Source organism: Callorhinus ursinus, unplaced genomic scaffold (assembly GCF_003265705.2).
Source record: "Callorhinus ursinus isolate GAN/ISIS: 27379988/994484 unplaced genomic scaffold, GSC_fseal_2.0 scaffold4, whole genome shotgun sequence".
Classification (NCBI taxonomy): Eukaryota; Metazoa; Chordata; class Mammalia; order Carnivora; family Otariidae; genus Callorhinus; species Callorhinus ursinus.
Genome location: NW_027397066.1, coordinates 43,174,903 through 43,237,827, shown reverse-complemented (window position 1 = coordinate 43,237,827; position 62,925 = coordinate 43,174,903). Strand labels below are relative to the sequence as shown.

Here is a 62,925-nt window from a genome sequence, read left to right as displayed (position 1 = left end):
CCTTCCCCTATGTTCATCTGTTTTGTTTCTTAAATTCCACATATAAGTGAAATCATATGATAATTGTCTTTCTCTGACTACTTATTTCACTTAGCATAATACCCTCTAGTTCCATCCATGTCGTTGCAAAGGGTAAGATTTCATTTTTTAGATGGCTCGGTAATATTCCATTATATATATATATATAAAATCACCTTTTCTTTATCCATTCATCTGTTGATGGACATCTGGGCTCTTTCCATAGTTTGGTTATTGTGGACATTGCTGCTATAAACATTGGGGTGCACGGGCCCCTTCAAATCACTATGTTTGTATCCTTTGGATAAATACCTAGTAGTGTAATTGCTGGGTCATAGGGTAGCTCTATTTTTAGCTTTTTGAGGAACCTCCATACTGTTTTCCAGAGTGGCTGCACCAGCTGGCATTCCCACCAACAGTGTAAGAGGGTTTCCCTTTCTCTGCATCCTCACCAACATCTGTCGTTTCCTGACTTGTTAATTTTAGCCATTCTGACTGGTGTGAGGTGGTATCTCATTGTGGTTTTGATTTGTATTTCCCTGATGCTGAGTGATGTTGAGCACTTTTTTCATGTATCTGTTGGCCATTTGTATGTCTTGTATGTCTTCTTTGGAGAAATGTCTGTTAATGTCTTCTGCCCATTTTTGGACTGGATTATTTGTTTTTTGGGTGTTGAGTTTCATAAGTCCTTTTTATATTTTGGATATTAGCCCTTTACCTGATAAGACATTTGCAAATATCTTCTCCTCTGTAGGTTGTCTTTTAGTTTTGTTGACTGTTTCCTTTGCTATGCAAATGCTTTTTATCTTTATGAAGTCCTAATAGTTCATTTTTGCTTTTGTTTCCCTTGCCTTTGAAGACATGTCTAGCAAGAAGTTGCTGCGGCTGAGGTCAAAGTGTTTGCTGCCTGTGTTCTCCTCTAGGATTTTGATGGATTCCTATCTCACATTTAGGTCTTTTATCCATTTCGAATTTATTATTGTGTGTGGTGTAAAAAAATGATCCAGTCTCATTCTTCTGCATGTGGCTGTCCAATTTTCCCAACGTCATTTGTTGAAGAGATTTTTTTCCATTGGATATTCTTTCCTGCTTTGTCGAAGACTAGTTGACCATAGAGTTGAGGGTCCGTTTCTGGGCTCTCTATTCTGTTCCATTGATCTATGTGCCTGTTTTTGTGCCAGTACCATATTGTCTTGATGATGACAGCTTTGTAATACAGCTTGAAGTCCAGAATTGTGATGCCTCCTAAAGCAGGTGATTCTTTTGACATTTTACCACCTTGAGAGCCTCAGAAAAAGCCTCAGGAGTCCATGTCAGGAAAACCAAGGTTAAAAAACAAACTGTTGGCACCAAATCTTGAGCCAAAACAAAAGGTTTTTCAAAGAACCAGAGTGCCCCTTGCAGGACAATGGAGGAACTTAAAGGGTGAGAGAATGGTCAGAAAGGCGACCATGTAACCGCAAGGAAGAGAGAGCCAGTTCAAGCAAAGAGCAAGTTAAGAACAGCTTCCAGCTGACCAGACAGTGAGGAAGCAGAAGCAGATGGCAACCTGGCTCTGAAACCAGTTGCTGAAAATAAAAAAACAGTCTTAAAATTGTGTGACAATGCAACACTGTTGGCCAAAGTTCCTTTATAGCTCTACCAAACAGATGATTATAACATTCTCATACCTAGAGCGAGCGTTTTTGATATTTTGTTCACACAGAATTTTGTTTTTTACATCAAGTTTGGCTTTTAAAAAATATTGCATTAAAGAATTATTTCTCTTGATTGCTGAATTGCGGGGGCGGGGGACTTAAATTTTGCTCTTCACTCTCCTCACCTTGGTCCCAGCCTTGCTCATACCAAACTGAAGGGCAAATACTCACACATATGACCCCTTCACTTCTCATAGCAGTTCAAGATGTGGTGATCACTAGCTTCATCTTACAGTGAAATAGACTGAGCTACAGAAAGATTAAATGTCTTGCCAAACTTTTAAATTGAAAATTTGAACTTGTTCAAGTTGAATCTGAACACAAGTTACATTCTTTCCACAAAAACATAACTGCACTCTAGGAAAATAATACAAAAGACAGCATAAGGAATCCAGTAATAATGGATTGAAATATATGAATAAAACTCATTATAAGAAGTATTCTAATTGAAATTGCGATTGCAGGATGCTCAAAGCACTATGCCTGGAGGGTTCAAGCAATTATTTTCTAAGGAACACTTGACACACACCTGTCAAAAATTATGCTGAATCACATGCTTTTGTGATATTCTCAGCTCTAAACAACCATCTTTCTCAACACATTCTTTAAGCCATCAGCTGGATTTGGCATGCAAGCCAGTTCAGTGTCTTGAAACCCTACTTGTGCTCTTCTAGTCCATCATAGCAACCTGCTTTAAGTATTCATTTCTTCTTTAGTTAAAACCAGGAATTGGTTTCCCTTGGATACACACCACCAAAGCCATTTTTAATTAAATTTCTGAGAAACTTGGCAGAATGAAAGAAAAAACATTTGACTAGGCAGGCAGGCTTCATGAGAATGATATCCATAAGTTCTGCAGAAAAATTATTTTCATTATTTTATAATTATAGTTGACCTTCGAACAATGGGTTTGAACTGCACGGGTCCACTTATCTGCAGATTATTTTCGATAAATACAATATAGTACTGGAAACGTATTTTCCCTTCCTTATGGTTTTTTAAATAACATTTTCTTTTCTCTAGCTTACTTTATTGTGAGAATACAGGATATAACACATACGACAAGCTAAATATGTTGATTGGCTGTTATCAGTAAGTCTTCCAGTCAACAGTAGGCTATAAGTAGTTAAGTTTTTGGGGAGTCCAAAGTTATATGTGGATTTTTGACTGCATGGGGAGGTCAGTGCCCCAAACCTCTGCATCATTCAAGTGTCAACTGTATAGTTTATTCTTGTTTGCATACTTATCTACAGAGAGCTCTCTGGAGCATATAGGTAATAACCTGCAAAAACTCCAGCCAGCTGGACTTTGGCCAGAGGTGGAAACACTTCTAGGGAGCCCATGCATCTTAGACTTCAGCACTAAGGGTATTCAGGAAAAACAAAGCTCTCTTTCCAGGCCTTTCTTTGCAGTTTAAAAGTTGCAGCATTTTATTAGGGAGAATAGTGGATAAATATGCCATGAAAGACATCAGAAAAAGGACTTATCAACTCTTTCATGCATGTGCTTTCAGTCTGGGTTTTAGTGATAGTAAGAGAATTCAGAATTATATGTGAATTCTACTTGTGTAGTCCAATTTTTAGTGCAGAGAGAACAGCCATTTAAATTAAGTGAATGAGTAAGAAAAAAAATTTTTTTTCAAGAGAAATGGTTGTGAGCTATCTCTTTAGATAGCTCTGGGGAATTCACTATTATTAAGTGCTCTTCAGAAACATAGTTAAATGTTCCCATAGGAAAGGTTTGTATATATTAAATGTCCCCAATGAACTGTTCATTATTTATTTATGAGACAAATACTGATGGTTCAAGCAGTGTTCCTGGGGTTGGGGATATAGCAGTGATGAAAGCAGGCAAAATCCTTGCCTTCTGGAAGCTTACATTCCTAGGCTGAAATGGACTATAAAAAGACAGACAATATACTAATATAATATCAAGTTGTTAATAAAAAAATAAATTAGGGTCAGGGAATAGAGATAGATGATGTAGTAGGGGCTGGCTATCGTATTTGGGATAGGACCTTTCCAGGAAGATGACATTTGAATAAATGTCTGGAATGATGTGAATGAGTGAGCCATATGAGAATCTTCAAGGAGAGTCTTTTAGACAGAGGGACCATCTAGAATGTGAACTCCATAAAAGTAGAAACTTAGTTTTGTTCACTATGTCCCCAGATACAGGGCCTGATACATACCAGGCATTTCATACATTCTTGTTGAATTTTTGCTAGTGCAAAAGCCTCAGTGTGGGAACCTTTAAAAAAGAGCAACACAGGGGCTCCTGGGTGGCTCAGTCGTTAGGCATCTGCCTTCAGCTCAGGTCATGATCCCAGGGTCCTGGGATCGAGCCCCGCTTCGGGCTCCCTGCTCATCAGGGAGCCTGCTTCTCCCTCTCCCACTCCCCCTGCTTGTGTTTCCTTCTCTCACTGTGTCTTTCTCTGTCAAATAAATAAATAAATAATTAAAAAGAAAAAGAGCAACACAGTGAGTGTGGTTGGAGCTGAGGGAACAAGGAAGGCTTAAGTGGTGATGTCATCTTTCCTGACATCAGTTTTTGCAGAGCCTCCTTTTAGTCTCAAAAGTGCCTGGCTTGGATATAAAAATTATATGGTCAAGTTCCTAACAGACTATGTTAAGGAGCTTGGACATAATTGTGATGGGAAGGCAGTGGAAGACTTTGAGTAGGGGAGCAGTGTTATTTCCTTTGTTAAAAAAGATATTTTCATACCTATTAGAATGGCTGGAATCTAGAACACTGATATCACCAAATGCTGGTGAGGATGTGGAGCAATAAGAACTCTCATTCATTGTGGTGGAATGCAAAATGGTACAGCCACTTTTAAAGACAGTTTGGCAGTTTCTTACAGACTAAATATATCCTTACCATACCATTCAGCAATTGTACTTTTTTGGTATTTCCCTAAAGGAGTTGAAATTTTATATCCACACAATAACTGGCACACAAATGTTTACAGTAACTTTATTCATAATTGCCAAAACTTGGAAGCAGCCAAAATGCCCAATAGGTGAATGGATAAATAAACTGTGACATATCCAGACAATGGAATAGTATTTAACACTAAAAAGAAATGCACTTTCAAGCCATGAAAAGACATGGAAGAGACTTAAATGCATATTGCTAAGTGTAAGAAGCCAATCTGAGAAGGCTACATACTGTATTATTTTACCTCAATGACATTCTGGAAAAGGCAAAACTATAGAGATAGTAAAAGGATCAGTGGTTATCAGAGGTTATTGTGGGGTGGGGGAGATAAATAGGTGGATCACAGAGATTTTTAGATCAGTGAAATAGCCTGTGTAATACTATAGTGAGGAATATGTGTCCTTATACATTTGTTCAAACCCAAATGCCAGGAATGAATCATAAACTATGGACTTTGGGTGATTATGATGTGTCCGTGTAGGTTTATCAGTTGCAACAAATGTATTATTTTGGTGGAGAACACTGATAATGGGGGAGGCTGTGCATAAGTAGAGACAGGAGATATATGGGAATTCTGCACTTTATGCTTAGTTTCCTGTGAACTTAAAGCTGCTCCAAAAAAAGGTTTAAAAAATTATTAGTAAGGCCAATCTATATTATTAATAATCATAGTAACAATAATCATAGTAATTCACATTCTGACAATGATAATACACCATTAAGAAAGTTTTACCTCCAAAAAAGCAAAGATGATTCAATATCAGAAAATCAATTAATGTAACTCACCACATGAATAGACCAGGAAGAGCATGGATAAAATTCAGTAACTATGATTAAAAATAAAAATTCTTAGAAAATCAGATGTGGAAGGAAGCATCCTTATTTTATAAAGGTCATATGCCAAATACCTACAGCAAGCATTATGTTTGCTGGAGAAATTCTAGAATTCCATCTAAGACTGGGAACAAAATAGAATGCTCATCATCACTGCCACTGTTTAGCTTAATATTGGAGTGTACTGGGCAAGTGTACTGGAAGAAAATAAATAAGAGGCAAAGGATTTGAAGGGAAAAGAATAATAGTTATTTGCCATGGACAAGATAATCTATTTAGTAAAGCAAAAGAATTATCAACCAACTATTAGAACAAGTAAGTTCGGTAAGGTTGCCAGATACCACTTAAAAAATCAGTAGCATTTCTCTATACCAGTAACAACTATTTACTACATTTATTAAAAAAAAATAGGTTACTCTTCACAATAAAAACAAAAGCTATAAAGTTACCAGGGACTAATTTATCAAAGAACATTTAGTGATCTCTCTGGTATATGAGGATATAATGTTCATTATATGAATATTCATCAAGCTGTAATAATAAAGTTTAGTGCATTCTTCTGTATGCAGGTCATATATAAATAAATAAGTTTTTTTAAATTTTTAATTTAATTTTAAAGATTTTATTTATTTCCAGAGAGACAGTGAGAGAGAGGGAGTGAGAAGACAAGCAGGAGGAATGGCAGGCAGAGGGAGAAGCAGGCTCCCTGCTGAGCAAGGATTCCAATGAGGGGCTCAATCCCAGGACCCCGAGATCATGACCTGAGCCAAAGGCAGATGCTTAACCGACTGAGCCACCCAGGCATCCCAGTAAGGTTTTTTTTTTTTTTTTTTTTAAAGAATAGCTGGGAACATTTTGGAGAGAAAAAAATAAGAAAACAAGAGAGAACAAAACTTAGCAGAAAAGTTATAAGTATTATAAAACAACAGTTATTGAAACAATTTGATTAAGAAATGACTACTTAAGATCTCAGTGAAGAAAATATGCAACTCTATTAAGAGATATAAGTAAGGGGTGCCTGGGTGGCTCAGTTGGTTAAGCGACTGCCTTTGGCTCAGGTCATGATCCCGGGGTCTTGGGATCGAGCCCTGCATTGGGTCCCTGCTCTGCGGGGAGACTGCTTCTCCCTCTCCCTCTGCAGCTCCCCATGCTTGTGCTCTCTCTCTGTCAAATAAATAAATAAAATCTTAAAAAAGAGATATAAATAAGATATGAATAAATGAAAAATTATTCCACACTCTTGGATGGGATGACTTAATGTATTTAATATATAAAGATGTCAGTTCTTTGCAAAGGAACCTATAAAGTCAGTGAGATCCCAATTGAAATTCCAGCTAGATTTCTTTTTAGAAACTCAACAGTTGTATATAAGGCTGATAAAGGAGTTTAATGCTCCTTGAGTAACCAAGTCAACTTTGAAAAAGAAGACCAAAGGGTGGGAGAATAGGAACTTACTCTATCCGAGAGTAATAGTAATAAAAATAATACAGTTCTGATAAAAGAAAAATAGTCCGATGAAACACAGTTGGGGGTTCAGAGAGAAAACTATTCTTGTCTATCACCACATACATAGATGGTCTCTAGCTGGATTAAGACCTAAATGTGTGAATGGTAAAGACATAAAGTTGATAGAAAATAGGAAGGAGAATATTTTTGTGACTCAGAGATGCGGATGAACTTCTTAAACAAGATCCTCAAAGGACCAACCATGAGTTTAAAATGGATTTGATTACACCATAAATAAGCTTCTGTGTTCAATGAAAATAATCATGAGTAAAGGTGGCAAAAAAAACAGATGGGAAATTCAGGAATTCCAGTAGAAATATAATCAAAGGAAAAAAAAACCACTTGATTCATAAAATGAGAAAAAGTGATATCAAGACTCTGATGAGAATGCTCAGACTTACTGAGGTTTACAAGAAATGCAAAGTAAAACAAAAATCATCACTTTACCTGTATGCGATTAGCCCAAATTACAGAGCTGGAGCTCATGCCAAGTACTGTGAAAAGCTGGGGGTGTAGAGATCCTCATGCCCTACAGATGCACATGTGGACTGTGGGAATGTGCTGCACCATGCTGGAAAGCCAATGTTCCTATTTGGTCCAATTAAGACTACACATATCTTATGACTCAGCCGTCCTGCTGGAGAATCCAGGGGTTTGTTGTGGGCAGGGTATCTGGGTGCCTGTCCCAGGGAGAGGCTGATATAGGTCTCTAAGGGGATGTATGTGAAGATGTTCACTGTTTTTCAGGGAGGTGGAGGCAGTCTGGGGTCCCTCACTGAAAGAATGGAGAGGTACTTGTAGTACCAGGGAATATTATAAAGCAGTTTTTATTTTAATATTTATTATTAAATATTAATATTATATTAAATTATTATATATTATTATAATCACATACAAATATATCATATTATATATTATCTATAAATATTTAAATTATTAATTTTATTAATGTTAATATATTATTTTTAAGTGTATTTTAAATAATCTATTATAATACATTATTTATTATATAAGTATATTAGTCCATATTGAATAATATATAAATATATTATTAAATATTAATATTAACAAATATAAATAGAATATTTATATTATATTTTATATTATATTATAAAACAAGACTTGATACGTGTGTTGCAACACGAAGAGAACTTGAAACCAGACTGCTGAGTAAAATAGTGAGACAGGGAATGAGGTGTATGGTGCAATACAATTTGTGTACTTGGAAAATCTGCATACAAGACAATAATTGTTTTACAATAAATAAATAGATACATGCATGCATACCAGAAAAGAGCCTCGCATGGATCAATGGTGATGGTGCATCATGAGCTGTGGACTTTGATTCGAGACCTAATGCTGAATTTACAAAAGAAGGCAGGGGAGGAAGGCAGGAAGGAACCAGAGTGGAGAGTGACACTGGTCCAGGCCCTTCTGCTGGACCAGTTGTTGTCTGGTGAGGCTGTCTTAAAGACAGTCCTCCAAGAGGGTGGTCCAGAGCCTTACCATACGAGGCTGGCCTCTAGGAAGTTGTTTGCTGAAGCATTCAGGGCAGATCTATCCATAGAAGGGTCCAGCCAGAAGGAGAGTGTGGAGAGGTAGCCAGATGAAGTTCAGAAATCTTACTTAACTAGTCAGGTGCCAGAAGTAGAGGGGCTCCTGCATGGTCTGGGATAGAGATGTGTGCAAAGTTGATCCATGGGATCTGGCAAAGGTGTCGAGAGATACAGGAAAGACACCTCTGGGCCAAATCCATGGATGCTGTGCAGTGTGGAAGGTACTCCTTGTTCACCACTGGTTTGAAGGCGTTCACACTGGCCAGATACACTGAGGCTGAAAGGTATATTGTAGAAACAATAACTCCAAGTGATTTTAAAATGTAAAGTGAGGTGCATAGGGGCATAGTTAAGAGAACTAATTTGCTGTAAAAAGAATCAATAAGGTTGTACATGTACTGAAACACTTTCCTAGAGGACCTGAAAATCTTGTAAAGTAAGGCTGCAGGTAATGAATGCATTGAGACAATTCTCTGATATATAAATACTTACAGTCAGTCTCTGTTTTGATTTTGATATAAACAAAACGCCATTTGGATATTACTTTCAAGCCTCCCTTTAGGTATGTGTATCTATCACGTTTGTTCTAGAAGCAGAGACTTTAAAATTTTTTCTTAACTCAGATCCCTTTATCTAGGCCAGGCAGCCCTGAAATAATTTATTTTAATTATTCATGTTGTTGGTCTTAAGGGCCAGTAAGTACTCAGCCTGTCACCATGGAAACCAGCGCAGGCGCTATCAGGTTTTATCAATCTTTTCTATCTAAAATCCTCCTGCTGATTTGACTGTTAAAGATTGGAGACCCAGGCAGTTGCTGGAATGAGCTCCAAATATAACCCAATGATCCTGAGAGACTTGAAATGTCACACTGGAAAGCAAGGCGACCAAGGTGAACTGTCTATCCTTCAGGGGTGCCTGCACACATTGGAAATGGGAGTAGCCATGGATCCTATAAATAGACTTTTCCTCTCCATGGCGGGTGAAAATTTCTGGTCCACACCTAAACCTTCCTAGTCTATCTTATTAGGATAGATACAGATATTCATCATGTGAACCTCTGGAGCTCTGTCTTCGGGAAGATTCCTTTTACTGCACACTGCACATAGAGAGTGGGCCACTGCCTTGGTTGGTCAGAGAGCCTGGCCATGCTCAGTGTGGGGGGCAGATACGTGTTTTTTAAGTAACTCGATAGTAATAGACACTCACTCGACTTTTAGAAGAAAGAAACACCATTCATCCCAAGCTGGCTTTTAAAAAATAAAGTGCTAAATTTTACAGACGATGTTAAAAATTAGCCCATGTGCAACCATAAGACCAATACGTCAGCCGTCATCCTTAGTATGATCCTGTTCTTTGGCAGTGGACCTCCAGCCTCCTCCCTGCTTCGTCCATTCTTGCTGAATGACACTGGCCCACAGGACAGACTCAACAAGTGTTTGTTGTATAAATGAATGATTAACACCTGGCTATTTCTCTCTGCAACAGGTTGCTGATGCAGTAGTTCTCAGACTTTTAGACTTCTCAGATCAGTAACATTTCCAAAAATATGCTTTAGGACCCACATGGTGCCAACTTAGAGTTAGGATTAACTACAAAACAACACAATAACACATAAACAGCTCTATGATGACCATGTCATAGGAGGAAGGCTTTCCTTTTTTAATTTTAGAAAGATAGCAAAGTTCTAATCTAAGAATAAAAGTAAATTATTTAAATTCAATGTATTTAGCCTCTTAAAAAACTTTTTACAATGTCCTTCTTGTCCCCTTTTCATCATAGACCAGTGAAAATCTTGTCACGCATCAGGACTGGTTCTTACATCAGTGTTTGGAAACCAGATAGAATCAACCTGCTTGCCTAAAAAATTACTGGGAGTAAATCATTCTCTCTTTTTTTATTCTCTGCCTTGTGTCTTGTATCAGTTGGCTTCTTGTTTGCAGCATTAAAAAAAAAAATTCCCATTCCTTTTACATACAATGAATGAGATCTACACTCCTCCCCCCCTATAATTTACCTGTTTGCCTAAAATACTTTCTGTTGTAATTATTTCCTTCTTTTTTCTTCTTTTCCTTGTGCTATCAGATTCTTGCAACTTTATGAGAATGGCTTTAAGAGGCTAGGTCTCCACTTTGTCATCTCTGAGACTTATTGCTAACATCTGGTGTTCTCATAGTTCGTTTAATTCAAGGAGCTTAACGTGCTTTGCATAGTACCCCCTGATCCTCTAATAAAGCATTCTTCTACTTAGCAGAGTGGGAGGCAGGTATTCTGTATTACCCAGCCTTGGTGATTTGGGTATTTAAATTTTTCCTAACAACTTCTCCCAAGCTACAAGCTTCTCCTCAGAGACTATGAAGTTGAGTGATGGGTCAAAGTTGCCTGGGGTACTCTTGAATATGAACTCTTGGCTTTATTATCCAGAGGACTGCTACCTTTACAAAACAGCTTGGCTGAAAGGGCCTGGGAGAATTTGCCCCTCTATGGGTCCACCTCATTTTTGCAAGGAAAATGTGACTACAAGAAAACATTTACTGTTAGCAATAAGATGCATTTATTGTTCATTGTAGAGAAAGGATACCAAAAAGGTATTTCTTCCTATAAAATCAGTTTCATGATAGCTGTACTCAGTTTGTTTTCTTTTGTTTTTCCTGGAAGGAGTGTACCCTCCCATTCCTTGGCTGGCTCTAGCCAGGAGATGACAGCAAACTATGCTGTGAGAGCGCCACCTAGTGTTTAACTTTGAAGTTACCGCTCTGCCAGAAGAGACCACTAATTTTTTTTTTTTAATTTTATTATTAACATATAATGTATTATTTGTTTCAGGGGTACAGGTCTGTGATTCATCAGTCTTATACAATACACAGCGCTCACCATAGCACATATGCTCCCCAATGTCCATCACCCAGCCACCCCATCCCTCCCACCCCCCTCTGCTCCAGCAATCTTCACTTTGTTTCCTGAGATTAAGAGTCTCTTATGGTTTGTCTCCCTCTCTGGTTTCGTCTTGTTTCTTTCAGAAGAGACCACCAATTTTAAGTTTTGCTCATCTGCTAACAACAGAGTGTTTTGTGTGTTCTGCTGTGTTGATTGTTCCTTTTGATCTTTGCCTTGAAATTGAATTTGCTCATGACCTGGGATTTTAGTTACCCATATTGTGTATGCTTAAATTGTCCAGGTGGGTGCATTAGCATATGATTTGCTTTTATTGGTTTCAATTGAGGACTGATGTCAAAAGATGGGTAAAATGCTCCTGATGGCTGATCCTTCAGGACTCATTTATTTCACCATTTCTAATAAGTCTTCCACAACCTTTCCTCCAATCCTATTCTCTGCTGGGTGGTTGCATCATCTTTGCCTTTTTAGGACTACGCATACATATCACAACTCTTGTCATTTGGGTTCATAATGGGCTACTTGTTTCTCATCCAGTGGAGTGCAAGTTCCTCTAGGACAAGCATTGGGTCTCACAGTGTCTGTAGTATACCCTGACACCAGCACATGGGGGTGCTCGATCAATATTTGTCAAATTAAATGAATGAATGAATGAAGAAGGTTTTCTAAATAAAATGAAAGGGTGAGCCTAATCTTTTTCCTTGAAACTCTCAGTTTCTTCTGTGCTCAAATGGCTGAATTTAACAAAACTAACAACCCTCTGTAAGATCTGGTAGGATGATAAAAATCCTGATTTGAGGGCAAAACCTTGAATTCAAAGGTGAATGAAGTTCTGATGACAGCATACATCTGCCTTTCAAAATCAGCTTCCTTCCTTGGTCTTAATGTTACAAGGTGAAACATGACTTTCCCTCTTACACCAGGGTTTTAATCAGCCCTGACTCGTTTTAAAATGTGCATCTGTTCATTTGAGCAGGGGCCAGAGCCCGGAACAAGAAGAGGGTAGAGATGGGGACGCTGGAACAGGGGGGAGATCTTTAAGGAATGCCCAGGTTTCCTTCCTGGAGATCTGCTGCTGATCTGGGATGAGTTCCTAAATCATTCTCCCAAATTAAAAAATTTAATCCTCTTGTTTCTTAAGAGAGATGCTCCTGAGCTAAGCTTAAGTTAATTAATCCCATGTGTGATATTGGGTTAAATTACCTGATCCTGATAAGCAAGAGTCCTGGGGTCTCCTGTAGATGATTTGTGCTATAACATTGAGTAAAACCACACACTTGGATTCATCAGTGGAAGGCTGTGTCTCACAATTCCTCCTGCAGAGGAGAGGTAGTTAAGAATATGAGATTTGGAGTCATATTCACCCGAGCTCAAAACCTGGATCTGTTATTTATTTGCTCTATGATTTGATAAATTAAATTATGAAGCTTGTTTTTGCATCTGTCAGATGTGGTGTATACACACAGTACTGACTTGCAGGGTAGCTGTAAGGATTAAGTGAGGTATACTGCATATAACATGCTTAGCAGACTGTCTGCCATATGAGTAAGTGCTTAATACAAATGTGAAGGCCAGTAAAGACCTGCCGTGGGCAATTCTGTACCCCAAACCTCCAGTGTGTAGCCAGCCCACCTATGGCCTGGACATGAGATGCTCAGTTTATCCCTCAGGATCTGCTGACATGTGGCTAGTAGAGAAAGGGCTTCTAAAGGCCTACACTCCTGGCTCTTGCTCTGCCAGACAGCACCATGGCTGCCCATGCCACGGGCTCTCACCTCTCCATGCCTTTGTCTAGCTAGTCTATTTGCCTCAAGCAAAGCCCCTCTCTATCTCCACCCTTGGCTTCTTATTCTTCAAGACCCACGTCACATGTCACTTCCTTTCTAGAGCCTTCTGTTGGCACCCAAGAATGACAGGTGAGTCCTTCCCAAGGGACACCAGGCATTCACTATTTTCTGTCTCCCCTGCCAGCCTGTGAGCTCCTGAAAGGCAGGGACCATGCCTATTCTTTATCTCCCAGTGCTTATTTTATGCCTGGCATTTAGTGGGCCATCAGCAAATGTTTAGAAGAACAACATGTTTGGTGTTGTGAACATGTATTACACTGAGATGGAATTCAAGAGAATCTCTCCAACTCTCAGCCTCCATTTTAGTTAAATCCCTAAAAAGAGCAATGCAAAGGGAATGAAGTGCAGGGAGTAATGACCTTTCAACATAGTCTATGAACATAAGTGAGAGGCAGAGAGCTGTTAACCGTTAAGTCATCAATACAAGTGGCCCTTGAATAGAGAGACGTAAGGGAAGTTCTCTGGGGACACTCCAGACAGCCAGTGCAAAGCTGTGGTTGGGATGAGTTTAGCCAAGTGCTTTGTCCTTTGACACGGACAGCCCTCCCTCAAAGAGTGGTCCACAGGGAGGCAACCTCTCCCATCCTCTGGATTTTAGATGCTTGGAGCTTTGAAACCACTGGTAATTTTTACATTTCAAGTCCCCTGCCACTATTGTCTTAAAAGAGTAAAAAAAAGAATACATGGCATTCAAAGGAATGTCAAGATGGGACAGATCTATAGCATCCACACTGCATCTCAAAGAGTATATCCTTGGAGCTACGGAGGTCACTCTTATGGAGGGGTCAGCTGTTTCATTTAAGAATATAATTACCTATGCATGCCTAGGAGTCTGGAGCGAGGTCCTAATTGAGATCTTTTCCTGCTCTGGAGGTTATGCACAGTGGAAGATAGTCTCCTGGTGGGAGAAGCCTCTGTATTTTCTAGTGCCAGGTTCAAATGAGAGAGAATTTTTGTTGTAAGACTCTCCAGTTCCAGGGGTAATCAATGCTGAGCAGAGTCAGGTCCTATACTGTCAAGGCGTGTAAGGTAGAGGTCAAGGCCACCCTTTAGGGAGTACAATAAAGAGTGGCCATTTCCTCACCTCTGTCTCCTTCTGGGGCGTAAGACAGTAAGCATGAATGATTCCCACCCCTAAAGATCAGACAAGGCAACCCCCCAAATTACATACAGCATTGCAGGTTCTGTAAGGATGGATGACATTCCTTGCCCTGGTTAGCAGCCATCCAGATTCCCGACGTACCTCAACTGACCTGAGCAAGGCACACCCAGATGGAGAAGAAGGGTCAAAGACCACCCTCCTGGATGCTGGTCTCTGAGAGTCCCAGAAGATGTACTGAGTTTGTGCCCTAGATTAGGGCTGCAGATAGTATGTGAGCTTGGGGAAGACAGGCTTGCCAGGAACTGCCAGAGCAAACACCAAAGAGGCTGGTCCTGTCAAAGGAATGCAGATGGTGGGCCAGCATTTGCGCAGAAGTCAGTGGAGTCAAATGTCTCTGTATTAGGGACTACTGCAGTCTCCATCTGTAACCACAGAGCAGTTTATAGCTTAGAAGCTTAGACAGTGGCCATAAGTTTACAGAAAGGGGCAAATATACTTTATCACAACCAGTCCCAAAGGGAGACTCCCCCAGACCCACAGCCCAGCACCAGAGGAGCAACCCTGAGGAAGAGAGCAGTGGGAGGAAGACTAGCCTCACCAGCTATGTGGGGGGGCTGGGGCAGATTTCCATTCGATACAATATTGCAGATTTAAAATGCACAGGATTGAGACTTGGTGGCCAGAATGACACCGTTTTAATTACCAGAAATAAAAAGGTTTATAGAATTGGATTGGGATGCTTTAAAGGGAACCACCACCCAGAGGGAAGTGGGACCTTGACAGAGGACAATGAGAGCAGTTAACAGGGAGAAACCTCACTTCTCACTTAGATACTAACAGTTAGATTCCTCCCTCAACTGGTCCTATGTGTGTCTATACATGCATGTAGATAGTTGTACTCTGCTTTTTCTGAAAATGATTTAAGGCAACTTTAAAATGTGCTTATGTACAAACTCTGAGTATCTGTGACCAGTACCCTGACTGGTCTCGAGTTAAGAACTTCCGGAGAGCATAAACTCTGTCCATTACATTTGAACGTAAGCCGGCTCATTGCTTTAGCCAAAGGGGCATAACAGAACTCCCACTGACAAGAGTAACGGCATGGCTGTGCAAAAAACGTTTAAGTGTTCATCATTTTCTCCGTTAAGTAGGCTACTGTTTAATGAATTCATATTTTGTACCAGTAATGAAATGTCCACAGAAATGTTTCCCAGATGGTGGCCTTTCCGTCATTCTCCTAGATGTGATCACTGCCGTTTTGGGGGTTGGGGGAGGCGTCCGCTTCCCCTGGTGATGCCTCACTGAGCTGGAAGTAGCCTGTCAACTCTCCTGGAGCTGCCCGCCGAAGCTAATGGAAGAAACCATTCCAGAGGAGGTAACTTCAAACAATTTTTTTGAAATAAATTTAAATTTATAGAAGAGAAAATAATACAGAGTGTTCCCATATACCCTCAGCCAGCTTCCTCTACCGTACTTCAAACATCCGGAGTGCGTGTGTCAAAACTAAGAAATTAACATTGGTACAATCCTACTGACTAAATTAGGACTTCACCCATTTTCTCCAGGAATGCCCCTTTCTGCTCCAGGATTCTATCCAGGCTCCCAAACTGCATTCTGTTGCCTTGTTTCCGTAGTCTTGCGGGAGATAACTTCCGAGATGAGGAGTCTTTTCCCGAAGTCCGGCTTCCTGACTGCTGCTGGGCTTGGCGCCAAAACTAAGGGCTGAGGCCAAGAATGTGCAGCGCAGGCCCCCTTCCTGGAAGATCCTCAGTCCCCCAGAGGTTCCACAACTACCCACCTGAGTTGCCTGCGCCCTTCTCCATGTTATGACGTCACCAGAGACAGATTCCTGTGGCTCCCACGGCTTTATTCGGAATTACCTGGCTGGAGCAGCGAAGCGCCAGGGACCCACCGCCATTAGGTTCCGGAGGCTCTGCGGCTGGGGGGAAGATGGCGGTCGCGGGATTTCACGTCCTGCCCCGCCAACTCCCATTCTTTGCCCGTCTTTGCCCTCCCAGCTCCTGCTTCTCGACGCAGGTGTTTGTCTCTCTGCTTTCAAATCTATTTCTCTTCTTTCCTGTCTGCCCTGTAGTCAAGGGGCTAGTCCCTGTGAACTACATGCCCCAGACTGCTTCGCCAACAGGAATACGGTTAGGTTCGGCCAAAGGGAGGGGCTGCCAGATTGGGGAGCAGAGGGAGGAGAGATTTCCCCTCTACCTGTCTGCTTTGGGTGGGGGCAGCTCTGGGAGTGGCCAGGCAGCCCCACACGGTTCCTTCTCCTGCTGGGGACCCTGGCCCTGGCAATGGTTCCCTCCAACACTCACGGTGTAGATACTCTCTGCTATTGCTAATCTCTGGGTTTCTTCAATGCCCCCATATGGCTTTTTGACTTTTCCAATGCCTTTGTAATAACTAGTTCTTGATATTAAATTCCCTCTGTGGAACTACCTGGAATGGGTTCTGTTTTCCTGACTAGGATCTAATTGGTACCCACACTGTTGTCATTGCTTTCCCATCCCTCCCAGGGGCTAACGGGGGACTAAGGGGACTCCCAGGGGGCTAAGTCTCACTTAAACTGCTCAAGGGATTTGTCATCGCAGGCGGCAAAGGGGATCTGGGCTCGGTGACATAAATGTGGATGGAAAGTTCTATTTTATTCCTCGACCTTAGGCTCTTGCTGATAACCCTTAATGTGATGTGGAGACAAACATCAGTCTGTATTAGATTAAACCAAGAAATTGCTGCATTCAAGAATTTTTGACCTACAAAATGGCAATTTCACATGACTCTACTTAATAGAAAAAGAAGCAGGTAGGAAAAGACCGCAAGTAAACCATCCCTGGTGATTTACAGCCAATAATAAAGCTAACATTTACTGTGTGTTTACCATGTGCAAGGCAAACTCATCCAAGACTCCTGTTCTAAGTGTTTTATGTATATTGAATCATTTACTCTTCAAAACAACCACGCAAGGTCAATGTATTTTCTCCCATTTTATGGTTTAGGCATGGCGAGGTTAAGTTACTTGCCCAAGGTCACATAGTAAGTGGCAGGGTTAGGATTGGAAGCCTCAACCACTATGCTATTCATTGTCTTGACATAGATGTTATTAAATTCATTTTACAGTTAAGGAAGCTGAGAAATAGATTAGTTGGATAACTTTGTTATCCAACTATGCTCTAAGTCACACAGCTAGGAATGTGCTAAGATGGCATTTGAACCCAATGCCATCCTTAAATGCTTCGTCTCTTCCATGGGCAGCCTCTCTGGGTTGTCCTATGAGGTCTCTAACACTCCACTTCACGGGGCTATCTTGTCTTTGCCCACAAAAAATAATAATGTGCATGTTTCAACACATTCGACCCGCACATCAATCTCTTACTGCATTCATTGAGTTTCCCTCATTGTGACGCCCAGTGACCTTATCTGTGTGTGTAGACAATTCAGAAAGAAATGACTGTGGTTTGCGTTAAGACCCCTGACATAAGGGATCTAAGTGTCTCTTTCAACTGATAATGCTACACAGGCTCACTTCCGTTCTCACTCCCTCTACAAACTCCTTAAAAAGCTGGGTATTTAATAATGACCTTGTTCACATGGTTTATAAGCATGTTTATGTTATACAAGTGTACTTTGGAGATATTACAGGTTCAGTTCCAGACCACCACGATAAGCGAGTATCACAATAAAGTAAGTCAAATGAGTTTTTTGGTTTCCCAGTGTATATGAAAGTTATGTTTACACTATCCTGCACTATATTAAGTGTGCAGTAGTAACATAATGTGTAAAAAAAGTACATAGTTAAAAATTACCTTATTAAAAAATTTAAAAATACTTTACTGCTAAAAAGTGCTAATCATCATCTGAGCTTTCAGTGGGTTGTATTCACGGACCACAGATCACTGTAGCAAATATAATAATAATGAAAAAGTTTGAGATATTGTGAGAATTACTGAAATATGATACAGGGACATGAAGTGAGCAACTGCTGTTGGAAAAATGGTGCCAATAGACTTGCTCGGTGCAGGGCTGCCATAAACCTTCAATTTGTAAAAAACACATTGTCTGTTAGGCAAAATAAAGCAAAGCGCAATAAAATTAGAAATGCCTGTATTTGTATACTGCCAAGAAGCTGGCCATTATTTCTCTGGACAGTATGCTTCTTGTCTGTTTTGTGGCAATGCCAGGCAGGGTCCCTAAGGTATCTCCGACCAAAGATCCCGTAACCTAGGTAGGAGGTTAATACCGTCTATCTTGAACAACAAGGGGTTGTAGTATTTAAGTTAGCCACGAGAGGGCTCTATTTCTTTTTCCCACAGATCCACTGCAATAACAGCTTTTGGGGCCACAGATGTGAAATGCTATTCTGGACACAGTAATTAAACCACATTTAGTGCAATTTACCAAAAATAAGCAAAATGGTTTGTTTGGTGGAATAATAAATTCTGTCATTTCTTTAACCTCCAAATACAAAGAGGGAAACCTTTTAATAAAATGAATTTGTTTTCCAGCAAGCATTTACAGGACTATCTCCCGTTCCTATTTGGATGGTTTTTGACATTTGAAAAGTAGCAATTCCATATTAAATTCTCTTAAAAATCTCTCTCTCCTTTTTTTTATTTTTTGAAACTAAGTGTCCTAATAAATCTTTCTGAAGATTTGATAGTAAATGAAATGTCAAATAATCTTAAGCTTCTTTCTAATGCTGGGTATCAGGGTCCAGTCAGGAAAACTAAACCACATTTGAGACAAACAGTAGCTACACTTGTGATGAGCAGAGCATAATGTATAGAATTGTGAATCACTATGTCATACACCTGAAATGAATATAACATTGTGTGTCAATTCTACTTCAATAAGAAAATTTCTTTAAACCCACATTTGATATTTCAACAGAGGGAGTTTAATATGGAGAACCGATCGCACAGGTGTTCAGAGGGCTGAAGGAACAAAAAGCGATCATCGAGGTCATCAACGTAATTACCGCTGGAAGTAGCAACTGCTCAGGGATGAGGAAGCAAAGGGAAGCAGGTGGTCTTATTAAAACCTAGACACTCCGGGGAAGGGATTTTGTGTTGATACCTCTGAGAGGTGCAATGAGGCTGCTCTTGGCAATAATGAAAGTCAATGCCAGGGTGAAGGGTCTTTATGAGGCAATGTTCCTAGGAGCGATAAGTCCCCACCCCATCCGGGCTCTAGCCTTCTGACATTCCTCTAGTGCCCCCTATTGGCAGGACATAACGGTGAGCCAACAGTCCAAAGGGCTATACTATAGCCCCCACATCACTGCGAGGAACGTAGAAAGGTAGCTTCTGAGCACAGTTCACCGCCTTGGCTACTCAGCTACTAAATATACTATCTCAAGGTATTTGAAATTCCATATAAAATAATAACTTTTTGCCTTGGCTATAGATGCTACCAATTTCCATTACCTTTTACTATGGAGCATAGAGGTAATAAGAAATACCGTAGAGAATCCCTAGGGTTTCAGAAAGACTTCTTGTGTAATAGAAATCTGACATCCCTTAGTAATGGGGATCAACCAGTACAGTAACCCCCCCCCCTCCACCAGCAGGGTTAGGAGCTCTACAAGGCAGACTGGCCTTCTCAACTTCCAAACCAGTGGAGCAGTGTTTGTGTCAACTGGTGGAAGTGTTTCTCCATTAAGAAATCCAGCCTCGGAACCAGAAGAGCCCAAAGTTACAGGGTCAGAGAGCAAATGTTCTGTGAGTGGATATTAGGTGTCATAGTGAGAGAAGCCACTCCCACCTCCACCTTTGGTTCCTGGACTCATGTCACAATTTTTTTTCCCTGCAAATTGAGTTCCTTGGTCAGAAGCAATGCTATGTGGAATTCTATGCATGTGAATAAGGCATTATGCAAATTTGATGGTGGAAAGCTTTGTTAAGCATGGGTTTTGTAATAGCCAATACTCATCTTGGCAGAGAAAAATCCACTGGCCTGCAATGTCCTAAAAATCTAGATCTGCCCTCTGTCCTGCCCTTCCCCCTCTTCCAGATTTTCTTTTTTGTTTCAAGGTGAGGTTTTCTGTTGATCTGAGGACAGATAGTGTATGGGCCAAGAGACTTACTGACAGTGAGTTAGGTTTTCACTATGCCTACATTTCAACTTGTGTCTCTGTCTGGAGGCAAATGACAAAGGACAATGGGGTGGAGGTCACACATGCATTTGGAGGCAAATGTTTGCCCGAAAACAGCTTGACCTCAGTCTCAGTATTTATTTTCCTAAGCAGAATGATTTCATGAAGAATGGATATTCCACACCTATACACATTCAATTATGATTTACAGTTATGTTTACTCTGAGGAGGAAGTATGCAGTGTAAATACATTGCTTTTACTCAAAAGGACCAAGAAAGTAAGCAATTTTCCTTCTATTTGTTTAACATTGTTATGGCAGGATTGTTTCTGTTTAATGTTAGTTTTCAAGATGATGGTACCTTCTGAGATTAGTGATACCAATATCAGATCCAATAGTAACCCTGACTAGTATTTTCACAGGCATTTAAAGAGCTGTAAGCTCACCCCACCACTGGACATTTTCAAGCTGAAATGACAAGGACGAATTCCTAAGGGAAGGTAGATCTATAAGACACAGTCCCCAAGCACCAATCCAGTTCCAGATGGTCACTTGGTTTCCTGCAGAACAAAGACGCTTCTCCTCTCCCTCCGCTTTGGTTGATTTGACTTTTTCACATTTCAGTAGCTCGTTTTGTAGTCAAAATCTCAACACCCTTCTTGAGTATGGAAAGAAGAAAGTTGAACTATTTTTTAAATATACATAATCATGAAATTTTTTCAACAAAAAGGTACTGAGGACCATTTTATACCAAGAATTGGGATTAGGCACTGAGTGTACCACTGTTACGGGTGTTCTTCCAGGTCAGGCCAGCTTTAGTGAACTGATGGGAAAGGATCAGAGTAACTGGAACAAAAGGGCAATTCCCTGATTCCTCTGCTCACGGGAATCCCAGTCTCATCCTAATCCCTCTTTCTGGTCTGGAGTGTTCTGTGGGGTGTGTAGTCTTCCTCTCCCTGTCCTCTCTAGGGTTGTGTACCTTGCATGGCTGAGAATTCACCCTCTGTGACCTCACTTCTGGGGACTATGTAAGCTGTACGCTGGTAAGCACCAAATGTTGAAACCAGAAAACCTAGGTCTGTTGTCAGATTCAGTGGGTGAAGGCCATGCCAGAAACAGGAAACCACACTAATGAGGGCAGGAGCCGGGTGAAATGACAAGCATAAGTCTGAGATCTTGCCTTGCACAGGGCCTGGAGGCAGGGCTACCACCCAGAATTCTTCAAGTTGTGCACTGCCAGCTCCCATGGGCTCCCTTCACATAAATCACCATGTGACGGGCACTCCCTCAAGTTGCATACTGCCCAACCTGCACAACTGTATGAGCTATGCACTGAGACCTATTTTTGTTCGCTTTGTTTGTTTTTGTCTTGGGCACTGGTGCCACTGTGGTACATGGGGGACATTACTTCCAGGTCAGGATAGAGCAGACACCCCAGCTTCTTCCTCATCTCTCCATTGTCTGCTCCATCAGAGTACCTCATACTTTCCCATGTCAGTGGTCTTATCCCCTCTTAGAAGCACTTCTGTGCTTAACCCTTGATCTTATACAGAATCTAGTGATAATTATATTATATTTATCTCAGACTTATTAAAAAGGTACATCTTCCTGGAAGAAGGCAGTCTGACTATTTCTCCCATTGTGGAGCACTCAGTGGTCCTCCACACCTGTTCCAGCTCGTAGCCCCCCTCACCCTGGCCCTCAACAATCACCTTTACTTGGTGAGTGCTCTTCTCATCTACTACACATCTAAAATATCAGATTGACATCTATTCCTTGGGCCTTCAGAATTTCCCCCTCCATATCAGTGCTCAGCTTCTAGTTATGTGTCTTTCCCATGGGGATATTTGACTCCTCATGGGAGCAGATTCCCCTAACCCTTTTTTCAGGTCCTAGAATAGTCATTAGTCTTGCTCACAATTATGTCATCCTTTCAGGCACATGGTAGGATTCCACTTGCCCACTCTCTTTGAAGTTCCATGTGGCATAGGACTGTTTTGGTCAATGAAATGTGTGCAGATATAAAACTTCCAGGCAGAGAGTTTAAGGACCAGGGCGTGATGCATCGTGCCCCTTTCACCTGATGAAACATAATACATGTCATGGTTGAGCCAGCATTATCTTCATCCCTGAATGACTACAATGCATACAGCCTGCCTGAAAAACCTTGTTAGAAATGTAACATCGGCAAGAAATAAATGTGGGTTGTGTTAAGAAACTGAAATTTTGAGGTTGTTTGTTATTGCAGCCTAAACTTACCTACCCTGGCTGATGCAAGGTCTTCAAATGTCTGGAGTTGCAATGAGTGCACACACTCTAGGCCTTCATGCTCTTCCCTCTACTAAACCAAGATGCTAGTCCAGAAAAGAGCTGGGGTTAAGGTGACAGTTATTATTTTCTAAAATCGGTGCTGGGATTCACCGTCATGACTTCCACCATCTTGGAAGAGATCAACGGGCATGTCTTGGATTCCATGATTGCCACAGTGATGTGACTGCAGTGAGGGAGAAAAGAAGGTAAGTGGGACACTGGATTGCAGAATTAGCTGTTGCAAGAACAGCTAACCCCTTACCAAAGGGCTTCAGTGGTTTATCTGAGCCAGAACAGTAGGAATCTGGCTCATTCTCTGGAATGACAAGAGCAAACATCATTCCTGAGTGCAGGCTCATTTCAGCAGAGCCAAAACTGAAGAGAGTAACTGTGCTCAGGGACTCTTGTTTGTCACTGGTTCCAGCCTTCACTTTCTGCTGGTCCCCAGATGGGGCATACGGCTAGCTCAGCCCAGTTGTGGGATTTTGAGATGTATGACTAATGGAATGTGTTTGGTTAAAATTGTTAAGTTGGCAAATTTGATTTCCATCCTTAGCCTCTGAATATGACCCTCCCTCCCCCATACTGAGGCTCCTTCTGGCAAAGTTGGCTATCAAACAGCTTCTCTTGAACTGTTGTCAGCTGATAAGTACTTCCACAAACAGCATTTTGAATCTCTTCACTGTGTGCCTCATGTGAGAGGCACTGGGGACAGAGAGAGGGTAAGGAAATGTCACTGACTTACAGCCTCGTGCTGGGTTGGCAAATTACAGCCCATGGGCCAAATCCAGCCTGCGGCGGGTTTTGTAAATAAAGTTTCCTGGGACATAGCCATGCCCATTTGCTAACACACTGTTTGTGGCTGCTTTGGGGCTGTATCTGCCGAGGTGAATAGTTGCAACAGAAACTGTATGGTCCACGTGGCCTCAAGCGTCTACTATCAGGCCCTTGGCAGAAAGTTTGGCAACCCCTGTCTAGCAGATTATTAGCCTTTCTAGGGGAGTTTGCATTTTGTTGGCAACTCTGAGACTCAAAGGGATGATGTTAATAGAGGAAGTTCCAGGCAAATAGGGAGCTATTTTGAAGGAGGAAGTCATGTCTAGCTACTGTCAAAGCATACCATATAGACAGCTGTCTTCTCTGTCAATCCAGGATAGTGGACTGCCTTTTCCAAATCCCTGCACAAAACTGCAAGCACCGGGAAGGAAAGACAGTTCTCGCGGCTGGGGCCAGTCCCCATGGAGGAGATCTAGAGCATACCTTCCCTGTGGTACCAGGAGCACCCTTGGTGTCAGAGTAGCCAGCCCAGCTCTGTGCACAGACAGGAGCCAACTTTGACTTCTTTACTCCTCTGGGTTTTCTGAGGACAAGAGAGTGAATTTTTTGCAAGCCCCAGAGAAAGGCTTCACTACTCCCTTTCTCTCCACAGGCACCAATAAAGGGGTTTCAATGGGGAACTTCAAAAGATTCCATCAATTTCTAAGCTAAGGGAAAATGGGAAAAGTTGATTCGGGCTCAGGGCAGGAAACCTCTTTGCCATGCTATATCCCTTCCCCATGTGAGAGTGGGTTGGCCACCCACTGAAATGCCCACATCTCTCATGGTGGAGAAGAATCCTGCCCATGGTACCAGGACCCAAGCAAGTTTCTCAGCGAGCAGGACCAGAGTCTTCTAAGAAACTTGGGGACTTGGTCATACTCCTCAAATGGAGCCTAGGTTGAAATCTTTGCCCCTGAATGTGGGTCACTCACCTGAAAGCTGTACTTCATGGGGAGCCAGACTGCTTGGCACTGGGACATGCCTCCTCCCAAGGCTGCAAATGACACATTGGGCCGGAGTCAGGCTGAGGAGGAAACTTTCTTAGTCTGTGATGCCAACTTCAACGAAGAGGAAAGAAAATCTTATAGGGCTTCAGAGCCCTTCTTCCTCCTCTGGCGTTGTCATGGAAACTCAGTCATCTCAGCAAACATGGGCAGAGTGTCTGGGGGGCAAGGCAGTGTCCCAGTAGAAAGGTACCAGAGATGCAAAGTTGTCTAGGATGTGGTCGCATTGCGTTCAGAACCACGAAGCAGAGAGAGCGGGATGTATAAAAAGAATTAAATCCTGGAGTTTGGAGAAAGACACATCTAGGTTTAAATCTCAACTCTGCCATTTACTAGCTGTATGACTTTGGTTATATTCATTCATTCATCCAGCAAACATTAATTGGAGGCTGACTATGTACCAGGTATCCTGCTAAATATCAAGGATACAGAGTGGCCCGATGTAGAGGAGGCAACCTTTCTTGCTGTCATAGAACTTACACATTCTAATGGAGGAAAACAGACAATAAGCATGTATACAAATAAATAAACATACTACCAGAGATTGGTAGAGGCTATGAAAAACGTAGAGTAATGTGTAAGAGTGACTCTTTAAGAATGAGTAGTTAAGGGAACCTTCTTGGAGGAGGTAGGTTTTGAACCGAGACCTAGGGAAGGAGGCAGCCAGGTGACCATCTGGAAGAAGAGGATTCTAGGAAGAGGGAAGTATTGGTGCAAAGGTCTGCTCACATGAGTCTCTGAGTTTCAGTTTCTTTGTCTATAAATGGGAAATAATTTACTTAATGGGATCGTTGTAAATGTTCAATGATATGCACTGCATCTAAAGTGCTTAACTCAAAGCCTAGCACTGGGGGTAAATGCTCTTTAACATTACTAAATACATAAAAGCACAAAGGTGCAGTTAATTCTGAGGGCGTGGGGTGAGTGCTGAGTCATGAAGGGTTAGCATTTGCCGCCCACTTGCAGAATGGAAAATAGGTTAGATCTTTTCAGCTGGTGACTCCTATCTTCCCCGGAGCTTCCCTTTCAGATCCTGACCACACTTCATTATAATAACATGAATATGTTTCTTTACTCCAATCTGTAAATTACATAAAAGCAGTTATTTCTTTTTTTTCCCCACCATTCTACTTCAGTGCTTAAATGAGACAATGTATGCCAACATTTAGAATAGTCTTTCGTACGTGAATGAATGAATGAATGAATGAATAGTGGGAAGGATGTTGAGGTAGTAAGTACAGCATGAAGTTGAGTCTGTTTGGGAACTTGTAATAGACCCACAAAAAATGAATGTGGAACCCAAAAAGAGTGACCCTCTTAGTCAGAGAAAATTGTTCCTGCTTGACTACCTTTGACCTAGGACATCAGCTTTTCTCTGCCTTCAGATTCCAATCAAAACATCAGCTCTTCCTGAGCCTCAAGCCTACTAGCCCCCACTGGAACTACGCCATCATCTCTCCTGGGCTCAGACCGTCAGGTCAGACTGGGACTACACCATCAGCTGTCCTGGGGCTCTACTTTGCTGACTCACCTTGCAGATCTTGGGACTTGCCAGCCTGCATAATCATGACAGCCGATTCCTTATAAGAAATCTATCTATATATCCTATTGGTTCTATTTCCCTGGAGAATCCTGGCTAACACAAAAGCCCATCCTAAGGGATCCACTTTAATTTAATCATCCCTTTAAAGACCCTATCTTCAAATACAGCCACGTTCTGAGGTATTAGGGTTTAGGGTATCAACATCTTACGGGGGGCGGGGGACACAATCCCACCAGTAACGATGAGCAAATAATCCTTCCTTTGCTCAAGCCATGGTTAACTGCAAGTGAGAACATATTTAACTGCTCACACCAGGTGTGGATTCACATACCAAATTTGATGATCCACGAGGTGTCCTGCTGTATTTCCATGGTGGCATGTTGCAGTGTCTTCCATCTTTGATGAGTTATTTAATGGTTAGAACCTGGGCTTGGAAGAAAGCAAGTCTCAAAAGGGTTACAGGTTGATGACTGACTTTTGGGGCAACTGCCAACCATGCTTCAATTTGTCCATTGCCAGTTAATACTAATACCATGCACCCATTGCAGACTTAATTGTCCATTGCCAGTTAATACTAATACCATGCACCCGTGACGTGAAAGTCATTCCAAATCAGGAGTCATCATCTGAGCTTTGGGGTGATGGGGGAGGCTCGGCAGCCATGGAGAGGTAGCTCTCTTAGCCAAACTTATTGAAACATCCTGATGTATGCCTTCCAGCCAATGTCAGCTGCTAATCTGTATGAATTAATGCAGTAATAATTGGGCCGTATTCAGCAAGCACTAATTTCTTTCACTACATCAAATCAAGCCTCACGATTGTTTCGAAATAAACATGCCATCCCCAGAATGCTGAATCCCTGCACTGGCAGCTGGGTTCTGAGTGGATCTGGAAAGGTCCAGGGAGGAGGCTGGGTCGCCAAGTGGTGGGACTCATTCCTGAGCGTATGAGACCTGATTGAGTCCAACCACATTTTAAAAGATGAGAGGAAGTCAAGCTTTGATTCTGGCCAGTGTCCAAGGAGAGTTCACTCAGGAGCATCCTTCGGGGTTTCTGCCTTCTTTAGAAGCCTCCAGCTCTACAGCATGCAGTCTGGTTGGCTACTGCTATCTCCCTGCCTTGCTAAGGGGGGCCTTGCAGTGTCACTGGAGTGAAGGACCCCGAGAGAGACCATTTCAAAGATTTTCAGGTCTGATTGCAAATAAACCTCAGAGGAAGTGTCTAACAGATTCTTACAAGCAAGAAAACAGGAAAACCGAAGAGAGAGAGAGAGAGCCTTCGAGCCAGTGAGCAGGAGATGCTTTCCTTTGCTCTGCCTGCAGGAGGGGAAGAAGGAGAAAGAACAAGGTCTAGAAAGATGATAAGGAAGCAGGGCAAGGATTGAGTTACACCGGACAGAGGATGTGCTGCTTCTCTACATAAGATAGTTAACCAACACTTGGTGGGAACTTGAGAGGTCTGCTCCAGTGGCTGGCAGTGCTTTAAGTAAAATCATGAAGGTCAACACTGCAGTCTCTCATCTCTTCTCTCTCTCCCACATACTCTCATACTAATAAGTATCTCCTCTGTGCCAGGCCCTGTGCTGGACCCTGGGGACAAAGCCAACAAAGTTCCTGTCTTCCCTCCCTCTGTTCCTATCCCTTCTCCCCTCCCTCTCCCTCTCCCTCTCTTCATCTTTCTCCCTCCCTCCCTCTTCCCTCCCTCCTTCCCTGTCCCCCCTCCCTCCCTCTCTTTCTCTCCCCCACTCCCCACTCCTCTTCTTCCCCCTCTTCCATGTTTGCTGCCTGGCACCCCCACTCCGATGAGCTGCTTATCTATCCACAAGCTTAGAATGTCAGAGCCTATAAAGCTTCTTTAGATTTCTCTCCTCTTCCCTTCTGTCCTTATCCTGTCAGTCAGGATGAAAGAAATTAAGTTGTGTAAGTCTGTACATTTCTCTGTGATCCAGCTTCCAGGCCTTAGAGCTGCCTGCAAGCTGCCACATCACCTGGGTCTGGATTCAGACGTGACAAGCTGTAGGGGTTCTGGGAAATAGGTGTCACTGGGCTCCCAAAGTTCCAAACTTCTAGGTCATAACTGAAAAGCAGAAAGGAAGCTGTGAATCAAAGCTCCAAGCAAACTGCTTATGGCAATGGTGGCAATGAACCAGAACCCAAAACATGATGAGACTCTGGAGTCACCTTCCAGTTTCTGGAGCAACACTGCTGCCCATGGTGTGCAGGTCGCACACTGCACAATGTGCCTGGCTGAGAGGGCAGCTCACCAAGGTGCCAAGCTGTACGCTTTTGTGCAGAGCTGTGTTTGCCCCATGCAAAGGGTCCCTGGTTATGTACTTGCCATGCTGTTGGCTCTGGGACTGCTCTTGCTTAGAAGGGTCATCTCTTTGAAATCCTCACAGAGACACGAGTATATGCTAGTGCTGGTCAGGCATATTAATGACAAGATAACAAATGGACTAACTTTTTAAAGTTAGTTTTTTCTTAATTTTTTTTAAATATTGCTCTTTGAAGTGTGTTTTAGAATTATTGTAAATTTAATGCCATCTCTTATGCCTTTCACATGTGAAAAGCATATAATAATAACTATATATATTATATAACATGAATAAATATAAGTATAGTAACTCCCATTTATGTGAACTTTCTAGGTACCTGGTACTGTACTGGGTGCCTATACATTTTTGTCTGCAATTCTTCCTTCCCTGCCTGCCTTTGCTACTGTTCACTGTGGGTGGAATATTCTTCCTGCTCCATTGACTTTGGTCTTAGCCATATGGTATTTTGGGCATTAGAACTGGGCAGAAATAACACTGTGCCAATTACTTATAGTGAGGCTATAAGAGGCATGGTGAGGGTCTGCTTGAGGTTCCATCCTCCACCACAAAAGGAACATGCCCCTAGGTAATTTTTACTCTTTGACCTGAAACCAAAACATGTGGAGCACACCTGAACCTGACCCAGAGCACAGAGTCCAGCCAAGTTCAAACACAGCTGAGTACAGCCAAATCACAGTGAACAGACCCATGAACATGAAATAGATGTACATTGTTTCAAGTCATGAAGAATTGGGGTTGTTTGTTATGTGGCATTATCAATGATAGTGGACGCCTACAGTGCCTGACATTTTTCTTTTTCTTTTTTTTTAACAAATTCTTGTAACCATTCTTTAAGGTATGTGTTTATATTTTACATAAAAGAAAACCAAGGCTCTGAGAGGTTGAGTAATTTATTCAAGTTAATAACCATTATTAATGTATTAGCCAGTACTAATATCCAGCTCTGTTCAATTCCAAATTCCTCATATTGTGTCCAGAATATTGATGCTGTGTTGCCTCTAGAGATCCTTAACCAGCCAAAATGACACAATCATAGTCAATAAGTTTCTGTTCTATTTACGAAGGCAGTAGTAGAACCAATGGATTTTAGTTTTGCAAGATTGCATTCAAAGTGTCTCTCTGCTCAACCATCAATTCCACACAACATTCTTTTAAACAGAATTCATCCTTCCCTTCTCCTCTACCCACCCCAAACTTCTGTTATTTAAATCTTTAAAAGTTTTAAGGTTCTAAATGTGATTCCTATTTCTCAAGGCCAAGATGACCTGAGGCTGAGGTAGAGTTTAACTTGGCATCTTGTTTGTTGTCAGTACGATAACCAGAACCAGATGCAGATCACTGAACTGAAGGATGACTTCTGTCTCCTGATAGCACTTTAGGCAGAAAAAAACCAAAAGACAAAGAAAGCCCTTTGATGTATTGTTAAGTGAAAAAAGCAAGGTGTAGAACAATGTGTATTGTACATTATTTGTATGTTTGAGAAGCATATGCATGTATGAATGCTTATAGTCTCCATAGGATTTCTTCAGAAGAATACTCTAGAAGCTGGTAATGGTTCTCCCTCTGATAAGAGAACTTAGTTGTTGGTGGGGGGCAGGGATGCAAAGAGAATTATTTTTCATTGGATATTCCTTTAAAGCTTTCTAAATCAGTGTGCATGTTCATATCACTACTCAAAATAATGGAAAGATTTTTTAAAGAAGAAAGCACCTTCTTCTGTCTACCCCCACTTTTCACCACAGGCAGGCTATATCTCTTAGGTTTCAGATTCCTTGACTTTTTGGAAAGACTTGGAAGGAGGAGCTGGCCCAGGAGGAGGAGGCCCTTTCTGGTGTGTTTTCTTCCCTGTATAGTCGAGGTGGTGCTGGATAAACATCTTCAAAGTCTCTAGAGATAACAGAGACAAAACGAAGGGGTATAAACTAGAGCCCACTGGCTTCCACAAGTAAAAGTGATCAGCTGTTTTCTTAAAAACAAGACTTCCCCCCAAAATGTCCTCTGATCTTGCTCTGAGTTACATAATGAACATTCCAAAAGTCAAAGTCCTTAGATTTCCACCTGAAAGACAAGGATGTTTTTCTCTTAAATTCTAATCATATCACTAGAGTTTAACAATTGTTTCAATAAACAGACATCTATGTCCATTCATTAAAAAAAAAAAAAACAAGGTAAATAAATCAACTTTCAAATCATGTCCTTCTGCAAACACCAGCTGCACCGGAAAAGGAAGGCAGCCTGCTAGCAGGCTCTCAGTGCAGGGCTGCGCTGGGGCTGTCCACATGCATGCCCAGAGACTGTTAATGTGTCCTACAGCCCACAGGAAAGAACCTCAGCGGAAAACAAGAAGGCAGAACAATTGTGTGAACTTACCTCCCCTTCTTACTCTCTAAACATCTGGCTCCTGCATGTGTCAGTTCTTTGATTCGAGCCTGCTCTGGGATTATTGATAGGGAAAATCTCCACCTGGATGAGGAGCGGGATGTGGACTAACTACCTCTTCATTAAAGAACAATTAGCACAGACTCAGTTTTTATTGCAAAATAGAGGAGCAGGTTGGTTATAAGCCATGTTTCTGAAATGGCCCAGCTATGTCTCTGCCAACTCTTTATGGAGTGACTAAAACAAAAGCTGGAAGCCAAGAGACAGTAAGGAGAGCCCTTATGATTAGGGCTATAGAAAAAACAAAACACGCAAGGCGCCATCTTGGTATTGGCTAGCCATGGGGAAAATCTCTGCTGTTTAACATAATGCATTTATAAACACAGATGTCAGGGATGAAACAAGTTTATTTTTATAGTTCCGCATCTTACGTTTCCCCAGTTGATTCCTTTTCTTATCTTCTTCTACGTCAGAACAGCCAAACAGGATTTAAGTGGTGCATTTGGATGGCTTGCTTCCCAGAATTGTGTCTCTAGTCATTAATGGGACAGAAGCTTAATTCCACCTGTGGACATGGCAGTTTTGTGATCTTCACAACTGTCCCCATTGTCATGCTCCTCATCTCATTTCACTGGGTTACTTTGAATAACAACCTCCCTAGCTTATTTTGATGGCAGCTAAAAAATCAGTTTGGTTGTGGTATTGCCTGGAGATCGATCAGCTATTTGGTTTCTGTGTCTGTCAAATTTAACTATCTGCCTAATTTATAAGTACTTAAAGCCACTTAAATTTGGTTAGGCTGCAAACTTAATTTGCAAGCAGAGCATGATGACTGCAGGCTGCATGCAGAGCTTGCAGGAGACTTCTTCCCTTCTCTTTTGCACCTCTTTCATTAGCACCTGCCCCCTTGGCTGGGTGGGTGAGCATATGAAATGAGGGGCAATGAGAGTGTGCTGAGCCAGCGCCACCAAAAGGAAATCCAACAGGGCTCAGTGCAGTCTTGTGTTCAGGCTAGAAAAAAGAAATCAGCCACACAATTTTAGATTGGGAGAGACTGAATCAGCAGCCACATACATGAAAGAGATTTGAGAGTTTAGTTAACTTCAAGCTTATTTTTTTTTAAATTAAACATCATGCAGGACTTACAGTGTATCAACAAGCATGCTCTAAATGTTTTACAGATGTTAATTCTTTTCATTATCACAGCGACTTAATAAGGTTAAGTATGATTATTAGACCCAACTATCAAATGGGAAACTAAGGCATGAAGAGAATACATAACTTGTTCTAGTTACTTGTGTCTAGTTACATAGCTAGAAAGGGCCAGAGCCATAATTCAGATTCATGCGGGCTGGCTCCAGATTCTATGCTCTTAATGCTGTACCTTGGTGTAAGCTCTAATGGGGGTAACTGGTAGAGAACAAATTTGGAATAGGTTTTGTTGAAAGCTGTCACTGATTGAAGCTTATTAAATGAAAATTGTGAAGATCAAATCCTCTCTTAAAAGAAAAATAGGTGTCCAAGAATCTATGTCAATTGTTTCAAATAACAGTGAACAAAGTGAAATTCTAGAACCTTAAAAACAATTAATATTATCTTTATAAAGTTGATATAATGATGTTATACCCATAATTTTGTGATCATTTTGGTGGAAACTATCAACTATTTGGTAGAAATATCAGGGTAATGTTTCAAATTAAATTAACCTTCTGGGTCTTCAGTTCATTTATCCAATGTGTAGAATGATCTCAATAATTTCCTCATCCCTTCACATTTTAAAAATTCTAATATTCCCCCAAATGATCCTTCAGGCCAGTCGTGAATTCGTTTATTCAGTCATGGAACTGGCATTTTTCTGAGAGCTTACTTTTTTTTGCAAGGCATCCTTCTGGCATCCTGGAGAATGGTGTGATGAGAAGGTGAGCCTAGGGAACTATAATGCAAGCCCATCGAAGTTCTTGCACAGTGTATTGGTTTGTGTTCTTAGCTGCAGACAACATTATCACTCTACCTGCTTTGTATAAGAAAGGATTTGGTAGGGGGATTTCAAACACTCACAGAATCTTTGGCAAAGCTAGAGGAATAATTTCTGGACTGATGCTCTTGGAACAATGCCTAAAGCCACCCTCAAGAATTGGCCTGACACAAGCGATGCCTTGCATTGACTCTAGAACCAGCTGGATGTCTTCCACTGTCTACGACAGCAAAAGGGGTGTTCCATGCTCCTCTTGTTTCCATAACTCACTTCCAAATCAACTGAATAATGGTGGTGTTTTGCGCAGGGATGGGTTATGTGGGAAAAATAAACTTTGGGGGGGATTCTATTTGGGATAGGCAGGACCCATAGTTTGGGAAACTATCAAAACATAGAAAGAGTGTTCAAGAGGTTTTTGGCAGCCACAAATAACAAATGTCTGCCATAGCTATTTCTCTCAATTCAGTACTGGGAAAGCTCTTATTTAAGAATAGTGTTGAGTTATGTTTGTTTGAGATATTTACAAACTGAAACTTAATCCCTGTGATGATGGTAGTAGTGATGATGATGGTCATGATTATTCATTGAGGATTTTTAAATATTTTAGCCACTGTTTTACATGTTATAGTGGAAATATTATTTTATGTTTGGGTGGAGTAGACCCCTCTTTAGCTGTCAAGGTAACCTATAACCAAGGCTTATGTCAATCAACATATTCCATTCCCTGGCCAAGTAGAAAGTTTAAGGATGGGCATTTGAAGGTCTTCAGATCAATGAGTGTCAGGCTTAGGACTTTCATTTGATTGTTGGACTGAAGCACAGGAGAATGGGGTCTATGCTTCTTGGCTGCCATCTTGCCACCATGTGGAGCCTTGAACAAAGCCAATAAAGGAGAGTAGAGCTAGAATTGGAGGAAGATCAAGTTCTGGTGACAGCATTTGAGCCCCTGGATCAAGCTACTGCTATAATTGGCATACCTCCCAAATTTTCATGTAAATCAACAAATTTCCCCCTTCTCTTTAAACCACATTAAGTCATGTTTTCTGTGACTTTTTTCCAAAGTGGTCTTAATTTCTACACATACATTAATCCTTTAATTTTCAAAAATACCCCATCAGGTTAATAATATTATCACATTTCATAGATGAGGACACAAAGGCTCAAAAAGTTAGTAACTTGCCCAAAGTAACAAAACTTGTCCACATGACTTCAAAGCACAGGTCCTTAACCTCTTATGTTATAGAAGGGCATTGGAGAGTGTTGGGTGGGTGGTAACAATGTGATTCAAAGTTTGAAAAGTAGACCTTTTGGACTGATAGTAAGCCGATGGCAGGGAAACACTTTACATTTCCTTTATATTCCCTGCAATGGCTAGATGCACACTTGGCTCAGGCTGGCTCTCAGAATACACTGCTTGCTTGCTGAGTGAACCAGCAAAGGAGGGAACTGAATGCCTCCAGTTTGGGAGGATGAGAGACATATTAGCAATCTCCACCTGTATGAAGAGACGTCATATAAATGACAAGGATAGTGAGTCTATATAACCCTGGTTAGAGAACAAGGGTACGTGTGGGGGTGTCTGTGTTTCAGGAAGATGAACAAAAGTTTAACATCAAACAGAAACTTCTACTCCCAATGCTATGCAATGTTACAGACTCATTTTCTGGACATATTAAAGAAAGAACAAAATAATGATCTTCCTAGCCTAGTGATATTTCCCTAACCGCAGAAGCTCTTTCATGTTTTCACTGCATGTGCCATTCCCTCTGCTAGAAAAGTACCTCCCACCCCTTGTTTGTGTAGCAAACTCTTACTCATCCTTTAAGATTTAGCCCAGATACCTCCTCCTGAAGCCCTCACTGAAGCCCTCACTGAACCCTCACTGAACTATTACTTTTGGCTCAATTCCTCCTTCCTCCATCTCCCCACCGCATCTTATGTGCATCTACATTAGCCCTTAACACACTTTGTTTCAACAATTTGTCCTACTTTTCTGAATATAAATCAGGGGGCATATTTTATTTCTCCTGGTATTCCTTGCTCCTGCCATAATGCCTGCAACTCTGGATGATCTCGCAAATCCTGCTAAAAAAAAAAAAAAGCCCTTCCTCAATCTCTTTGTCTCAAACTCTAGTCTGTTTGTCTTTCAGGATGCTGCTTAGAAATCACCTCCTTGGGCGCCTGGGTGGCTCAGATGGTTAAGCGTCTGCCTTCGGCTCAGGTCATGATCTCAGGGTCCTGGGATTGAGTCCCGTGTCAGGCTCCCTGCTCCTTGGGAGCCTGCTTCTCCCTCTGCCTCTCTCTCTCTCTCTCATGAATAAATAAATAAGATTAAAAAAAAAAAAAAAGAAAAGCAATCACCTCCTTGGGAAGCCTTCCTTGACCCTCCAAAGCTGGGTTACAATGTTTCTCCTATGTAGTCCCCAAAGCAACCAGTGCATATGCAATGATTAAGAGAGTGGGTGTCAGTGTCTGATTGCCTGAACTTGTATCCCAGCTCTGCTGTTTCATAGCAGGTTCTTAACCCTGATGAGCTTTGGTTTGCTCATCTGTAAAACAGGAATAATAATAATAATACCTCATAGACTTATTGCAAGAGGGAGGGTGAAATCTGAGAGGAAACAAGGTCCCCAGTACATGGCTGCAGTAGAACAACAAATATTAATTGAGGAGTGACCATGTGGAAGACACTGTTCTGGGCACACCAGCAAGGAATGAAACAAAGATTCCTGTATCATGGCATTTACCTTCTAGTGTAAGAGAGTAATCAGCGTAAAGATGGTATGACATACAATAAACAATCTAAATGTGTAAATCATGTGGTATATTAGACAGTGATAACTACTATGGAGGAAAATAAAGTGAAAAGGGGAAGGCACTGGAGGGAGCACCTGTGCTTTGCCAGTTTGGGAGGGAAGGTCTTACTGAAAATATAACAAGTGATTAAAGACCTGAAGAATGTGAGTGAGAGAGCCATATATGCATATGGGAACATAGAGGGGAATAGCAAATGCAAAGGCCCTGAGACAAGAGCATTTTGGGTGTTCAGGGGACAGCAAAGAGGACGGAGTGGCAAACATGGAGTAAGTGAGTGTGCTGCAATGGGAGAGTTCTCTATGGCTGTAAACAAACCATTGTGAAACTTAATGACTTAAAAAACAATCATGTTTTTGTTTATGTGTCTTCAGTTTGTGCAGGGCATGGTGGGGATGGCTTATCGATGTTCCATGTGGCATTAGCTGGGGAGAATCAATGAGGGGCTAGGGCACCACTTTCAAGATGGCTCACTCACATGGCTTGCAAGTAGGTGCTGGCTGTCAGCTGAGAGCTCTGCAGGTAGAGTTGGTCGGGGGCCTCAGTTCTTCTCCATGTAGGATGTTCCACAAGCTGCTGGACTCCTGCAGGCATGGTGGCTGGGTTCAAAGAGCAAGTGTTCCATGAGGCATAAAATGGAAACCCCCATAATCTATTGGTCCTGCAGTCACAGAGGCCAGATTCAATGGCAGGAGAGAAAGACCCCTGTCCTCTCTACAGGAGAGATGTCAAAGACTTTGAGAGCCATGCTTTAAAACTGCCATAGAAGAAGAGAAAATGACATTAGAGAGGGCAGCCTGATCATCCAGGACCTTATAGGCCATTGTCATGGATTTGGCTTACCTTTAAGAGGAATGAGGAGCCACTGGAGGGTTTTGATAAAGGTATGACCTGATTTGACTAGTGTTTAGCAGGGCCAGTCTGTTAAAGTAGATTAAGAATAGACCGAAGGTAGATAAGGTAAACCAGTTAAGAATTTTCGAGTATCCAAGCAAGAGATAATGGTGGCTCCTACCAGTGTAACAGGAACATAGAGGATAAGAAGTGGTCAGATCCCAAATGTATTTTGAAGAAAGAGCCAACAGGATTTCTTAATGGATTGGATATGCAATATGAGAGAAGGAAAGGGATTGAAGGTGACACACGGGTTTTTGTCCTGAGTAATTGGAAAAATAGAGTTGCCATTATTTGATGTGAAGGCTGAGAAGTAGATTTGGCAGCTAAGAACAGGAACTTGCTTTTCGATATGTTAAGTTAGACACCCCAGGAAAGATGTTGAGTAGGTAGACAGATCTATGAGTCTGGAGTTCAGGGAAGAAGTCAGGGATGGAGATATAAATTTGGAGGTATCAAGCATAGCGATGGTATTAAAACCATGAGATTAAATGAGACCACCAAGAAAGTGAGTGTGAATGGTAGAGGAGAAAAAGCCCAGCGTTATGAGGTCTTGGTCAGGAGATGAGGAGGAACCAGCAAAGGATGCTGAGAAAGAACAGCAAATGAGTAGGAGAAAAATCAGGAGAATGTGGTATACTGGAAGGCAGATAAAGGGAGTGTTTCAGGATAAGGAAGTAGTCACCTTGGCCAATTTGCTGAAAGGGCAGCTATGATGGGGGCTGAGAATTGACAACCAGACTTGGTAAAGTAGAGATCTCTTAATAGGATTTTAATAGGCAAAAGCCTTGAATGGGTTCAGGGGATGGAGAGAGGGGTTGTTGGAGACAGTGAAGACAGACAAATTTTTCAAGGAGTTTGTGAAAAGGGAAAAGAGAAATGAGGTGGCAGCTATAGGGGAAATGGGATCAAGGGATGTTTTATATGGAAGAAATAATAAGATTTATATGTTGGTGGGTAAAGTTAATAGAAAAATAATAATCCAGGTAAGAGAAGGGAGAGCTGCTGTAGCTCTATGAACTTGGGTTAATAAGAGAGTTGGGATCTAGTGCTCAACTGGAGGTGTTAGCCTTATCTGGGAGCATGGACTGTTCATCCACAGCAACCAGAGAGTAGAGAGATACATGCACACAGATGCTAGCAGGCTGGTAGGTGTGGTGGTGGAAGTTCTCTTCTGGTTGCTTCTATTTGCTCAGTGAAATAGGAAGTAGGGTCATCAGATGAGAATGAGGACAAGGAAGGAGGCTTAAGGAAAGAGTGATCAGTGAAAGTGATCAATTGATATTAGCGATCATGAATTTAAAACGAAATCATTCAACAGACACTGTGGTTTTCTCTGGCCACAGTCAATGGGTGCAGGCACAGAATGGGCAGAGAATTGGATCTAAGCATGGTTGTAGTTTTGTCAATTTAGTAAAATGAAATAAGAGAGAGGTGAGGGACTGAGCATCTATGCAAGGAAGTGACTACAATAATTGATTATGGAATTCAAGCTGGGTTAGTAGGGAAGTGAGGACATGGCAGGGGTCAAGGACAGTGAAAATGGGGTAGGATCAAAGTATTTGGGATCCCTGTGGGTTAGAGGATTTGGGGAAGTACTAGAGAAAAAAATCTAGAAAGATGGGAGGTGATAATAGGAGAGTGGAAGACTTGAAGTGAAACAACAGGAACTAGGGAAAATGGAAAATTTCAATTATTGGAGTGACAAGGTCTAGGGTATGATCACGGGAGTGAGCAGATAAAGTAGGTGGGGGACCATATCATGGGAGGAGAAGAGGTCCACAAATTGAGAAACCAAGATGGAGGAAGGTCCATCTCCCTGAATGTTAAACCCACAAATTATAATGCCCAGAGTAGTGCTGGGAAAACTGACTGTGAACCAGGCTCCGAGGTCTTCAGGGAATGAAGGGTATGACCTGGGGTTTGTTCATGGACATGACAAGGAGGAGTAGTAAGTGATGTGATCTAATGACATAAGATTTAAAACCAAGTGGGCATGGGAGTTTGTGATCAGGAAAAGAGGAGAATTGTCTAGAAGCAGCAGCAAGAGGGAAAAAGGACACTGCAGAAAGACCAAAGACAGTACCCCATTTCCTCTCATGCACAATATGCAGAAGGTCCTGGTATAGCTTTAAGCCCATTAAGGAACTGAGAAGCCTGAGAGATGGGTGTAAGAGAAAGGCCTGGGTCAGTGTGAAGAGCCTGCAGAATACAGAGATTTCTTTACTGGAGTCCATGTCAAGGCATGACACCCAAAAAAACCAGGGGGGTACCTGTGCCTGACATCCAGTGACACGCTGGGACCAAGGACATCTCCACAGAGGCCACTAAGTATAGAGACAACTCTCTGTGAAGCAGAGGCTCCTCCATAAGAATATGAAGCTGCACTTGGATGCCATCTTGTACAAGGGGGTGTTGGGCAGAGAGACCAGCCACAAAAGATCTTGGAGAAATTCCTGGAGGTGCAGAACTGCTCAGAGCAGTACTAGTTCTGTATCTTCCTAGCTCAGATCAAGGACTTTGTTTCCTTGCTTCATCTGTTGGTAAAATGGCACCAATAATAATTTTCAAAAGGTGACTTTAATCTCTGCTTATTCTGCTCCCCCCAACCCCCATCCCCACCCCAAAGAACTGGGCAATCACCTACAAAGATTTTAGGAATAGATGACTTTAAAAATACTCATTTTAAACATAATTAAAACAACACATGTTTATTGTAGAAAACTTAGAAATTAAAAATAGATATAAAGAAGAAAATGACAGTCATACATTATCCCTCCAACTAGAGATAGTTACCCTCAATATTCAGGTATGTATATTTCTATGCACACATTATACAAAAATGGGATCATACTGATACGTAGTTTTATAACTTTTTTAAATTGAATGATATAGCATTGGCGGTTTCCCTGCTAAATAATATTCTTACACATCAACTTAATGACTGTATAGGATTTCAGTTCATATATGTAATAATCATTCATCCAATTCCTGTTATAGAAAATTTAAATTGTTTCAATTTTTTCACTATATAACAGCAGAATGAATGACATTTTAGTTATATCTTTGCACAAAGCCATGATGATTTATTTCCTATGAATAAGATCTTATAATTGGGTCAATTATACCTTAAATGGGTCAAAGGGTATACAAAATTTTAAGGCTTTTAGTACAATATTACCAAGCTGTCCTCCAGAAGTATTTATCAGTTTACTCTCCTCTCAGCAGGATATGATAATGCCTGTTTTCTGACATCATTTCTCTTACTGTTAGCATTAAAAAATCTTTGCCTTCGATGACTTCTTGAGATTTTTTTCTTATCCTTGATTTCTGTTTCCATGTAAGAAGGAGACTGCTTTCATTTGGCTTTTTTTCTTAAGTGGACTGATTAATAATCTCTGGCAAGAAGTTTTGGGCCACCATTTTTAAGTCACGGGAAGACCTGGACCACTAATAACATACGGAGGCCAAAATGGTTTCAAGTCAAAAAGTCCTGGCCTGGGGGCCATTTGTCTTGTCCTTGGGAGTTACTTCTATCCCTCGGCTCAAGGCACCTCATCTGTCTTCCTTCCAGCTCTTAGTTTCTACGATCCTTTGTCTTCCTGTTTCAGGGAACATTCTTGCCAGCTCATCCTCAATATCTGTGGACAGAAAGGTCGATCCAAAGTCAAGTATATTTGGACAAGATTTTTCTGCCTTCTTATCCTTTCCTTGCAAATGTACATCCTTAATAGAAATTTGAGTTCTATCTTTGTCTTTGTTCAGGCTGATAAAGATCTTTCAATTCAACTTGGATAATACTGATTGAGCAGCTGCATGGTTCGTGGTGACATAGAAGGCATAAGAGAGATGCAAATCCACTCTTCTTTCCTGGTAGTCTCTTTTTCTTTTCTCTCTCTGTAGTAAAATCTCATTCATGCACCAAAGTTTCCTCTTCGTCTCCTCTCTAGAGGATTCAAAATATCATGGCTGTCGTCATCTTCCTGCAACGTGACTCACTGGCTGGTTCTGAGGCCGGTTCATTGACTGTGAGGTCACCGTAAACAAGAGCTCCTGATAACACGGGTGACAGGTTCCTTCTCTGACAGCCCCAGTTATGTAAGATGCATTGTTCTGGTTATGAGCTCACCTTTAAAACAATGGCTGTGGTTAAAAAAAAAAAAAAAAAGACTAAGAAGAATCGGTAACACCTGAATAAATGAGGCAATTTGGGGGAACTTTCTGGTTGACATAGTATTTTCAGGGGCTTTAAAAGTGGAGTCATGCTTTCTCTGTGCTTGGAGCTCATTTAAGACTCTTGTTAATGGGACTACAAAGACTTTAAGCAGAGGGGCAAAAGTGTTTTGGCTTTCAAGCAGATTTTTAGCCCTTCATTAAGGATTGGGGAACAAAAGTCTGAGTCCTAGTAATGAAAAACTGAATCTGTTGCTTAATGCAGCATTAGGACACAGTTTGTGGGAAAATAACCTGCATTTTTGTATGCTGTTTATCCACAGAGACACGCGTATGTGAATATGCTGACACATGCACAGATACATGCTCAAATAATGCCACAGTATTTTTTACAGAAACATATGTATATATATATGTATATATATATATATATACACACATATATATGTACACACACACGTTATGTATATATATACATGTTTGTGGGTTTTTTTTGAAATGTGAGTTGCATCTGCAAAAGTTGTGTAATCCTGTCCTAGAGAGAGGAGCTTGTGTGGAGCATGGAGATTTTGGAGACACTCTCTTCTCTCCTTATTTGAAGCACAAGCCAGTGATTGTCATTCACACTGAGTAGAGGTGTCCGTGCCAAAGGGTGACAGAATAGATAAGTAATCCCCAATGTCAGCTGTTGGGTGTGATACCACAGAGATGTACGCCCTCTGTGCCTGCCAGGCCCATCTCTCTCTGTTCTGGAAAGTGGAATCCGATGATAAATGTCAATACACTTACGTTGCCACATGGAAGTGAGCTGTAGCTGTCTGGATCACAAACAGAAGCAGCAAATCGCAAGATGTGGGTGCCAGATGGCACTTAAAGTTGGGCACATGGGATGGATACTGAGAGAGGTTTTATTAGCCGAGATGAGTGGCCTGGCACTGCTGAGTGCCACCTTGCCCCCTCTGGGGCATTATCCAGTTTGCTTTTAGATACCCATTAAACACATACACCACCCTTCTGCTCCCGCCATTTAATGGACTTATCGGGATGTGTTTGGAGGTCCTTTGGCTAAGGGGTACCACCAAAATCTGTAAAAGGAAAGAGAGTAGTGTGGGAGCGAAGCCTTGTCATAGAGAAACTGTCCCATCAACAAGGCAAAAGAGATTTTTGTAATGAGTGGTGACGTTTCTTTCACAGTGCGATCAGGCTGGAGGGGCAAGTGAGTTGTTACCTGGGTCAACTTCCCACTTTACTGAAAGAGGTCTTTGGGAAAGTTTTTGGTGTCCCACAGCCAGTCTCATTTTCCTTTTACTATGCGGGTGGGGGAGGGATCCCTTCATAATATGAAAAACTTATATTTGTATTTTTGAGCTTTCCAATTTATTAAGCATGTTCATGTGTACTCATTTCTCCTCCCAACCTCACTGCTGTCATCCGCCTATTATGGATGCAGAAATGGGGACTCAGAGAGGTAGCAACCTGCTTCTAGTCACACAGCTAGTGAGCCCCTTACTCCTGCAGTCAAATCTGGACTTGACCCTTCAGCAGCAACTACCACTCATTGATGCCTACTGTCTTAGTCTGCTTAAAGCCACAGACTAGGGGCTTGTAAACAGAAATTTGTTTCTCACAGTTCTGGAAGCTGGAAGTTGGAGATCAGGGTTGCAGACCCACTTGTTGTATCCTCACACGGTGGAAGGGGCCGAGGATTTCAGTGGGGTCTCTTTTATAAAGGCACTAATCCCACCCATGATGGATGGCTCCACCCTCATGACTTAATCACCCACCAGGACCATCACATTGAGGGTTAGGATTTCAACGTATGACTTTTGGACAGACACAAACATTCAGATCATAGCACCTGTTATATGCCATGTGCTTTACACATATTATTTGGACCCTTTCAACAAGTCTATAGAGAAGGAATCATTGCTGTGATATACAGATGACAAAATCAAGACATAGAGGGACTAAATGCCTTGCTTAGTGTCACATAGTTTTTATGTGGCTAAGCTAGGATTTGAACCCATGACTTTCTTGACTCAAAACCCTACATCTCTCCATTCTAATAATTACAATAGCTAACAATTAATGAGAACTTACTATTTTCCAGCCACATTCTAAGGGTTTTTTTTTTAAGATTTTATTTATTTATTTATTTGAGAGAGAGAGAATGAGAGATAGAGAGCACGAGAAGGAAGAGGGTCAGAGGGAGAAGCAGACTCCCTGCTGAGCAGGGAGCCCGATGTGGGACTTGATCCTGGGACTCCAGGATCATGACCTGAGCCGAAGGCAGTCGCTTAACCAACTGAGCCTCCCAGGTGCCCCTAGGGGTTTTATTGATAGTAACTAGTTGAATGTTTATAACAAGACTACGAGGTAGGTTTTGCTAACATCCCCATTTTACAGATGGAGAAACCGAGGCATAAAAAGGATTAAGTGACTTACTAAAGACCACACAGCTGGAGATGGGTAGAACCAGGGTTTGAATGCGAGCAATTTAACTCTGGGAGCCACCTTCTTGGAACACCACTATGTCCACTTTAGCACTATGCTAGCTTGCATACTGCAGGTCCGGGGGTATGGTTTAAGAAGGCTTTTGGATAAACCCATTTCTTTATGATTTTGGTGCCATTCCACACTCTCTATAGAGTCAATACTAACTCCTATGTTAGTTTCAGAACTACCCCAACCCCCCAGGGTCTATTTTGGATCAGAAATGACTAGGCTCTTGCTACTGAAAATGCCCTTGCTGACTAGCAGCCTCAGCATCTACTTGGAAGCTTCTTAGAAATGCAGAATCTCAGCACCAGAGCTACTGAGTCAGAGTGTGCACCATTAGCAAGATCCCCAGGTGACACAGGCACGTTAAAGTTTTAGAAGCACTGGTCTAAGAGGGATCTAAAGCCTTTAAGGGCATAGTTCTGAATCTCAACCACGTTTTGGAATCCCTGGAAAGCTTTAAAAAGTACTGATGCCTGGATCCCACCTCCAGAGAATCTGACTTAATTGCAGCCTGGACACTGGGAATTTTAAAAGCTCTCCAGATGATTCAAAGTGCAGCCAATGTTGAGCTCTACTGCTCTGGGGATGCCTTGTCCTCAGCAGTTCCTCGGGGTTCACCCATATCCCCACACCCAAACACCTGAATCTGCCTCTAGGTTTGGAGGGTCAGAAAAGTCATGACAAGGCTGTTCGCCCCAAAGTTTATGATCATTATTATCATCAGTAGAGCAGTAATTATCAAAGAACTAGCACTGTTCAGACGCAGACTGGCATGGAAAGCTTTCCCCGATCCCACCTCAATGATTTTTCCTCCTTTTCTTTCAGTCACACATGAAATAACTTACCCTGAATGAAGAAGAGGAGGCTTCAGATGTGATGCTAATTACCCTGACCTTCCATGTTTGTAAGATTTGTCATCCAATCACGAGGCGCAAGTGTTTTTCCTACTGCCCAGAGGCCTATGTGGCAAAGGATTTGACAGTTGAAGAGGAGCTCAGGTTTGAAGTAGACATCCACGTCCTTGAGGCAATTATGTCCAATCCTCTGTGAAAGAACCCCTGACTGCCCATGGTGCTGACCCTGTAGTAGAGCCATGAGTTGTAATAAAAATGTAGAAACTTCCTCTCTAAGACAGGGAATATTTTTATGGTCTTCTTTTCACACAACACAGTAAGTTCCAAGACTTCGTTACATTCTGTGGTATCCTTGGTGCCCAGTATCCAACACACAGCAGGTACTTTGTAAGCTTTTGCTGAATGAACAACTGAGGAGATGACAATCATCAATACCATTTACTGACACTTTATAAACATTATCTTGCTTTGTCCTATGACAATCTTAAGAGAAAAATTCTTATTTGTTCATTTGTTTTTAATTGATCACTGAAGTTAAATAATTTATCCATTGGTCATTACTTTCTGGTAAGTGGCAAAATCTGGATTCATTCATTCAATATTTATTTTTTGAGTGCCAGACACTGTTCTAGGTCTTTGGACAGTATCAGTGAACAAAACAGAAAAGATTCCTTTCCCTTTGTAAGTTCAAGGGAGAGAGGCACACAATAAATAACATAATAAATAAGTAAATTATATAAAATGTTAGAAGATGTTAAGCTCTATGGCAAAAAAAATAAAGAAATAAAGAAGATCAAGGTAAGCAAATTAGGAGGATCAGAAGGGTTAAGGTAGTGGTGGGCAGTCTCAATGGTTAGTTTTATATGTCAGCTTGGCTAGGGTATTGTACCCAGTTACATAATCAAACACCAATCTAGGTATGAAGTTAATTTGGAGGTGTGGTTAACATATGCAATCAACTGACTTTAAGTAAAGGTGATCATAATTGATAACATGGGTGGGTCTCACCCAACCAGTCGAAGGCCTTAAGAGCAGAGAAGAAATTCTGCACAAGACTGCAGTCTTAACTCCTGCCTGAGTTCCCAGCCTGCTCGTCTGCCCTGCATATTTTGGACTCAGGCCAAGAAAGCAGCACCAACTCCCACTTGGGCTTCTAGCCTGCTGGCCAGCCCTGTGGGTTTTGGATGTACCAGCCCCCCAATTCCTTAAAATAAATCCCTGGAGAACCCTGACTGATACAGATTTTGGTAGTGAATGTGGGATGGTGATGTAATAAATGCCTAAAAATGTAGATGTGGCTTTGGAATTGGGTTACAGCAGAGGTTAGAAGAATTTTAAGATATGTGATAGAAAGAACCTAGATTGTCTTGATTGATAGAAATACAGACATGAAAGACAATTTTGTTGAAGACTCAGAAAGAAGTGGGGAGACTGCCGAGAAAGCTTTTATCATCTTAGAGAATGCATATGCTGTCCTACAGAATGTTGCTGCAGATGTGAATGTGAAAGGTACTTCTGGTGAGGTCTCAGCTGGAAATGATGAACATGTTCTTGGATGTTGGAGGAAAAGTGTTCCTTGTTACAAAGTGGCAGAAAACTTGGCTCAATTTCAGAGGTCTCAAAAACTTTGGGCTAGCATATTATTTTAATGTAAAATAAGATTGTGTGCAAGCCTGGGCCAGCAAGTTCTGTATAACCTGCAATTAATAGTTCATGAAAAGGGTAGGGAAGGGAGGTAGGATGGGATAGTGGTTAAACATTGTAATGGTTAATTTTATGTGTCAACTTGACTGGGCCATAAGGTGACCAAATATTTGATCAGACATCATTCTGGGTGTGTGTGTGTGTGAGGGTGTTTTTGGACAAGATTAACATTTAAATCAGTAGACTGAATAAAGCAGATTGCTCTCCTTAATGTGGTGGGCCTCATCCAATCAGTTGAAGGCATGAATAGACCAAAAAAGCTGACCCTCCCCCAGGTAAGAGAGAATTTTTTCTGCCTGATTGCATTTGACATGGGACATTTGGATTTTTTTTCCTACTTTGGACTTGGACTGAAATGTTGGGTCTCAAGCCTGCCAACCTTTGGATGGTAACTATACCACTAGATCTCCTGTTTCTCAGGCCCTCAGACTTGGACTGGAACTCAGCCATGGGCTCCTGGACTGGAACTAAACTATGGGTCTTTTCTTATTAACTCACCGTTGCCTGCCTCCATAATTGTGTGAGCCGATTCCCTATAAGTCTCTTTACACACACATACACACATGCACACACATGTGCACATGCATACACACACCCTCTACTGGTCCTGTTTCTCTGAAGAACCCTGAGTAGACAACAACTGGCCCTTCAGTACAGATAGTTTGTGGATTCTCTTAGTTTAGTGCTTCTCCAATTTCAGTGTGCAAAGGAACTTCTGGAACCCTGCTAAATATGCAGATTTTGACCCAGGAGGTCTGGGGTGGGGGTTGAGATTCTGCATTTCTGACAAGCTCCTGGGTGATGTTGACGTTGCTTGTCCTTAGGTCACTCTGAGTGGCAAGGCCCTAGGTAACTTCTATTACCACATATTGATTAATTAATGTCCTACCTTTTTACAAAATGGAATTTAGGAGCATGAGAAAATTAAGGTGACCTCTAAGGTCTTCCAAACCCGTCATTTCTGTGGGACTTTTACATACTTTGTTCAATTTTTTTTAAGAACTTAAATATGGTAATTCAGGTATGGTCACCATGCATATTGTTTTCCATTTTTTATCTGGAAACTTGTAGGCTAGATAACTCCACTTGAATCACTAAGTATTCCACACGGGCATTATAGGAATGCAATTTTATATAGTTTGAGTCAGGCTAATGATTTTTTAGGGCGTCAAATTATCCAAACCAGATGAGCTATCACTCCAGTCAGGGCATCTGTCCTCTCAAAGTCAGGGGTTTCATTTAGCCATTGAAAGGGCCACATGTTAGACTCCTGAACAGCTAGCAGACTTGACCTTACTTAAAGCAGAGTATAAAGACCCAGACGGAAGTGTAGACAAAAGGTGACCAATAAAATACTTTAAAATATATGTGTATGGGTAAGAGTGGAGGGGGTTGTCACTTTTCCTGCGGGTTCTAATTATGGAATTTGCAATAAAAAAGACCAGAACATGGCCTTCATAATATAAAGGGGCAGGAAACAGGAATGGTGCTGTTGGAGCTTGAGCGGCAGAGAAGAGAAGTGCTTGACAGCAGCTGTAGCCACAGGACCTGGCCACTGCCAGGACCAGAGCAGGCCAGGGGAGGATGCAGAGCAAAACACCCACCTCTCTTCTACCTTCCAGTCTCCATATTGGTGCCTCCTATTGGCCAAACCAACCAGCAGCTGGATGGCAAGTGACCCTGAGTTTTGCCATCTGTGGACAGCAATCTCCTGGGGCACAGAACCAGGCAAGGAATGGTGGAGAAGGGGTTCAGAGAGGCACATGGAGAATAGCCAGCACAAATCCCATATTCTATAACCTGACTCCCTCATTCTTAGGCTTCTCATAAACTTGATACACACAGACACATTTGAAACTCCTGCCGGACACTTATGCACCACATTGTTTTGGGATCAAATAAGACAGGACATACTGTGGAGGAGTTGTTACGTTTGAGTTGGTTCAGACCAAGATAACTTTGTGGTGAGCTCACATAGAGCTGAGAGATATGAGTTGGGAGAAAAGAGAGAAAGACACTTGAGACAGAGATAATACTGTGAGTAGCTTTGCAGGAGTGAAGAGGGATGATAGGAAATGAATGCCAAACAAGCCTGTTGGAGGGGGGCTTGAGGTCCTGATTTGAATGTTATAGAGGGAGCAATGGTTCTTGAATATAGGAATGACATATATAGAGAGAATATTAATAATCATCATAATAGTAAAAATAGCTGTGCATTGGGTAAATAAGAGATAAAATCATCTTCTATAGTAATTTTTCACATACATCATGTCATTTATACCTCACAACCCTGATGGGGATGGTAACATAATCATCTTCATCATTTTACAGAAGGAAAAATGAGGGTTGGGGGAAACTGCTTTGTCAAGTGTGGTAGACTATGTTATTGTTCAAAACTGTATTTTGTCATTCCCCGTGTAGCTTCTCTTTATCAGGTCCGCCCTACCAGACAACTTTCTGATTATACTTGTGCCATTGACATCAAGTTTGGTTATATGACTTTCTTTGGCCAATAAATGTGAATGAAAGTGACCTTCACTACTTCTAAGCAGAAGATCCATTGCTGTTTTTCCTCTCAGTAGAGGCTACCTTGTCGGCCCAGGTCCTAGAGTGAAGAGGATCTGAACAGATCTGTAGCCACAAACCACAGTGGGCATGTAATCAGAGCAAGAAATCTTTGCTCTGATCCCGCAAACCATTGAGAAGTGGGGGCCATTTGTTAATGCAACATAACCTAGCCTATCCTGATTGATAAACCAAAGACGCGAGTTTCCTCCTAGTTGCTGTGCTTGGAATACTCATCTTTAGTTTTCATTGTACTTGACCTCCCTTCATTTTTAATACTTGATCAGTCCTTCCTTTGTGAGATATTTATTTTCCTTTGTGGCTTCTACTGGTCTATGCCTGCTACTTCTTGGATCCCCTCGGGGTACCTCTGCCTCTGCTCCCTGTTGGTATTCACCAAAGTTCTGGCCTTGGATCATCTTATCTAACACATACATATTCCCTAGGCAACTGCTTTCATGATCCTGGTTTCATCAGTAAATGGGTGCATCCTATAGGAATTGGAGTAGGAAGCAGGAACACATTATACTTACAGCTTTGATACCAGAGCCATGGGGGAATATCAGATCATATCAAAGGGAAAGAGTGAGAGGGGACGGAAGGGTACTTTAATGGGTCATCCATCAGAAAAGAAGCCCAAGGTGAACTGAGCTGAGCTGTGGAACCAAGTGAGGATGGGGAGTTGAGAAAGATGAGGGTGACTTTACACCCCCCTCAGTATGTCTGAGCTTACGCTGAACCACAGCTCTTTTGAGTTTTGGCAAAGGGATGTTGATACTTCCAGGAGGTAGGAAATGTGGAGATGAAAATAGTAGGAAGAAAAACTGTAATGAAGTACTTCGAAAAAAATGTGTTTTAATTGGAGAAGTTGAATTCTGCAGTTTCTGGGCAGGTGAACCCATCTGTGGTTTGCCGGTGAGAGCAGCACAGGTGTTCCCACAGTGAGACACTGGCATTTCCACTTGCCTTTGTTCTGCAGGTGATGGGGGTGGTGGCACACAGGTGGATGCAGACATGGAAGACTTTGATTAGTTCCTCAAGTTGAGTATGCCCCCAAACTGGTCTCATTTCTCCTCTGCAACTCCAATCCATTTTTCCTTCTGTATTCTGGCTCTCAAGAGGTATTTGGAAATGTGGTAGGAGGGTCACTTTTTGGATGTCATAATGGCTAGGAAATGCTCCTGGAATTTAGTGGATTGGGGCCAAAGATGCCAAACATTTTTAAAATGCACAAAAGAGTCCCACATAGAAAGGTTTGTCCTGTGCAAAATGCCACTAGTACCTCCATTAAGAAACACTATATGAATGTCAGCATTGGATACCCAACTGCCCAAGAGAAAAACCTGGAAGTCATCCAAGATCCCTTCCTCTCTCTTCCCCTCTCCTCACCCTGCTAACCTGTCACTGAGTCCTGTTAATTATACCTCCTAAATATTTCTCAAATCAACATCCTTCTCTTCATTCCCACTGCCCTATATCGGCCTCCAAGTTCTCCTCTTGTCTCTAAGCTAGGTTTCAAGCTCCAGCTGACAGGAGCCCTGCCTGCCAAACATGCACCAGGAACAGGGAAGATGCCTAAATATTTGTTGAATGAATGAATTTTAACTCCCTTTACTGTTTTCTCCTCCTTAGTCAGAGTGAGCATTCTAAAATGCCTGTCTGATCAGGATACTCCTGTTTTTATTTTATTTTATTTTATTTATTTTAAACATAATTTTTCTTTTCTTTTTTTAAAAGATCTATTTATTTATTTTAGAGAGGGGGGAGGGGCAGAGGGAGAGAGAGTCCCAAGCAGACTCTGTGCTGAGTGCAGAGCCGTCACGGGAGGGGATGGGTGGGTCCAAGTCCAGCTCAGTCATGAGGCTCAATCTCACGACCCTGAGATCACGACTTGAGCTGAAACCAAAAGTCAGATGTTTAACTGACTGTAATACCCAGGGGCCCCATAATCAGGCTATTCTCGTTTTTAAATCTTTCATTTGCTTCCTACCATCTTCAGGGTAAAAATCAGATACCTCATTATCGAATGCAGGCCCCTTGCCTCACCTTCCAGTATTATCTCCTTCCATTCTTCCACAAGAACCTTTGCTCCAGCTTTTTTCAAACTGGCCTGTTTTGACAATATATATTCTGTTCTCTGTGCCAGAAGTACCCTTCTTCTCCTTCTCTGAATGGCTAAGTTATAATTCCAGACCTAGCCCAAGTGTGAGTTCTTCTGGGAAGCGTTCCCTGGCTGTCCCCCATTAAGCTGTGGGAGCCTTGCAGGCTGCAGGCAAGCACTGTGCATTTCATGTCTCCATCTTTTGTGTCTTGCATAGTCCTTGACCCATAATCACTCGTCGGTGCTTCCTGCATCAATGAAGAAACTAGCCAAAGCTGTAGACTATAAGTGGCAAAGCTGATCTCCATGAAAACTTCAGGCTCCAGTGTATTCTACTATCTCTCATGGAATTCAGAAACAAGGAAGTCAGTTACTGGATTGATGTGTTAATTCTGGAATAAAGGACTATTAGTAAAACTGGAAAACAATGAGTAGAGTTAATTCAACTTTCAAAATATCTACTGAGCACTTCCTATGTCCAGGAACAGAGATAAGAAATACCCTGATGGAATGTGCAAGAGATCTAAGGGATAGATTTTGTAGGGCTGTGGTGGATGAAGGGGCTTGCTAGGGGAAACCCAGAGTCATATGGGCACTGTCCTAAGTGCCCATGCACCTGGCACTCGGGGGCGGGGCGGGGCGAGGTGGCTTGGCCTCGGGAATTCAGTAAGTTGGGTGAGGTAAGGGTGAATGAAATAGCCTCAGGGACTCCTGCACAGCCAGCTTATTATTCTCTTTCTCCCATCACTCTATGCGGCATGGAGATGAGCTCTCAAAGGAAAAATGTCTAGAAGGCAGAGCCAAGTTTCCTCCCACCTCGGTCATCACCCAGAAAAAAAAAGAAGCCGGAGTTCCAGGAGGAAATCTTGTATTAGAACTTGTTTATCAACAGCACCACCTGGCACATCTTTAGCCACTGGTTTCTGTTGAAAGTAGGAAAGGGAGCTAAATAAATAGTAACTTGTCATTTCAAACACCTGGATGTGAGGGCGGGCAGGGGAAGTCAGCCAGCGAGGGGCCCAGAGGTCAGTGAAAATCCAAGACCTGGAGTCTGGATAGCATCTGAGCTGTAGAAGCTGTATCCCCCAGCTCATGGTTCCACCGGGACTCCTTCAAGGGTGAGCAGGCAGGAAGCAGGAACACAGAAGCCAAGATGCAGAGAATACTCTGATTGGCAAACATCATGGGTCTTCCTGCCTTCTGCTCTGGATCACCACAAGTGACCTTAGTAGCTTAAAAAACTGTCTCAGGGTTTTGACAGGTGCCGGGAAATAGCAGCGTGATGACCAATGGTGGGAACACAAAGTCCAGTCCTGGGTATGAACTGTACTTAGGAAAAGGGACAGATAGTTTTGCAGGCAGGGTCCAACACTGGCTAACAGAGTCTTATGGAAATGTGCAAACCAAGAGTTAAGGAAAGTCAGCCACATCAGCCAAATGTCATATTCCTCCTATCATACCAATCATTCTGATTTCCTCACTCAGGTTTTACTAGGAAAATGGGACACACAATAAAATGAGTTTCAGTGGAGAAAATAGACTTCACTAGTTACTAAATATGTTGCTTTTGGAAAGTCTGTGTTTATATAATCTTTTTTCCTAAAAATTTAATGATGTCGGATCAGTTTGTTTACTCAAATCTGGATATATAAAATGGCATTTTTTAGTGCAATTTAGTGCAAGATAAACTTAGGGAAAATAGCTCTTTTTACTAAAACTTTAAACTCATTAACATAAAAACATTTTCAAATTAACTTATGCCTTATCATTTGTTTTGGAGGCTCTGGAGATTGGAACTCACATCTGATGCTCACATTCCACTTAGCCTGGCCTTTGGAAGTCACCCCTGCAGGCTTTCTCTTTGTGCATTCCTCTTACCATGGGTTAAAAACTCCTCTGAGAATCAAAATTAAGTCCAAAGCAAATCACACCATAAAGCCTTTTTTTCTAGGGGCTGAGAAAAGAATTCTTAATAGAAAATTACAAGAGGGAGGATGGTTACTAGTTAAGTGAACACTGAGTTGGAGCTTTTAAAAGTCTGGAAAAAATGAGGGCCTAGCACTGTTTGATGACCGAGTTTCATTGTGTTGTCAGTAGTAAGCAAATAGTCTTAAGCATTCTTAAGCGGAAGCTCAATTAAAAAGACAAACCTTGGAACAGGCTTTGTGGAAGGCCAAGAGATTTAGATTCGGCCAGTCCAGGAAGGAAGGGATTCCAAAGATAAAGGGCATCCATCGAAAACATTTTGTTTCCAACTCCTGGGAGCTCCGCATCAGGAAACGAACAGGGATGTACCGCTTCACAGAGAGAGAGAGAGACAGGGAGAGACAGATGGAGAGACAGAGAGACAATATCTCTAAGACAACCCTTAACACAAGCCCCTGGAATCCAGGTGTTTGGGTTCCCAACACCTCCAGAGAAAGTTTAGGTCCCTCAAACGCTAACTACATTAAAGACTTAAGAAGCTAACATTTCTGTTGCACTTTGTTTTATAATCTTCTCCCTCAACTTTTTATTTAAAATTAAACTTGGTTTCATTCTCTGGTCCAGACTCTGCCATAGATGAGTGTTCCTGGTGTGCAGGCAAGAACATTTTTGCCAGGGAAATGCAAGCTCTTAGGTTAAGAATCCTGTGCTAGGAAGTTGTCTGTTTCTCGGCACACTGGTTCTATTTGGGTAGGTTTGATGTGGTGGGCCCAGGAGCGCCCAGCGGTGAGCACGACTAAGTCCAGGCTATTGAATGTAGACTTTTACCCTGGTGTTGGAGAGGGAGGCAGACTCACTCATGTGTCTGGACTTGCCTTGGGAGCCGCTGCATGTTGCACTCAGGAGGGGAATGTGGGAATACTCCAATGAAACTGTTTACCCAGGAACCACATAGCCAAACAGCGGTGCTGGCAGTGATGAAAGGCCTCCCTTGGAAAGCTAGAAACAGGGAATTGTGCCCAAGACAAAGGATAGCAGGAAGAGAGCTAGAAGTCTCTCCAATACAGCCTGCTGCATAGAGGTGCTCTGGAGTCCCCCAGTGGGTCAGAATCCCCCCATCTATTTGTTAGTTGTGTGGCTATGACAAGTTTCTTTGCCTCTCTCATCTTGATTCTCATTAACTGTAAAATGCAAAGAAGTACTGGTGACTTCCTTGGAGGGTTAACGAAGCGTGCCCTGAGATAATGTAGGCCAGTGGGTATAATTCACACACAGGGTGAAGGCAGAGCTTCACCAGGAACACTTCACGTCGTACGCTCTCCAGGCTACGTCATCACACCTGCCCCTACTGGTCTTGTGCCGCGTCCTAGTTGTGTGACCTCAGGCAAGTGACTTGAACTTTCTGTGCCCAGGTTTGTTCTGTAACATCTTATAGGATCTGGTAAGGAATAAATGAGTTAATACATGTGAAGTGCGTGGAACAGTGTGTGGCACATAGTAAGTAGTATGTGCGTGCCTTGACCAGAATGAGAACTTGTGAAGTCAGTCAGGGAATAATGGTGAGAGAAAGTGCCTGTGTGCATGATGCCAGGGAGGGGGTGGGGAGAACGCCGAAACATCTCTTTGAAGATTATCTTTTGCTATGCATAATAATCCCCTTCTCAGTGTGGGAGAAGAATAAAATATCAGCCCAAGGCAATATTAATTAATATTACTTATAACCATGTCTTCATCGTGATTAAACAATTAATTTTTCTAGCACCATTGTAAAGAATCGGGGATTTGCATTGCAGAATTACTGGACCTTTGAATATGATGGTGGCATTTCTGTAATGTTTCATCTGCTTTGATCCTTAAAATGTTTCCCTTTTTATTTGGTTTTAATGGAGCTCCTGCTGCTGATCAGGAAGCATTTAATGTGAGGTTGCCTTAGACAAAATTGAGTTACCGATGCGTGCCTTTTGAAATACAAAGTTATTTTTTTTTAAATATGAAGAAACTACTGGCCTATACCAAAGGTAGAATGGCGATAGAAATGGCTTTTCTTTTCTTTGACTTATCTGCCCTATCTGGAAGGCTGCAAGTAAGGGAAACATAACCCAGAAGGAGCAAGAGGGAAGATGGTAGGATTCTTCCCCATCTGTAGGTATTTCTACTATTGAGTTTGGCCCTTTCACTTTATAACACTCTACAAGTGTCCCCAGATTCAATATTCCCACTGCAGGTGTGGTCAAGCAGGTCTGTCTCTGGGCTTCTAGGCAGCCCTCACCAGCCCCAGCACGGGCTGCAGGAGGGCTCGGCAGCCTTACCTGGGCTCTGCAGAATAGTGTGCTGGGACCCATTAGCAATGCCTTTCACAGGTGAAGGTGATGGTATCGGCGCTGTGATGTGCACATTTTATTTTGACATCCCTGTTCCAATCCCTCTGTTTGACTAAGGGGCAGGATTGCCGAGTTTCCAGCTGTGAGATTTTAGGGTATATATCTCAAATTCCCTAAGTCTCAATCCTCATCTTTAAAAAGGAGGAAATAATAATACCAGCAATAATAATTAATACATGCCAGGTCTGTTTCTAAGAGCTTTGCATATATTAATTCATTTAATCCTCCTGGCAACTTGTGAGGTAGGGCTATCTGTCACCCCTTTCTGCAAATGCAGCTGAGGCTCTGAATAATGGTCCCACCCAGGAAGAGGCTCAGATCTCCTCTTTCAGGAATGTGGCCTCTTCCATATGTATAGGAAAGCATGCAGTACCTGTTACTCTTTTGCTTTTACTTCTGGATTATCAGAGCTTCTAGCAAGCACAGGAGTATGCCATTAACAGGAAATGGGTTAGTGGATTCTGCTACGGTCTTCTGCCATCCTCTTCTGTTTGATTCTTATGCTACTTGGAAAGAGGATATTAACACTTAGATGAAGTCCACAGATGAATCTCTTCAAGCCATATTTCCCGTCTCTATAACCCCAGACGGCAGAGTTCTTGCCGTAGATCCTTGCAACTGTGTGGTACAGGCAGGGGCTTTAGTTTTACTGGGGACCTTTATATAGTTTTTGAACCAAAAAAAAAATGCTATTTTTTAATTTAAATTCAATTAGCCAAACTTATAGTACATCATTAGTTTCCAATGTAGTGTTCAGTAATTTATCAGTTGCATATAACCCCCAGTACTCATCTCAACACGTGCCCTCCTTAATGTCCATCACTGAATTACCCCATCCCCCCACCCACCTCTCCTCCTGCAACTCTGTTTGTTTCCTATAGTTAAGAGTCTCTCATGGATTGTCTCCCGCTCTGATTTCTTCCCATTCAGTTTTCTCTCCTTTCCCCTATGATCCTCTGTGCTGTTTCCTATATTCCACATGAGTGAAACCATATGATAATTGTCTTTCTCTGACTCCCTCATTTTGTTCAGCATCATACCCTCCAGTTCCATCCACGTTAATGTAAATGTTAAGTATTCATTCTTTCTGATGACTAATATTCCATTGTGTATATATATGTGTATATATATATATATATATATATATATATATACTGCATCTTCTTTATCCATTCATCTGTCGATGGACATGTGGGCTCTTTCTACAGCTTAGCTTTTGTGGAGATGGCTGCGATGGACACTGAGGTGCAGGTGCCCCTCTGGATCGCTACCTTTATATTTTATTGGAAGATAGCACAGCCGGTATGAGGACTCTATCACCCTATACATTTGGTTTCTCAAGCTCAGTTGTTCTCAAAGAGCAGTCCCTGGATTACAGGGTCAGCAGGACTTGGGAACTTGTTAAATAAGGAAATTCGCTGACCCTACCCCAGGCCTCCTGAATCAGAAACCCTGGGGAGGGGGCCCAATAATCCATGTGGTAAGAAGACCTCAGGTGTTGCACACTCAAGTTTGAGGAGGTAAAGTTGAAGGAAGTGGAGGTATCCAACTAAAGAAATATGTGATGTCTGCCATGAAAGGTTTGAAAGAGGTGAATGTAGAGATGGTTTGTTCAGTGCGGCTTCAAAGGATTTTCAATAAACTGAAGAAAGAACATTCTATGGAAGAGCCATGCTAATTTGAATGTTTGCAGAGACATATCCAGTCACTAGAGAGAGTCCAGCAGAGAGACCTAAGGCCCATCCATGCCCACAGAGAAAGGGCAAGAGAAATTTTTATATTGAGCAGATAAAGTTGGAGGCTAAGGGGACCACTAAATAAAAATTTACCCTTCTGAGTTTGGAACCAACTTTTACTGAGAAATAAGAAAGAGGGGTCAGATAAAGAGGAACCAATGTCATTACTAGTAAATGTAATTCTCCAGGGGGATGGAGAATATGTGTGTTCCAGTTTTTTTTTTTTTTGCTATTTAATAAATCACCCCAAAAGAGTGACTTAAAATAGCAGTCATTAATTTGCTCATGATGTGGGAACTGTCTGGACTCTGCCTGGTGAGTTTCAGTAGGGTACCTCATGTGGTTGGGGTCAGATGGTGGCAGGATGTGGGAGCATTCATTCACATATCTAGCGCCTAGGCTGGAAAGACTCCAACAGCTAGGGCTGGAAGAACATCTCTTCCCTGCTCCCATATACACTCACCACATGGTCACCTCAGGGTACCTGGGCTTCTTTCATGGTGACAGAAGTGTCCCCAAGTGATTGTTTCAAGAGAAATCAACAAAAGCCACATGGCTTTTTTGACAGCCTTAGATATTACACTGCTCCCCTTCTGCAGCTTTCTATTTATTAAGGCAGTCACAAAGTTCCCAGCTAGGTTCAAAAGATGGGGACATAGACTCCACCTCTTGATGGGAAGAATGTTGAAGAACGTGCAGACATGTTTTAAAACCACCACACGATGCCATCATCTGGTTGCCCTCATCTTCTCCCCTGAACTGAATGAACTTGGCTCCCAGCCGTAGTTTTACCCCTTGCAGGGGGAAAGTCTGCCACGAGAAGCTTGCTCCATGCCTCTGTGGGCAGGCTGGGCTACACTAGAGAGGATGCTCAGTTTTTTTCAAATTCACCAATCAGGTAAATTGCTCCTGAGTTGGGAGAGGGGGATAAGAGAGGCCAGGAATGTTACACTGGAAGAAGTCCCCACATGGAAACATGAGGCAAGGGAATGGGGGTTACCTCCTTCCAGGCAGTTGGATTGGAGAGGACTCCTTTCATTTTTAAACTTTTGAAAAGTTATGAGTTTGGGTACCTAAATATCATTTGTATCCTCGGTTGCGGATTAACTTACAACTTTGACATCTTTGCTTGTTTTCTCTTTCCTTCAAACTGCCTTTAAAACCATTTTAAAGGTTTATTGAGATATACATTTCACCCATTTAAAGAACATGGTAGAATGGTTTTTAGTATATGCACTGATATGAGCAACCATTAGCACAGTTAATTTTAGAGCATTCTGTCACCTTTAAAGAAATCCTGTACACTTGAACCATTATTTCCCCATCCTTCCATCCCTTTTAGCCATAAGCAACTGCTAATCTATGCTCTGTCTTTTTAGATTTGGACATTTCATCTAAATGAAATCATGTAATATGCAGTCTGTTGTGTCAGGCTTCTTTCACTTGGCATAATGTTTTTGGGGTTCATCCATATTGTAGCATGTGTTAGTCTCCATTCCTTCTAATGGCCGAATAATATTTCATTGTATAGATGGCAAAACACGTTTTTTAAATTTATTTATCAGTTGGACATTTGGGGTGTTTCCACCTTTTGGCTATAGACATTTGTGCACAAGTTTATATGGACATTTGTTTTCGCTTCTCTTATGTATATGCCTAGGGGTGGGAATTGCTGGGTCTTGTGGTAAGTCTATGTTTAACCATTCGGGAAAGTATACGACTGTTTTCCAAAGTGGCTGCACCATTTTACATTCCCACTAGCAGTGTATGAGGGTTCTGGTTTCTCCACATTTTCATCAACACTTGTTATTATCTGACTTTAATTCTAGCAATCCTAATGGCTGTGAAATCATATCACATTGTAGGCTTGATTTGCATTGCCCTGATGACTAATGATGCCAAACATCTTCATATGCTTTTGGCCATTTGCATATCTATCTTATTTAGAGAAATATTTATTCTTTTCATTTTCCCATTTTTAAATTGGGTTATCTAACTTCTTCTTATTGAGTTCTATGAGCTCTTTATATATAGATACATGCCCCTCATCAGATATTTGATTTGCCAATATTTTTCCCCATTCTGTGAGTTGTCTTTTCACTTTTTTTTAAGTTTTTAAAAATTTTTTATTCTTTTTTTAAATTTTTTTATTGTTATCTTAATCACCATATATTACATCATTAGTTTTTGATGTAGTGTTCCATGATTCATTGTTTGTGTATAACACCCAGTGCTCCATTCAGTACGTGCCCTCTTTAATACCCATCACCAGGCTAACCCATCCCCCTACCCTTCTCCCCTCTAGAACCCTCAGTTTGTTTTTCAGAGTCCATCATCTCTCATGGTTCGTCTCCCCCTCTGACTTACTCCCCTTCATTCTTCCTCTCCTGCTATCTTCTTCTTTTTCTTTTTTCTTAAAATATGTTGCGTTATTTGTTTCAGAAGTACAGATCTGTGATTCAACAGTCTTGCACAATTCACAGCGCTCACCGTAGCACATACCCTCCCCAATGTCTATCACCCAGCCACCCCATCCCTCCCACCCCCAACCACTCCAGTAACACTCAGTTTGTTTCCTGAGATTAAGAATTCCTCATATCAGTGAGGTCATATGACACATGTCTTTCTCTGACTGACTTATTTCACTCAGCCTAACACCCTCTATTTCCATCCACGTCGTTGCAAATGGCAAGATCTCATTCCTTTTGATGGCTGCATAATATTCCATTGTGTATATATACAACATCTTCTTTATCCATTCATCTGTCGATGGACATCTTGGCTTTTTCCACAGTTTGGCTATTGTGGACATTGCTGCTATAAACATTGGGGTGCACGTACCCCTTCGGGTCCCTACATTTGTATCTTTGTGATAAATACCCAGTAGTGCAATTGCTGGATCGAATGGTAGCTCTAATTTCAACTGTCTGAGGAACCTCCATACTGTTTTCCAGAGGGGTTGCACCAGCTTGCATTCCCACCAACAGTGTAGGAGGGTTCCCCTTTCTCCACATCCCCGCCAACATCTGTCGTTCCCTGACTTGTTAATTTTAGCCATTCTGACGGGTGTGAGGTGGTATCTCATTGAGGTTTTGATTTGGATTTCCCTGATGGCGAGCGATGTTGAGCACTTTTTCATGTGCCTGTTGGCCATTTGGATGTCTTCTTTGGAAAAATGTCTGTTCATGTCTTCTGCCCATTTCTTGATTGGATTATATGTTCTTTGGGTGTTGAGTTTGATAAGTTCTTTATAGATTTTGGATACTAGCCCTTTATCTGAGATGTCATTTGCAAATATTTTCTCCCATTCTGTCGGTTGTCTTTTGGTTTTGTGGACTGTTTCTTTTGCTGTGCAAAAGCTTTTTATCTTGATGAAATCCCAATAGTTCATTTTTGCCCTGGCTTCCCGTGCCTTTGGTGATGTTTCTAGGAAGAAGTTGCTGCGGCTGAGGTCGAAGACGTTGCTACCTGTGTTCTCCTTTAGGATTTTGATGGACTCCTGTCTCACGTTTAGGTCTTTCAAACATTTGGAGTCTATTTTTGTGTGTGGTGTAAGGAAATGGTCCAGTTTCATTCTTCTGCATGTGGCTGTCCAATTTTCCCAACACCATTTGTTGAAGAGACTGTCTTTTTGCCATTGGACATTCTTTCCTGCTTTGTCAAAAATAAGTTGACCATAGAGTTGAGGGTCCATTTCTGGGCTCTCGATTCTGTTCCATTGATCTATGCGTCTGTTTTTGTGCCAGTACCATACTGTCTTGATGATGACAGCTTTGTAATAGAGCTGGAAGTCCGGAATTGTGATGCCGCCAGCTTTGCTTTTCTTTTTCAGTATTCCTCTGGCTATTCGGGGTCTCTTCTGGTTCCATACAAATTTTAGGATTATTTGTTCCATTTCTTTGAAAAAAGTGGATGGTATTTTGATGGGGATTGCATTGAATGTGTAGATTGCTCTAGGTAGCATTGACATCTTCACAATGTTGATTCTCCCAATCCATGAGCATGGAACGTTTTTCCATTTCTTTGTGTCTTCTTCAATTTCTTTCATGAGTATTTTATAGTTTTCTGAGTACAGATCCTTTGCCTCTTTGGTTAGATTTATTCCTAGGTATCTAATGGTTTTGGGTGCAATTGTAAATGGGATCGATTCCTTGATTTGTCTCTCTTCTGTCTTGTTGTTGGTGTATAGGAATGCCACTGATTTCTGTGCATTGATTTTATATCCTGCTGCTTTACTGAATTCCTGTATGAGTTCTAGCAGTTTTGGGGTGGAGTCTTTTGGGTTTTCCACATACAGTATCATATCATCTGCAAAGAGTGAGAGTTTGACTTCCTCTTTGCCGATTTGGATGCCTTTGATTTCTTTTTGTTGTCTGATTGCTGTGGCTAGGACTTCTAATACTATGTTGAATAGCAGTGGTGAGAGTGGACATCCCTGCCGCGTTCCTGACCTTAGGGGAAAGGCTCTCAGCCTTTCCCCATTGAGAATGATACTCGCTGTAGGTTTTTCATAGATGGCTTTTATGATATTGAGGTATGTACCCTCTATCCCTATAGTCTGAAGAGTTTTAATGAAGAAAGGATGCTGTACTTTGTCAAATGCTTTTTCTGCATCTATTGAGAGGATCATATGATTCTTGCTCTTTCTTTTGTTAATATATTGCATCATGTTGATTGATTTGCAGGTGTTGAACCAACCTTGCAGCCCAGGGATTAAATCCCACTTGGTCGTGGTGAATAATCCTTTTAATGTACTGTTGGATCCTATTGGCTAGTATTTTGGTGAGAATTTTTGCCTCCATGTTCGTCAAGAATATTGGTCTATAATTCTCCTTTTTGATGGGGTCTTTGTCTGGTTTGGCGATCAAGGTAATGGTGGCCTCATAAAATGAGTTTGGAGGTTCTCCTTCCATTTCTATTTTTTGGAACAGTTTCAGGAGAATAGGTATTAATTCTTCTTTAAATGTCTGATAGAATTCCCCTGGGAAGCCATCTGGCCCTGGGCTTTGGTTTGTTGGGAGATTTTTGAGGACTGCTTCAATTTCCTTAGTGGTTATAGGTCTGTTCAGGTTTTCTATTTCTTCCTGGTTCAATTTTGGTAGTTGATACATCTCTAGGAATGCACCCATTTCTTCCAGGTTCTCTAATTTGCTGGCATAGAGTTGCTCATAATATGTTCTTATAATTGTTTGTATTTCTTTGGTGTTGGTTGTGATCTCTCCTCTTTCATTCATGATTTTGCTGATTTGGGTCATTTCTCTTTTCTTTTTGATAAGTCTGGCCAGGGGTTTATCAATCTTGTTAATTCTTTCAAAGAACCAGCTCCTAGTTTCGTTGATCTGTTCTACTGTCCTTTGGTTTCTAGTTCATTGATTTCTGCTCTGATCTTTATGATTTCTCTTCTCCTGCTGGGTTTAGGCTTTATTTGCTGTTCTTTCTCCAGCTCCTTTAGGTGTAGGGTTAGGTTGTGTATTTGAGACCTTTCTTGTTTCTTGAGAAAGCTTGTATTGCTATATACTTTCCTCTCAGGACTGCCTTTGCTGCATCCCAAAGATTTTGGACAGTTGTGTTTTCATTTTCATTGGTTTCCATGAATTTTTTTAATTCTTCTTTAACTTCCTGGTTGACCCATTCATTCTTTAGTAGGATGCTCTTTAGCCTCCATGTATTTGAGTTCTTTCCGACTTTCCTCTTGTGATTGAGTTCCAGTTTCAAAGCATTGTGGTCTGAAAATATGCAGGGAATGATCCCAATCTTTTGGTACCGGTTGAGCCCTGATTTGTGACCTAGGATGTGATCTATTCTGGAGAATGTTCCATGGGCACTAGAGAAGAATGTGTATTCCGTTGCTTTGGGATGGAATGTTCTGAATATGTCTGTGAAGTCCATTTGGTCCAGTGTGTCATTTAAAGTCTTTATTTCCTTGTTGATCTTTTGCTTAGATGATCTGTCCATTTCAGTCAGGGGGGTGTTAAAGTCCCCCACTATTATTGTATTGTTGTCAATGTGTTTCTTTGCTTTTGTTATTAATTGCCTTATATAATTGGCTGCTCCCATGTTCGGGGCATAGATATTTACAATTGTTAGATCTTCTTGTTGGATAGACCCTTTAAGTAGGATATAGTGTCCTTCCTCATCTCTTATTACAGTCTTTGTTTTAAAATCTAGTTTGTCTGATATAAGGATTGCCACCCCAGCTTTCTTTTGGTGTCCATTAGCATGGTAAATGGTTTTCCACCCCCTCACTTTCAATGTGGGGGTGTCTTTGGGTCTAAAATGAGTCTCTTGCAGACAGCATATCGATGGGTCTTGTTTTTTAATCCAATCTGATAGCCTATGTCTTTTGATTGGGGCATTGAGCCCATTTACATTCAGGGTAACTATTGAAAGGTATGAATTTAGTGCCATTGTATTGCCTG

At 41.7% G+C, this 62,925-nt stretch overlaps 1 long non-coding RNA gene across 3 annotated transcripts; it reads left to right on the top strand.

Moving 5' to 3' along the window:
* Positions 1-16,268: 16,268 nt before the first annotated feature.
* On the top strand, positions 16,269-44,324 carry LOC112836071 (uncharacterized). 3 transcript variants are annotated; one of them, XR_003211374.2, is made up of 5 exons: positions 16,273-16,429; positions 17,063-17,203; positions 19,289-19,423; positions 20,646-20,770; positions 44,065-44,324. It is a non-coding gene; the product is annotated as an uncharacterized lncRNA (long non-coding RNA). The 3 variants fall into 3 exon arrangements; XR_012377715.1 differs by lacking the exon at positions 20,646-20,770 and having other exon boundaries at positions 16,269-16,429; positions 19,289-19,757; XR_012377716.1 differs by lacking the exon at positions 20,646-20,770 and having other exon boundaries at positions 16,274-16,429.
* The last annotated feature ends 18,601 nt before the right edge of the window (positions 44,325-62,925 follow it).